Source organism: Mytilus trossulus, unplaced genomic scaffold, assembly GCF_036588685.1.
Source record: "Mytilus trossulus isolate FHL-02 unplaced genomic scaffold, PNRI_Mtr1.1.1.hap1 h1tg000262l__unscaffolded, whole genome shotgun sequence".
NCBI lineage: Eukaryota > Metazoa > Mollusca > Bivalvia > Mytilida > Mytilidae > Mytilus > Mytilus trossulus.
Window position 1 is genome coordinate 660,047 of NW_026963322.1, and position 66,264 is coordinate 726,310.

The following is a 66,264-nucleotide window of genomic DNA, read 5'->3' on the forward strand; positions in this document are numbered from 1 at the left end:
TCTCTTTTCTAATTGAATCTTACAAATCTGAATTTCTGCTGTATTTTTCTGACTGCATAAAATTTTTAATCCAGACAAACACAGAACTTTTGAAAATGTCTCAATCTTTATATGCATGCTTGAACTATTTTCATGAATATATGTGTAGGACTCAAATCTATGGTGGGTTCCAAATCTATGGCAGATTCCTAATCTATGGTAAATGTGACGTCATGCCATCCCAAATCTATGGCAGATTTTTACAATCCTAATCTACGGCAAGTTTTGTAATTTCCTAATCTATGGCGGATTTATGTTCACGGTTTCCAAATCTATTGCAAATGTTGTGCAAATGGAAAATAAAGCAGTCCCTATATGACCAATGATTTGTCTTAAACAAGTGGACATGTACGACAATGGTAGCATGTCTATAAACATTTGTGAAATAAACATTCCATGATGGTCAACCACATCGTGGTGGCAAAAATAAAACGTAAATGATGAATTCATATACAAACTTTAAGATTAGAATGATGTGCCCTGTAAAAATAGCATTTTCTAATCTTTGCATGGTACCTGTTCAGCCCATTCATTAAAGGCAGTGGCTATTTGACCGGCACCGGCAAAATAGCAAATTTGCTATTTAGCCGGCATTGAATAAAACTGTTCATTTATGTGATTAGTAGAGAATAAAAAAGCTAAATAATAATTTAAAATAATTTAATCACAATATCAAGCATTATAAATCGTGACGGTACAATCAAAATTAAAATATTGAAGATGTTCATAAATAAATAATTTATAACTTTATAATATTAATTTAAAGCACGTACATCATAAAAAAGACAATATTAAAAGATGTTTGCTACAAATTTCCAAAAGACACATGATTTCACATTTTCTATGTCGCTATAAAGAGCGTATATATAGAGAAGAAAAAGAACCCTATCTACATATGCATACATGATGCAGATTCAAGGAAAGCCATTGTAATGTATAGTTCCTGTTTGGAGTGGCAACAATTATCATGTGCTAGACTAAAACAACTTCCAAAGGCAAATAATTGGTTTTGTAACAATTGCAAATGTAAAATCATGTGTCCATTTGAAATTCGGAGCAGAAAAACTTTTAATATTGTCTTTTTTATGATGTACGTAGTTTTACATAACACTATTTTATAGCGTGGCAGGATATTTAAACCATATAAATTTTACACAGATTTGGACATCTTTTTAATAAATATTTTAGAAAAAAAATATATTTAGTAATGTATATATACAAATGTGTTTTCATGCTTTGAATTAAAATTATAAGTTATAATTTATTTATTTATTTATTTATGAACATCTTCAATACTATTTTTTTTTATTGTACTGTATATTGTGATAAAATGATTTTAAATTATTATTAAGCTTTTCTACTCTCTACTAATCACATCAATGAACAGTTTTATTCAGTGCCGGCTAAATAGCAAATTTGCTATTTTGCCGGTGCCGGTCAAATAGCAAATTTGCTATTTAGCCGGTGCCGGTCAAATAGCCACTGCCTTCATTAAACCAACTAGTCTAGTAAGTCCCTTAACAAACAAGACGGTGTTTTATTTTATAAAACAGAAATGATAAATAATAAAAATGAACAGTTTCAATTTTCAAATAATATCTTTTTCTTCGTTAATGCATCTTTTTTTGATTTAATGAAGATTTCAATCAAATTGGTATCCGGTTATTTTATCTTTCACTTTATAAACTTCGCCAGCCGTAGACAGTAATATGTTTTCTATAATTCCTTTCTCGAAAAAATCGATGAAAAATGCGGTCCCGTTGTTCATCGCGGGCTCTGGCCGGTACAGCACATTTCGTGCGCCTTACGGATAATAGGTCACATTTTCCTTTAAGACCCAGTCACAACAGATCGTACGATTTTTTGTCGTGGAAGATCGTTAAAATAGTTGTCGTGCATGCAAAATGTCAAAAAAATATGTCGAGTGGTCACATCGGCTACGACATGTCCACGATGGGTACACAACAGAAAAAAAGAATTGTAATTGTACTGTCGTAGGTCTGTCGCAAGTCGGTCATGCGACAGTCGTACGACAATCGTGAGTTGTTTAGGGCTATTTCTCAGGTTTTCATGTCAAGGAATGCGCGTTTTACTGTCGTGTCACTGTCGTACACCTGTCGCACAACAATCGTGGGTCACTCGCCCGTTTGGCTCCGACCTACTGGTATATAAAGAAGGCCCGATTTATTGCGTGCCATTTGCCATTTGCTTTCACTATTGTTCAGTGTTATAAGTTCGGTCCAAGTAAACGACGTTTTTCGTATTAGTTTATATTATAAATGTTCCGCGAATTTAAACCAGATGCCCCCGAAAAGAAAGACCCCCTACCATAAGCTGAAGCATATGAAGATTCGGAAACTACTGGAGACGTCACTGGGGTCGGGGACGAAAATATGTTGCACGTTGAACATATAACTGTCGTTCGGCAGACTATCTATGTTGTGTGAGCATCGTACGAAATTTGATATTCGTGAGACAATCGTGCGACTGTATCACGAGTGTCTTGCAACAGTCGTGAGATTGTCATACGACAGTCGTTCGATTGTTAAATATTAAAATGGTTTATTTTGGTACCCACAACAATGTGTTTATCGTGCGACAGTCGCACGGCTGTGGTAAGACACTCTCACGACAGCCACAAGACAGTGACACGACAAAAAAATCGTAGAGCAAAAAAAGTGCATGTCCAATTTTTGTCCAACGACACACGACAGCGCCACGATGCTCAAAATGCGATATCGTGCGCCAGTCGTACGACGATGATGACCCACGATTGGACCAAAATTCCTGCCGTGGCGCTTCATAGATGTGTCGTGGGCTCGTTGTGACCAGGGCTTTAGACTGTCTGCAAATTGTTGTCGAGGGAAATGCCTATATCTGAAATAGTGTTCAAATCTATAGGTTCTGTCAACGTTTGCGGGGCAGACGATGTAATATGGCGTTATTCAATTGTGACGCAATTCAAAGATCTGCCATAGATTTGGGAAAACAAAAATCTACCATAGATTTGAGTTGTTAGGCCGTAACGTCACACTTGCCATGGATTAGAAATCTGCCATAGATTTGGAACCCGCCATAGATTTGAGTCCTACATATGTAAGACAGATTAAGAAATTTTTATCAAGTCTTAATGTATCTGAACAATCTAGAAAGTTGCTCAATTTATTATATATATAAAACAATTATTAGAAAGCATTTGAATGGTGCCATAAGCACAAGGATTAACAAATGTGTATACATCACAATTGCAATGATTACAAAAAGTTTAAGTTATATAAAAATAAAATTCCAAAGCATGTAAAACAATTTAACTTAAAAAAAAACCACTTCATTGGTTTTGTGCAATCTGAACTATTTAATCTATTAAGAAATCATGATTTCGATGAGTAATCACGAAACGAAATCCACAGATATCTAACGTTGAGAAAACCCTTTTAAGCAATATGTATGGCAAGGGTGAGTACAATTGAAATAATTCTATCATTTTATAACTTAATCAATAAATAACAAAATATAAAAATTATATAACAGCACATCAAATTTGAACATTGAAAATTGCTAATTAATTCACAGTCACTGAACCATGAACTAGGGGACACAAAATTATTTTTTTTATGTAAAATTATCGAAATATTCTTTTTTTAAGCTGAGGACAACCAATGCTTTGCAAATTGTAGGGGGGCAGACGTCCTCCACGCCCCCGCCTGAATCCGCCCCTGATATCTATTCCATTAAAATGCTACTTGAACATTTGGAAATCGTTAAGCAAACTTGAAATCACTTACAGAATAGAAATGTTAAAAAGAACTGACATCAATATATTTCCAAAATCCTGCTGACTGCATAACAAATTTGTGTACAAGATTTGAATTTTCCAGGTTTTCTACCTTATGAAAGATTGAGAACAACTGACGGGTGATATATAAATAGGGATATTGTTTGCCTTAAAATAACGGGAGAATAAAGGCTTTTTCCCCTGTAAAAGAATCTCAATTTGAATAATGGCGTAAAACTATTCCCTAAAAGACAACTTTTTTCCCAAACAGTCCAGTCTTAGTAGTCATTGTGCATGAATACAAACTGAAAAACACTCATTAAAACATTTTTCATGCATACAATGACTATATGTGCAGATTTGAGGGTCTATTTATGTATCATCACTGACAATAAGGGGTCTTATTTTTAAATGAGGGTTTACCTCTTGAAAGGGGGTCAGCAAATTGAAGTTCCAGTCAAATTCATGGTTTATTATAAATTTCCCAATTTGATAAAAATGACGCATATTTTCCCAAAAGAAATGGTAGAGGTAGTTTTGAATAAGGTCAACAATATCACTGATAAATATGACATATGTGAGACGGATAAATCTGTCTTTTAAACAAAAGCTATATTTAGCTCATCAACATGTTGGCATCGAGCATTACTGAAGAGACATTCATTATTTGGTAAAATTGGAACAGTTAATGCAATTAATTGACTGATTGCCTCGCATATTTTCTTTTTTACTTGGAGCATAAATGGGGATCTATAGTTCCAGACAACAATTTGTCTTTTCAGTAAAGAAAAAGTTATTATAAATAAAATATTTTAAATCTCACTTATCTTATCTCTATGAAATGTTACCTTGTGCATTTTTGTCGTCAGCTTCATTGAGTTTTGTTACAACAAGATAAATTGCATCTGAGGACAAAAAAGTTTGATGGGTGTGGTAAAATTCTTCATCTCCTGCAAAATCCCATAACAATAACGTGGCATACTCCTCTTTGTCATGGAAATCAACATTAGATTTAAGCATGGTTTCAATATCCATTTTTGCCTTTTCTAATGCTTGATTTCGTTGCTGCGAGGTTACTGAACGTTCAACTTGAGATTCAGTAGTTACTTGATGTTTCCTTTCATTAGGCTGCTGGGTTACTGTCTCTAATTCTTTTGATTCCTCAATACGCTTGTACAGAATGGTTATGCCAGTGTTTTCCTTGACAGCTTCATGTGCTCCTTCTTCCACTGATGCTTCAATTGTATCTTTGTATTGTTTCAAGAGTCTTGCATGAATTTCAGTTTTTTTATTAGTTCCTATCATTAGAAAATTATAATAATATTAAAGAAATATTAACTAAGATCCCATAAAAAAATAAGCAAGAAACAGTTACAAAATAAATGTTGTCCATCATTTTTTTGTATTTCAACCCTTAGCTAGTTCTACAAAAATACACATGAACAGTAATCACAATTGAACAGGGAGTTTCTTTAGTTGGTTGTAATATTGATATAACAGATTTGATGAAAACTAGATGCATATTCTACACATACCATATTACCATTATGATGCTAAATAAAGTTAAGATATTCATCAAAATAAATCCAAAACAAGAGTGCACACACTGAAATGTCTCGCCTTCTTTACTAATCCTTGATACTATCTTGATAGACCTAAATATAAAGCTTTATTACAACTGTCATATAAATTCAACATTAACCAAGAAAATGATACATTGATCAATGAACCATGAAAATGAGGTCAAGGTCAGATAAACCATGCCAGGCAGACATGTACAGCTAACAATTCTTCAATACAAGAAATATAGTTGACTTATTGCTTATAAATAAAGAAAAACAGACCAAAACACAAACACTTAAAAATGAGCAATGGACCGTGAAATGAGGTCAAGGTCAAATAAAACCTGTGTAAACAACATATAGATCATAAAATATTTCCATACACCAAATATAATTGACCTAATGCATAAAGTATTAGAAAAATAGACCAAAACTAAAAAACTTAACTTTGACCACTGAACCATGAAAATGAGGTCAAGGTCAGATGGCACCTGTCAGCTAGACATGTACACCTTACAATCATTCCATACACCAATTATAGTAGACCTATTGCATATAGTATAAGAAAAACAGACCAAAACACAAAAAAATAACTATAACCACTGAACCATGAAAATGAGGTCAAGGTTAGATGACACCTGTCAGTTGGACATGTACACCTTACAGTCCTTCCATACACAGAATATACTAGACCTATTGCTTTAATATAGTGTCTGAGATATGGACTTGACCACCAAAACTTAACCTTGTTCGATGATCCATGAAATGAGGTCGAGGTCAAATGAAAACTGTCTGACAGGCATGGGGACCTTGCAAGGTACGCACATACCAAATATAGTTATCCAATTACTTATAATAAGAGAGAATTTAACATTACAAAAAATCTTAACTTTTTTTTCAAGTAGTCACTGAACCATGAAAATGAGGTCAAGGACATTGGACATGTGACTGACGGCAAGTTCGTAACCTTCTAAAATATAAAGCTTTTAAGAAGTGAGCTAACACCGCCAGCGCCGCCGCCGGATCACTATCCCTATGTCGAGCTTTCTGCAACAAAAGTTGCAGGCTCGACAAAAAAAAGCGTGCATTAAGATTCATCATGAGATGATGTGGTTGACAAATAATTTGAATGCAAACAGTGAATTGTAATTGTTTAATTGTAATTCGAGCGTCACTGGTGAGTCTTTTGTAGACGAGGCGCACGTCTGGCATATATACTAAATTTAGTCCTGGTATCTATGATGAGTTTATTAACACCCTCATCCTTTGGTCTTTGTTGGAAAGCTGTCTCATGGGCAAACATGACACATTTTGTATCCATGTCTTCACATGTCAAAACAGCATTAGCTACCACATCTTCATAAACTGTATTGATATGGAACTTTCAGATTTGATTTATACGTGTATATACAATGTACCATATTTAAAAGTATATGAAATAGTGTTATAATGTTATTCCTCTTTTCTGTGTGATATCATACCAAAGATAAAAACAATGATCATCATCTTTTTAATTAAAATTTAAATCAGGCAGGTGTTACCTGTGAAAGGGAATGAAGTAACTGAACATGATGAGCACATGCACTGAGGTCAAACCATGTGTCGCATGCATATTGATGCAAATGTGGTAGATCTCATAAACATGTTTAACCCCACTGCATGTTTGTGCCTGTCTCAAGTCAGGAGCCTCTTGTATTTTTTTTTAAATTTATTTCATTTATATGTTTTGGAGTTTAGTGTGACATCCATTTTCATTGAACTAGTACACATTTTGTTTAGAGGCCAGCTGAAGCCCGCCTTCGGGTGCGGGAGTTTCTCGCTGTGTTGGAGACCCATTGGTGGCCGTTGGCTGTGTTCTGCTGTTTGGTTGGGTTGTTGTCTATTGGGCACATTCACCATTTCCATTCTCAATTTTATTGTAACAATAATGTAACAATGAACTTTTGGGGTCATAATTTGACAAAATCAAACCAATCTTTAGTTATTGTGTTCCCCTTTTCGGATACTGTTACTATGTCTATTGTATTAGAAATGCACTTGTACCATAAATATCTCTTTACAAAGTTTCTGACTGGGTGAACTATTTATGAAAATTCTTGACCTGGATTCATTGAAATGTATCTTTGAATTGGATCTTGTAAGACATATGCTTTGAAAACTGGAAACTGATAGATCGTAACCTAATAAACCAAATAATATTACTGAATAATAAGTTATGTATACTAGAAATCGAAAATATCATAAATACTTTCTTATGAAAAAGAGAAACATTTGTGTTTAAGCTTCTACTTCATACCATCTAATTTATTCCATATACCATCGTCAGACATTGCTTTGCATTTTATTGTGTGAATTTCTATTCCATTTGTACTGTTAACATCTGTAATGTCTTCACCAAACAATCTTCTAATCAATGATGTCTTTCCTGCACCTTTTTTCCCAACAACTACTAAACGTATGTCTCTCTTTTTCTCAGAGCCTGACTCAAGTAATTTGAGGTACAAATCAATAGATCTTTTGTCAGCCATTATTCTTATTTCAGTTGGAACCATATCACCTAAAACGGCATTTTTCATAAATGTTTTTTTTATTAAAGCAAAACATAACTTTACTCATCTATATACATACAACTATTCTTTTGAGTGCCTGTTTTCATTTTATGTTAATTTTAGAAGTTTTGATAGAATCTATAGTTTAAATTGGAAGTCAATTGTCATGATTTGTTGAAAAATTTCATATTTAACTAGACTTAAGCTCGGACATACAGATGGACATGAGTAACACGTAATGCCCCCTTCTCTTCTATCAGGGCTGACAAATCATAACAAAGTAAACAGCTATACAAGTACAGCAAGATGTGTCCTTTTTATTCATATCAAAATTGTAAAAAAAAAATCAAACAGAAAATTAAAGTAGTATACCCTAAAAATCATTTTGTGATTTGTCTCCTTTTTTCACACAATAAATTCTTTGATAATTTAATACTTTGTATACATATAATACCACTTAAGATTTTACACATTCATCATATGGTCATCTACTTTTTAAATCCACACAAATGATTAAGCTTGTCAGTCACTTGTTGAAAAAAGAAACATATGTCCGATATCACTACACAGAGATTCCCACACAACTATTTTTTGGCAAATCGGCCCAAAATTGACTAAGTAAAATCAAAAGCACTTATATTAATACCAAACAACTTATATTCCATATGATCTGAATTTTTGTTCCATATACTGTGGAATAAATAAGCATTAGCACATCTCATTTCAATGGAGATTAGTTTGTCCCGCCACTTTCAAATGTGGTCAATTGGTCCGAGTACACAGTTATCGTCCCTTGATTTTCATTGTTGATTTTCGTTGTCCGAATATAGTCCCTAGTGTGGACAGTGTGTTACTGAATTGCCAATCTTTTTTATACCCCTTCCAAATTTATTTCTTTATGTTTTATGCCTCAAAACTAAGCAAGAGGTGGGATAAAATTACACTGTGAACAATCTTAATTCATGAATTTTAAAGTAAAGTAGTGATTTGGTCCAGCTAAAAAAGGTTAAAAATAACCATTTCAATATTATTGAGAAAGTGCAGGTGGGATTTTTTTTATGTCCATGTATTGTCTAAAAGAAATGCACTACCAAATAACTGTGTTATAACTTGGACCAACTGACTTTAAGAGTATTGCTTATTTTACATGAGATTGTGATAAGTAAAATTAAGAGAAAACAGAGAATTGACCCTGAAAATAGAGACAAAAATCTGACAAAATAACAGAAAACATAGCCTGATCAAGTCCACCAAGGGGTCTTCAACATTGTGAGAAAATCCAAAACCCAGAGGCGGCTTCAGCTAAATCTAAAAAGAAATGTTATCTTAAAAGAAATTACAAAGTAATTTTCCATTTAATTAAATCAACAAGAATAACTCTTTTAAAGTAGTTGATCAACACTTATTTTCAAATTTGTAAGAAGCACTGCTGATATAAATCTTTGTAATCAGTTCGATAAAGAATTGTACTCATGGAAACTTCGACAATACATTTTTTCCATACCATTATTATCACTCATTTTCAAACAGTTTTTAGACATTGCAGAAAAACACCTATTAGATATAAGTTGGATAATAGAAAATGGCAAGAATTGAACACATGAGAGTGGTTACCATGCACTTTTCTATATAATCATAATGTCCAAGTTTAAGGGGCATATTTTTTTTTCAAAAATAGCTAATCTGCCCTGATTTTCAAATTCACGTGAGACATCAATGACATAATTCTTAGTTATATTGTTAATAAAAATCTAGCAAAAATTGTGAAAGCTCTTACAAGACTAGATGGACGTAACATGTGATGGTATTTCTGTGTCCCCAGCAGCATGTCACATACAGGACAAAAACTATCAGGGTATATATTTCCCCAATGAAAACCCTTCGTCAATATTTTACCTATTGATCTTGTATGAACTTTATTTTTGATAGAAAGATGTATTATCTGTGAGAAGAAAAAACTCTAGTAAATCTAGCATTTTCAAAAGGACATTTTTTTCTATAAACACTATAGTGAACCTTTATACATTTGGATGAACGAAACAACTTCTCCGAAACAGGCTATTAGGGTTTTATATCTATTTTCCTTTGTTTTCACAATGGCAGCAAACAACTGCTAAAAATGCGGGAAACACATTCAATCATTTATGAAAAAAACTTGTACAAGCTGCTGTGTTTTTTGCAATTTTTGATAAGGATCATACATATTGTCATGCCTAGTGCCTTATACTAGATTCCCCCTCCTGGCATGGTCTTCAACAATAACCATTGTTTATTAAACATCGTCGTTTATGATGAATATCTCTATGAATAATTAGATGATAATTTAAATCATTTTGACAAATGTGTGGATCGTATCCTGCTGAACTTTTTTTTTTTAAATTTCTATTTATATTATATGTTAGAATTTTTAAGATAATGGACAAAACTATGTTTAAAGATATCATTACATATGTATGTTAAAGGACAATAACTTGATTAACAAGTCGACAGAAAGGCAATTCTAGCTTATTTGCCGATTTTTACTTGCTGGTCGAAAGTGTATGTTGTTTTTTTTTTTTTTTTACAGTTTTCAGAAAAACAGACAAAAAAATGTGCAAACAAATTATCATTAAAGGGCCATAACTTTAGATAAATAGTCGTAAACAATGATGGTCATGTTGACGTATTTGTAGATCTTGTCTTTGTAGTTATTTTCTATTAAAGATTCAAAATATTTATTGTTAATTTTAAGATATGTGGAGGCAAAACCGCAAAAATGGTAAAAATTGTCATTACGCTTAATTACGCTGACTCTTATAAGAAGTCCACTAAGATAACAACACTGTTTAATTATCTTTATAACTTGCATTGCTGATCATGTTGCTGTTTTAGTTTTTTTTCTATCTATTATAGTTTAAAGTTAATCATGTAAATTGGCAAAACTAGTAAAAATAGTAAAATTCATATTTTAAGGGTAATAACTTCTATAAGCAATCGACAGTTATTAACAATAGATAGATAAAATTGAGAATTCAAATTGGTAATGTGTCATAGGGATTACAATCCGAACAAAAAGCAGAAAACAGTCAAAGGCTCAATATCCTGAACATTTGAGCCAAAGTCAAGTTTCTATTTGAAAAGCAGTTTTCGAAATAATGTTCTTTTGAAGCCATGTCAGGCACAACTTGGTTGGCAAGCCGAGTCATCAGACATATATCGTAACTAGATAGAGACCCAAATAATGAAAAATCATAAAATGGTGTCCAGTAGTTTGAACTAGAGAAGAGGATAACTGAACTAGATGCTCTCAAGAGACTGTGTCGCTCACCGTGGTCTGTGAGCATATTAAACAAAGGACACTCTCTAACATTGTAGACAAGAATATACCATGCCAAAAATCTCTATTTTGTTGATCTTGTTTTTCTGATCTTTTAGCCTGTTTATGTTCTTGGACTTATTAATAAATCTTGCCTTGCTGATCATTGTTGTGATTTAGAGAGTTTATTTGTCTAGATCTTGCCTTGCTGATCATTTATGTGATTTAGAGTGTTTATTTGTCTAGATCTTGCCTTGCTGATCATTTATGTGATTTAGAGTGTTTATTTGTCTAGATCTTGCCTTGCTGATCATTTATGTGATTTAGAGTTTATTTGTCTAGATCTTGCCTTGCTGATTATTTATGTGATTTAGAGTATTTATTTGTCTAGATCTAGCCTTGCTGATCATTGTTATGATTCAGAGAGTTTAATTGTCTAGATCTTGCCTTGCTGATCATTGTTGTGATTTAGAGTGTTTATTTGTCTAGATCTTGCCTTGCTGATCATTGTTGTGATAGAGAGTGTTTATTTGTCTAGATCTTGCCTTGCTGATCATTTATGTGATTTAGAGTGTTTATTTGTCTCGATCTTGCCTTGCTGATCATTTATGTGATTTAGAGTTTATTTGTCTAGATCTTGCCTTGCTGATCATTGTTGTGATTTAGAGTTTTCATTTGTCTAGATCTTGCCTTGCTGATCATTTATGTGATTTAGAGTATTTATTTGTCTAGATCTTCCCTTGCTGATCATGTATGTGATTTAGAGTTTATTTGTCTAGATCTTGCCTTGCTGATCATTTATGTGATTTAGAGTATTTATTTGTCTAGATCTTGCCTTGCTGATTATTTATGTGATTTAGAGTATTTATTTGTCTAGATCTTGCCTTGCTGATCATTTATGTGATTAAGAGTATTTATTTGTATATATCTTGCCTTGCTGATCATTTATGTGATTTAGAGTATTTATTTGTCTAGATCTTGCCTTGCTGATCATTTATGTGATTAAGAGTATTTATTTGTCTAGATCTTGCCTTGCTGATCATTTATGTGATTTAGAGAGTTTATTTGTCTAGATCTTGCCTTGCTGATAATTTATGTGATTTAGTTTATTTGTCTATCATAATGAGGCTTAACAGAAAAATATTTCTCTCTAAATATCATGTCTCTCTCTAAATGTCATGTTTCTCTCTAAATATCATGTCTCTCTCTAAATATCATGTCTCTCTCTAAATATCATGTCTCTCTCTAAATATCATATTTTTCATGATAAAAGGCAATAAACAGGTGTGCTATGAGCGCATGATATGCCCGCCACATTTTCAGATAATAAAGTTCAATTACTTCTCAATGTCATATTAGAAATTAATGAAAATCAAAAGGGAGCTTACATCAATAGATATAAATTATCCATCAAAGTTTAATGAGAATTAATGAAAGCATTTTAGAGTTAATGTCGGAATACTGGAAAATCACCCCTTTGATAAGAATTAAACCCCAAAACTCGAAAACATAAAATCTAAAATTTATAAAATTCTTAAGGAAGCTTACATAAATAGATTTAAACAATTTACCAAATTTTTATGAGAACTGCTGAAAGCATTTTTTAGGTTATTGTCCAAAAACTGGAACATCTACCCTATTTTATGAATAAAACCCTGTAACTCGAAAACATCAAATCTGAAATGTCTAAAACTTGAAAGGGAGCGCATGTCAATAGATATAAATAATTCACCAACATTGCTTGCAAGTTGGTGAGACATTCTTAAGTTATTGTCTGAAAACTCGAAAAATCCATCTTTTTTTTTAATGAAAAAAAAACAAACTAAAGGGACCTCTTACGTCAATAGATATGAACAATTCATCAAAGTTTTATGCTAAATTATGTTTAAGTTTAATTGGTTAAAGTGTTTTCGAGTTTATATCCGACATGTTGAAGACAGATGGACAGACAGACGGACAACAGTATACCATAAAAAGTCCCGTAAACAGGCGTATAAAAATAGAAAAAAAATCGTAAAATTTGCCATTGATGGGCAATAACTTCTTCAAGAGTTTGTCTAACAGTTTAGATGTTTATATGGACAATTGGTAGAGCTCATTATTCTGAACATATGTTTCCTTTCGAATTTTCTCTATTTATAAATGTTAAAAAAATACTAGACAAAACTTTTTATCCCTATGTTCAATTTTTAGCAATGACAGCCAATTTGGTTGGTAGGCAGTCTGATCATCTTACACATTTTTTAACTAGATACCTTGATGATGATATTGGCCAAGGTTGGTTAAAATTGTCTCAGGGTTCAATTGATCATTTTGGTCATGTGAACTTATTTGTAGATCTTATGTTGCTGTTTACAGTTTATCTCCATTCATTATAATATTCAAGATACTAACCAAAAACTTTAAAATTTCCATGAAATTACCAATTCTAAGGCAGCAATCAACAAAAGGTTGTCTGGTGCGTCTTAAAATTTCAGTTCAGAAGATTGTTACCTGATGAACATTTTTATACATGTCAGATTTGCTTTCAATGCTTTAGTTTCAGTGATATAAGCCAAACACTGCATTTTACCCCAATGTTCTATTTTAGCCATGGCCGCCATCTTGCTAGATGTGCAGGGTAATCAGATATTTTTTCAAATTAAACACCCTGAGGATGATTGAGGCCAAGTTTGATTTCATTTGGCCCAGTAGTTTCAGAGGAGAATTTTTTTTGGAAAAGAAACAGAAGCTCACAGGCCGAGTAAATGGAAACAATTTTACAATGTGAAATTTAAATGATAAACTTGATCAACTTTCAACAACTGAATTAAAAAAGAAATCTAGAGTCTCTAAATAACCTGTACGGCTCACCTGGATTTTTATGCATCTTCAACAATGAACACCCTTCAACATCATAGACCAGAATAGAATTCATGACTAAAATATCTCTTTCTGAATTAATATGACCGAGAGTTTTATCTGTTTACAGTTTCGCTCTTTCTACAAAAGTGTTGCCAAAATACACTATAATGGTTTACTTTTACAAACTGTGACATGGATGGAGAGTTGTCACATTTACACTCATACAACATCTTTTTATATATATAAGAAATATTTATTTAAGGGCAATCACTTAATTTCAACTAGGGCTATGGTTTATAAATAGTCTTTAAACTAATATGAACTGATAGTTATGTAACGTTATAAATAATTCGATCTATTACAAATAGTTACTATCAATCTAACTTAATTCTAAGTGTTCGGTAAACAGGAAGTTGTTGAGTGATGATCCTGAAAACGCATCACACGGAATAGCTGACTTATATAAACCCTGAAACCAAATTTAAGAAATCCATGTTATGTAATTTCTGAGAAAATATTAATGGGACGGTCGGACGGACTGAAGATGACCCATGTGTAAAATGATGAAAGTGTTTGGTTAACAGAAATTTGTAGAGTGATTAATCTGAAAACACATTGCACGGTATAACTGACTCATTGAAACTCTGACACGAAATTTCAAAAATCCTTGTCTAATGTAGTTCCTGAGAAAGAGAGACGAAAAATATTCATGGGACGGACGGATGGGCGTATGGATGGACTGACAGATGGACTGACAGATTGACAGACAGAGGTAAAACAGTATTTTTAAAGCTCAGTTATACATGTAGTTAACCTAAAAGTGGTACACTACACTGTAATTTATTTATTGATAAAACATGATTGTTTTAATTTACATGTTTTGTTCTAAAAAAAACTGCACTATGGAATAACTGTGTTCTGATACGGAGAGTTGCTATTACATGGAACTCTCATGTTTGATCATAAATTAGAATGAAGAACAGAAGGTTCTGAATGTTCTGAGCCATACCAATACCGCAATCTGTATCAAGATTCAAATATCTATTATAACTGCAAATATCTTTGACTTACTATTTGTGGTTCATCTTAAACTGAATTAATCACAAAGTTTAACATGTAAAATATACATATACTTTTCAAAGTTTACAGACCATGACTGTGGGAACAAAGGCCAAATGATCTCCATGAATACGAAATGTGCTTATTCTGATACACCTGCATATCAAACATTGTTGGTCCGCCTAAAATTGATCTAATATTCTAAATTTAAAGATTTATACTCAGTTAACGTTCAAAGTTGATAGACCATGAGAAAGTTCGAAATTGACATTTTTAACAACTTGCCTTTTAGGAGCATGGAGTATGGAGATAGAAAACTAGTTGTCTAAATTTTGTTCTTGGTTCATAAAATGTTAAATGCCATTTATGGATATATAAAATCATTTAAATGCATTTCAAAACGGAATAAAATGTAGCCCATTTGCAAATTTGCAAATGAAGGCATTTAATCCACCTAAGTCCAAATATTTATGATGAGACGTTTAAGCAAAATATTGAAATAACATTTCAAGACATCATAATTATTTGGATTATAGTGACCGAAGAGCAAATTTGAAGAAGAATATATATGGTTTAAGTCATCACATAATATTTTTGTAGTTTTCTTTGTTTATGTACACTTTGTACCTTTTTAATTGTTCTGGTAGCAATTGCTGTTTAAGAACACGCTGTTTTTGGCAAGATGAAGATAGATGCTGGGAGGTAGTTTCGTGATTTTTTAAGGGGTCAAGTTTTCAGTTTTTGACCAACAAACTAGAGCACTTTCCATTTTACTGTTTGTGAGATAAACCAGTTGAATTGTCAAAATACAGTCAAGGACACTTAACCGCCTACTGAGCCAAAAGTTTATGTTACGCTATTTCCTATCATATATTCATACACCAAATATAGTTAAACTATTGCTTATTGTATCTAAGAAAGGGAAAAGGGACTTAATCATCAAAACATAATATTAACTAATAGACCATGAAAATGAGATCAAAGTCAGATGAAACCTGCCAGACAGACTTGTAAACCTTACAATAATCCCATACACACAATATAGTTGACCTGTTGCTTGCAGGAACACAGCGATACAGAAAACACAAAGACTTAACCTTGACCTATTGACCTATGAACAATAAAATTAGGTTGTTAGTTTTCTCAATTGAATTGTTTCATAAATTTCATGTAAGGGTCTACTATTTTCATTGCTGAAAGCGGTACGGTTGCCTATAATTGCTTACATCCACTTTATTTTAACTTTGGTGGATATTTTCTCATTAACAATCAAACCACATCTCATTATTCTTATATCAAGGTCAGATGAAAACTGCAAAACAGACAGAGATATAAGATATGGTATGATGCCAAGAAGACAACTACCCATCCAAGTCACAATTTGTAAAAGAAAAGCCATTATAGGTCAAAGTACAGTCTTCAACACGGAGCCTTGGCTCAAATTGAACAGCAAGCTATAAAGGGTCCCAAAAAATGACTAGTGTTAAACCATTCAAAAGCTTATACAACTGCATACCATTGACTTAGTTTAAACATATTTATTCATAGTGGATTTGGAATATTGCAACTAATATAAGTCCCTTTCCACTTAGCAGGTGCCAGTGCTGCCCTGTAGCTGCATTAGCCTGCTCTCTTTTCTACAAGGGTGTCTTATACGTGCAAGATATATGGCCATCTCTTCACATGGGTCAGCCGCTTATTGTCCCCTTCCGACGGACTATCATCGTTTCTCAAGACCATACTCGCAAATGGTGTGAAAGGACAATTGAAAATTCAGTTCCTGAAATTTTCTCCCCAAAACAGGAATCGATCCAGGAACCTTTGTGTAAGTAGTCTGGTGCACTAACCACTACACCAAGGCTCCATACCACAGACTTATCATAAGGTGTTCCCTTTAAACAAACCTAAACACAAACGTTAACTTGTAAACTATAGATATTTGAAAAAGTTTCAAAGTAATAATAATAATAATAATAATAATAAATTCTTTATTTAAAGAGGGAAAACACAGTAAGTTACAATCACTAATCTTCCCTGAGGCCCTCATATATATGTATGCAATACAAGTAAAAACAAAATGTTAATAATAAGAGAAAAAAGCAAACATACAACATATAAACACAATTGCATAGACATAACTAACTGAAGAGCTTATTGATAAAAAAAGAGGAAAAAATACCAATAAAAAATAGAAAGAAGAAAAAAGATAAAAAAAACGAATGTATCAACAGGTGTCTGTCCCCATGAGAGAAATCAAATTTGAACTATAATGCTATATATTACAGAGGATGAAACATATAGGCTAGGGATATCTGATGAGGATAAGCCTAGGTCTAAAATGACCATAACCGAAACACCTTTTTTTTTTAGTACACACACACTAATTATACTACAAACATGCAATTGTGGATTTCTAGAAAAATATGGAAATAAATGCAGAAGAATGTATTCCATAACCGGAAATATTTTAATATCATACACTGAGTTTACCAGCTCTTAAGTACTCTAATTGTATGCACATAGAAAATTGAATTAAATACGAAGGATTATGATAAGATATACTGGATTGGTCCTGGACCCGATTAATTTTAACAATGAACCACTAACTGAAGAGCTTATTGATAAAAAAAGAGGAAAAAATACCAAAAAAATAGAAAGAAGAAAAAAGATAAACAAGAGGCTCTCAAGAGCCTGATTCGCTCACCTGAAACGTTTTGCTTAAACCTTTCACAATTATTATTTTTGCTTTAAAATGCCATTAAAATGTTGATCATATTGTTTATTTGTAGATCTTACTTTGCCAAACATTTCTGCTGTATACAGTTTATCTTTATATCTAATAATATTCAAGATAATAATCAAAAACTGCAAAATTTCCTTAAAATTACCAATTTAGTGGCAGCAACCCAACAATGGATTGTTGGATTCGTCTGAAAATTTCAGGGCTGATAGATCATGACCTATTGAACATTTTTAACCATGACAAATTTGCTTTTAATGCTTTAGTTTTTGAGATATTAGCCAAAAACTGCATTTGACCCCTATGTTCTATTTTTAGCCGTAGCGGCCATGTTTGTTGATGGATCAAAACTTCGGATACAATTTAGAAAGTAGATACCCCAACGAACATTCATTTTAAGTTTGAGAGTATTTGGCCCAGTTGTTTCAGAGGAGAAGATTTTTTAATTTAAGCAAGTTTGATGATAAATAGAGCAAATTTGTCTTTAAAGGGCAATAACTCCTTAAGCGGTCAATTGACAATATTGGTCATGTTAATTTTTTGGTATATCTTACTTTGCTGAACATTTTTGCTGTTTACCGTTTATCTTTATCTTTAATAATATTCAAGATAATAAACCAAAACTGCAAAATTTCCTTAAAATTACCAACTAAGTGGCAGCAACCCAACAATGGATTGTTAGATTCATCTGAAAATTTCAGGGCTGATAGATCTTTACCTAATGAATATTTTTACCCCATGTCAGATTTGCTCTAAATGCTTTCGTTTTTGAGATATAAGCCAAAAACTGCATTTGACCCCTATGTTCTATTTTTAGCCATGGCGACCATGTTTGTTGATGGATCAAAACTTCGGATACAATTTATAAACTTGATACCCTAAGGAACATTCAGTTAAAGTTTGGAAGTATTTGGCCTAGTAGTTTCAGAGAAGAAGATTCTTGAAATAGTTTATGACGACGACAGACGACGACGGACGCCAAGTGATGGCATAAGCTCACATGGCTATGCCAGGTGAGCTAAAAAACCAATGTATCAACAGGTGTCGTATCCCCTTAAGAGAAATCAAATTTGAACTATAATGCTATATATTACAGAGGATGAAACCATGATGAGGGGGTGATACTATATAATCTCTAAGGAAACAAGACTTGCAAATACCAAAACATATGCATATCATTGACTTAACATTAGCGGTTCATCTTAAACTGATCTAATCTCAAACTAACACATGTGAACGAAGCAAAAGCATTAGAGTCAAGAGACCATGACTGAGGAGGCAGGGCCAAATATTCTCCATGGAAATGAGATGTGCTAATCTTTATAAAACTGCATACCAATTAACATTGGCCTACCACTAATGGTTTCCCTTGAATTGACCTAATCACAAACTAATACCTGTAAACTAAGCAAAAGTTTCAAAGTCAATAGACCATGACTGAGGGGGCAGAGCCAAATAATCTTCATGGAAATGAAATATGCCGATGTTTTTACAACTGCATACCAAATATCATTTACCTACCAATAGTGGTTACCAATTAACTGACCTAATCGCAAACTAATACATGTAAACTAAGCAAAAGTTTCAAAGTCAATAAACCATGACTGAGGCGGCAGGGCCAAATAATCTATGCGGAAATAAGATGTGCCAATGCAAATACAACTGCATGCCAAATATCATTGACCTACCACAAGTGGTTCAGCATAAATTAGACCTAATCACAAACTTATACAATTGTTGACGCAGCCGCCATCGCAGACGCCTGAAACAATATACCTATGTCTGACTTTTTGTCTCCGTCAAGGAGAGACAAAAACGAGATACGAGAAACACTTATGAACCACATCAACAAACGACAACTACTGAACATCAGGCTCCTTTACAATTATTCTATACATGAAATATAGTGGACCTATTGTTTAATAGTACCAGGGATACTGACTTGACAAAGCAAAGTTTATCTGAATCACTTATCCATTACATGATTGGATTGTTATCCCTTTGCCTTGCATTCAATGACTTTGTTGCAGGTCAGACAAAATATATGGTTTCTAACAACTCTCATGTTAGCGTGTCATCTTTACAATGAATACTTTTCGTGTTGAAATAATTCTAGCAAAGTAGATTATTCCTTGCTATTGCAGAGTACAAATAAGCATGTACTATATATGACCATATAGTTTGAAGGTACTTTAACTTGCTATGTCATGTATTTTATATATTAGAAAGCTGCTGACACTACAGCTTCCTTATTTGTTAGTATCTTAGTATTATAGTGATTTATCTCATCAATACAATGCAATTAATTGGATAAAGTCGTACAGTAAACATGTTGTCATTCTGCAATTCCTAGAGTGGGGTATAATCATGAAAATGTGTTAAAACTAATGAAATAAAAGTCAATAAAAATTACCTTCTCTCCCTTGTCCAGCAGTCACACCTGAAGATTTCTCTGACATGACAGTCTGAAAAATGAGGAATATGCAATGTTAATATATCTTCACCAATATCATTTGAAGAGTTATTAAAATATTTAGCTATAAACCACCTAGAAAATAATATATGATACAAATGCTCCACATTACATGAAACATATAAAACACATTTTCCTGTTTTTCAAGATAAAAGAGAGATTTATTTAAAAGTTTAAAGGGGACAGCTTGTTTTTGAATTTGTAAAATCCCCTTGCAGGTATTTCTGTTCAAACAAAAATTACACATTATGCAGGACAAAACCTGTCTTATTGATCATTTTGACCAAGTGTTAAAGTTTTAAAGATAAAACACAGAAATGAAAATAAACAAGAGGCTCAATCGAACTTGTATCGCTCACTTTGGCATTTTTGCCAAAACTAAATTGAATTAATTACTTGATTAATTGACGATGGTTTACACAACTTTCAGAATTATTTACTTCATCATTGCGGTCAATTTTGATTGGTAGAGGAAGCCTTAGTAGCCTTAGGTAACCATGGACCTTCGGCTGGTCAATTAAGATTGGAGTTGAATGCACCTCACAAGCTCATTGTCAGAAGCAGTGTAACAAGTTTATTTTGTGAATATAGGAGGTATGTAGATCTTGACAATCAGAGTATTTTTTCTCCTGGCAGATGGTTTTTCAATCAGTTGTTGTTTTCAAGATATAAGACAATTAATGTTTGATTGATTGTTGGTTCTTTAACATCCATTAGCAAGACAAATACAATCAATGCATTTGACTCTCATGTTCTATTTCTATGGCAGCTATATTTAGTATCTTAAGGCTATAATTCCTTTATAAGTCATCCAGTTGTTAAGGTTGTATCAACAGTTTTATAGATCTTGCATTTCTGATTATTTTTGCAGTTTTTACTTTTACTTCTCAATCATTGTTTTCAGGGATATTGGAAAAGCATTAAAATTTGTAAAAAAATGTCATTTAAGGATGTTTGCTGCTCAGTTTCAAAATAAATAACTTTCCATAAAACTAGTATATAATGATAGGGGACTAATTGAGGATTCAAACTAGAGGCTCTTGAGCCTGTGTCGCTCACCTTGGTCATTGTGAATATTAAACAAAGGAAGCAGATGGATTCATGACAAAATTGTGTTTTTGGTGATGGTGATGTGTTTGTACATCTTACTTTACTAAACAGTCTTGCTGCTTACAATTATCTCTATCAATAATGAACTTGGACCAGTAGTTTCAGTGGAAAATGTTTATAAAAATTTACAAATTTTATGAAAATTGTTAAAAATTGACTATAAAGGACAATCACTCCTTAGGGACGACATCAAAAGTTCAATGAAGGATAAAAAACTTAATTCATATAGTTTTTTCACTGACCCCCCTACCCCCCTCTCAACTTAATTTGGGAAAAATTGATTGACCAATTAGGATGTATGTAAAATCGATGTCAATTTAAACAAAACTTGCAGCAGTTTGACCCCCACACCCCCAAACTATTTGAATTAAGTTTTTTTATCCTTCATTGATTTTTTGATGTCCCTTAGGGGGTCAATTGACCATTTCGGTCATGTTGACTTATTTGTTAATCTTACTTTGCTGACTGAACATTATTGCTGTTTACAGTTTATCTCTATCTATAATAATATTCAAGATAATAACCAAAAACAGCAAAATTTCCTTAAAATTATCGATTCAGGGGCAGCAACCCAACAACAGGTTGTCTGATACATCTGAAAATTTCAGGGCAGATAGATCTTGACCTGATAAACAATTTTACGCATGTCAGATTTGCTCTAAATGCTTTGGTTTTTGAGTTATAAGCCAAAAACTGCATTTTACTCCTATGTTCTATTTTTAGCTGTGGTGGCCATCTTGATTTGATGGCTGGGTCACCGGACACATTTTTTAAACTAGATACCCCAAAGATGATTGTGGCCAAGTTTGGATTAATTTGGCCAACAAGTTTCAGAGGAGATGATTTTTGTAAACGATAACCAAGATTTATGAAAAATGGTTAAAAATTAACGATAAAGGGCAATAACTCCTAAATGGGTCAACTAACCATTTCGGTCACTTGACTTGTTTGTAAATCTTACTTTGCTGAACATTATTGCTGTTTACAGTTTACCTCTATCTATAATAATATTCAAGATAATAACCAAAAACAGCAAAATTTCCTTAAAATTATTATTCAGGGGCAGCAATCCAACAATGGAATGTCCGATTCAACAGGGCAGATAGATCTTCACCTGATGAACAATTTTTTCCAGTCAGATTTGCTCTTAATGCTTTGGTTCTTGAGTTAAAAGCCAAAAACTGCATTTTACCCCTATTTTCTATTTTTAGCCATGGCGGCCATTTTGATTTGATGGTCGGGTCACATTTTTTAAACTAGATACCCGAAAGATGATTGTGGCCAAGTTTGGATTACTTTGGCCCAGTAGTTTCAGAGGAGAAGATTTTTGTAAAAGATAACTAAGATTTACGAAAAATGGTTTAAAATTGAATTTAAAGGGCAATAACTCTTAAAGGGTCAACTGACCATTTTGGTCACATTTTGGTCACGTTGACTTATTTGTTAATCTTACTTTGCTGAACATTATTGCTGTTTACAGATTATCTCTATCTATAATAATATTCAAGATAATAACCAAAAACAGCAAAATTTCCTGAAAATTACCAATTCAGGGGCAGCAACCCAACAACGGGTTGTCCGATTCATCTGAAAATTTCAGGGCAGATAAATGTTGACCTGATAAACAATTTTACCCCATGTCAGATTTGCTCTAAATGCTTTGGTTTTTGAGTTATAAGCCAAAAACTGCATTTTACCCCTATGCTCTATTTTTAGCCATGGTTTCATCCTCTGTAATATATAGCATTATAGTTCAAATTTGATTTCTCTTATGGGGATACGACACATTTTTTAAACTAAATACCCCAATGATGAGTGTGGCCAAGTTTGGTTTAATTTGGCCCAGTAGTTGCAGATGAGAAGATTTTTGTAAAAGTTAACAACGACGACGGACGACGGACGCAAATTGATGGGAAAAGCTCACTTGGCCCTGTGGGCCAGGTGAGCTAAAAAGGAAAACAAAATATGGGGGTCAATGTGCTTGTTTTAGCCAATGGAATTTTGGCAGGAAAATGTTATCTCTTGATTTTTCATAGCTTTATCATTGACCATGTTGACCAGTTAAAGTTCTCAAAAACTGTTAAAAAATAAATAAGATTTTATAAGACTTTTACAAATGGCTTATATCATACATGCAAAAGATTTATAAAAGAAACATTGGGGTCCATGGGCAAATGTTTTAAGGCATTCAAATGGATAAAACCAGAGGATTTCGAAAATCTGACAAAAATTCCAAAACATGACAAGTAAACATCCTTAAGGTCAATAACTCCTATGGTCCATTTTTTTTTGGTCAGGTTGACATTTTTAGATCATGTTTTTATTGATCTCTTCTGCTTTAAACAGTTTTTACATATCTCATAAAGTTTGTTTTTATAGAAAAGAAACAAAAAAAGAAAACAAGCATTTTGAGACTATTGCATTGCAAAACAGTCCCCCCCCCCCCCCCCCCTGTTAAAAATTCATTTTATCAAAACAAAATTATAATTAGATCTATTAATTGTCATGTTGTTAACTATATAACAAATATTACATCAATATCTTCAACCATGAGGGAATAAGATGTGGTAAACTGAGTACCTGCGTGAATCCCAAGAACCATAACTCTGCAAACTGATTATCAGAACCAAAATAACATTTGATCTTGAACTATAACTTGTCACGGTAACACTATGTACCAAATATCAAATCAATATCTTCAAGCATAATAAAAAAAAGCTTTTTGAAAAAATGATTATTTGCATGAATTTTTAAGTCCAAGGACAAAAACTCAGAACAAAATCATCAGTCCGGAATAAAATTCAAACTTGATCTGTAACTTGTCATGGTCAAACTATATACCAAATATCAAATCATAATCTTAAAGCATGACAAAAAAAAATGTGTGGAATACTGATTACTTGCTTGAAATTCCTACGTCAAAGGACGATAACTCTTCAAACTGTGTCGCTCACCTTGGTATATGTGAATATTAAACAAAAGAAGCAGAAAGATTTATGACAAAATTGTGTTTTGGTGATGGTGATGTGTTTGTACATCTTACTTTACTGAACATTCTTGCTGCTTACAATTATCTCTATCTATAATGAACTTGGCCCAGTAGTTTCAGTGGAAAATATTAATAAAAATTTACAAATTTTATGAAAATTGTTAAAAATTTACTATAAAGGACAATAACTCCTTAGGGGGTCAATTGACCATTCCAGTCATGTTGACTTATTTGTAAATCTTACTTTTCTAAACATTATTGCTGTTTACAGGTTATCTCTATCTATAATAGTATTCAAGATAATAACCAAAAACCACAAAATTTCCTTAAAAATTACCAATTTAGGGTCAGCAACCCAACAATTCATCTGAAAATTTCAGGGCAGATAGATCTTGACCTGACAAAACAATCTAACCCAATGTCAGATTTGCTCTAAATGCTTTAGTTTTTGAGTTATAAGCCAAAAAACGCACTTTTTCCCTATGTTCTATTTTTAGCCATGGTGGCCATCTTGGTTGATTGACCGGGTCACCGGACACATTTTTAAAACTAGATACCCCAATGATGATTGTGGCCATGTTTGGTAAAATTTAGCCTGGTAGTTTCAGAGGAGATTTTTGTAAAAGTTAACGAGGACGGACGCAGGACGACGACGACGCCGGACGCCAAGTGAAGGGAAAAGCTCACTTGGCCCTTTGGGCCAGGTGAGCTAAAAATCATCAGATAGATCTGTAATTTTGTCATGGTAAAACTATATATACCAAATATTAAATCAAAATCTTAAATATAAACTAGAAGCTCTCAAGAGCCTGTGTCGCTCACCTGTTACTGTATTTACTGATGTCGGTCATCTTGGTTGGTAGGTGGGGTCATTAGACACTTTTTTAAATAGATACCCAAGTAATGATTTTGGCCAAGTTTGTTTAAATTTGGCCCATAGTTTTAGAAAAGAATATTTTTGTACAAGTTACAAAAATGACGAAAAGATGTTCAATATTTTAGGGCAGCAACCCAACAACGAGTTGTCGGATTCATCTGAAAATTTGTGAGGGGATAGATCTTATTTTGATGGACATTAAAATCTTGAAAGATTTGCCCTAAATGTCTTAGTTTTAAAGATATAAATCAAAAACTGCATTTTACCACTATGTTCTAATTTTAGCCATGTCGGCCATTTTTTTTGGTAGGCGGGGTCATCGGACACATTTTTTAAACTATATACCACAATGATAATTGTGGCCAAGTTTGGTTAAATTTGGCCATGTAGTTTCAGAGAAGAAGATTTTTGTACAAGTTACAAAAAATGACGAAAAGTTGTTAAAAATTGACTATAATGGGCAATAACTCCTTAAGGGGTTGACTGACAATTTTGGTCATGTTGACTTATTTGTAGGTCTTACTTTGCTGAACATTATTGCTGTTTACAGTTTATCTCTATCTATAATAGTATTCAAGATAATAGCCAAAAACTGCAACATTTCCTTAAAAAAACCAATTCAGGGGCAGCAACCCAACAACAGGTTGTCCGATTCGTCTGAAAATTGCAGGGCAGATAGATCTTGACCTGATCAACAATTTTACCCCATGTCAGATTTGCTCTAAATGTTTTAGTTTCAAAAATATAAGCCAAAATATACATTTTACCCCTGTGTTCTATTTTTAGCCATGGAGGCCATCTTGGTTGGATGGCCAGGTCACCGGACACATTTTTTAAACTAGATACCCCAAGGATGATTGTGGCCAAGTTTGGTTAAATTTGGCCCAGTAGTTTCAGAGGAGAAGATTTTTGTAAAAGTTTACGGACGACGGACGACGGACGCCAAGTGATGAGAAAAGCTCACTTGACCTTTCAGGTCAGGTGAGCTAAAAAGATGATGTGGTATGATTGCCAATGAGATATTTGTTCTGCCTAACCAAAGTTCCACTAGAAAACTTTGTTATAAACAATTTCATAATATCTGTTCCTGTTTGGAAAAAAAATTCTATATCATTTATTTGGTTAGGAACATATACTGTTATATTTATTCCACTGGAAATAATATTCCAGAATACTTTTTCCATTTGGAACTTATATAATAAAGGAACTTCTATTTCAAGACAGGGACAACTCTTCACAAGAGACCAAATGACACAGAAATTAACAAATGTAGGTCACCATACAGCCTTCAACAATAAGCAAAGCTATAAAAGGCCCCAAAACGACAAATGTAAAACAATTCAAACAAAAAAACGAACGGCATAATTTCTGTAAAAAAAAATGAACGCAAAACAAATAGGTAACACAGCAACAAAAGACAACCACTGGATTACAGGCTCCTGACTTGGGACAGCAATACGAAAAAAATGTGTGGAAACCTAATTGCAGGAGTGAATTTAGGAAGTCATGCCACACGAAGAACACAAACTCACAACCTGAATGTTAAAAGCCTAGTGATAACTGAGAAGTCAACTAGGTAAGGATACTTGCAAAGTTTTACGAAGGCCAAGCCTAAAATACAATACAGTTATCTCCATTTTTAAGCATTCTACATAAAATTAAAAAAAAAAACACAGTTAATTGTCGACATACTGTCTGTGAAAGAATATCATATATCTAATTTAAAAAACTTGCTCTCGCCTCGTTCACTCTAGAATGAAATAGAAAACATCCATAACTTTTGTTGATTATTGAAGAAATCACATAACAATAAATTAGAGAATTGAAAAATGATGGCTTAGCTTGTTAAAGTCCTCAAATATATGATGTTGTCCAATCAAAATTGTGTTATCAGATAATTGCATTACAATTTGATTTTTTTTCAAGACTAATGTTTAATTGTTTAAAGATTTTTCTCCTGAAGAATCTTGGTTTTGCAGCATTTGTTTTCTTGGCTTTATATTTCTTTATATTTTGTAACTTATTTTCTACTTGAAACATTTGTAATTCAACACTATATGTGTACCTGTAAGTATTTCATCACTTCTTTATACTGTCTGTTCATCCATTTTGCTGCTAAGTCGTATGGAGTCTGACCCTGAAATACACGTATCAGATAAATCTTTATATTGCTTTCATCTTTTTTTATTACAAAGAAGATGTTTTTAACACATATCTTACAATTAGTAGCTGGGTGGTGTTTTATTTTATTTTTAAAGATGCTAACCATATCATTTTCGTTCATTAAAAATATCTCTTCAGACAACATTCACATTATTGTTCACAATTTTCTGAAGACTTCAAATAGGCTTTTAACTCTTTTTTTTAAAGGATATTAATAAATGCTTCATCTGTCCCCATTTGGTCTTGATTTGTTTGTCAGTTTAAAGAATGATAAATGCATCCTTATTTTTACACAAAGGGTGTGGGATATGGGGGGATTTCATCCTAATAACTATCTTTTTACATTTTTTGGACACATTATCATGACAGTTCTTTATATTCTTATATTATTCTCTATTCTTTATATTATTGTATCGAATTATTCTATTATTGTATCGAATTATTAATTATTCATTAACTGTTTGCCTATATCTCGAAAAACCCTCTACACCCTCCTGTATCTGTATAAACCCATTCACACCCTCCTGCATTAGTGTACCCATCCACAACCTTCTATATTTGTATACCCAATCCACATCCTCCTATACTTGTATACCCCATCCACATCCTCCTCTACCTGTATTCCCCACCCACACCCTCTAACATCTATCTAATATCTGTATACCCCTTCCCTTCCCTCCTATATCTGTATACCCCTTCCCTACCCTCCTATATCTGTAAAACCCCTCAACACCCTCCTATGTCTTTATACCCTATCCAAAGTCTCCTATATTTGAATAGCCCATCCACTGTTGAGATTGTCGCTGGAACGTAACATCCGTACTTTTGTACTTGTTCATTTTTTGACGTCATATTATCATGTGACAACTCCGTGGGTGGAAATACATTTGTTGTATATGAATATTGTTACGGGACGGGGGTGTCCCATAAGTAAAAGTTATTTATATAAGGTTAACACTGATTACTATATTATTGGTCAATTCTAGTATAGAACTGTCAACTCTGGTGCCGAGTTACAAACTAAGTTATACTGGTAGCGTAGCTTGCAAAACGGTTAATACAATGGTAGCGTAGCAGGCAAAACGGTTAAGGCACTGATCTAAATATGGTAGCACAGAAACTGATTAACATTGACTTACTAATTACATGTACAACAGACAACAAGATTAATCAAGCTTCACAATTTATTATATACAAACAATCAATACTATTACAAGCATTAATCCCATGAAAAACCACCAGATCACTTAATAAAATATACAGAGACCCCCCGTTTTGGTTTCGTTAATCGTTTGTCAACAACGTAGTAAGCGTAGTAAAACATCTAGGTCAATCATGGTTTGGTCCATTTATCCAACGGGGACGCAAAGGTACATGTATTGCATCGACTGCTGCACTTTTGGTTTGCTTTGCCTTTGGTAAGTTTCCTTGGTATGAGGAGTGACTGCCCTGGTAGCGGGCCGCAGTCTATCTGAAGACTGTTGTGCACTTGCTTTTATATCTCTGTCCCACCAATGTCTCGTGCCCCTATGGAGATGGTGGGCAAATTACGTTATGCTGATTGGATGCTGATCTCAGGTCATTAGGTCACTGACGTCAATAAACATAGTGATGCAAATGGCGGCGATCGGAATGTTGACATTCTGTCGAGTCGGGAAATGGACAAACGGGACTTATTTAAGCTTACTCTTAGCATGTATGGGCCCCGGTTACAATATTCGTGCCTTAAACTAATAAAATAACAAGGTAATAAAGCTGGAACATCTGAAATAAGGATAAACAGAAGGTGGGAACCGTCGTTCAGTCAAGGGGACCCCCCATGGTCAAACAGTGAATACGAACTCTATTCTATTATTCCCAGAGACCTTACTAACAATATTTACATACAATAACAATATGTAAGTATACACAATGTTCATTAAATGTCTTTGTATACGCGTTGGCTAACAGTAAACGACGAACGCGAAAACAGAAGTGTTTACTGAGTAGCCTGAAACAGTCGTATGTACAAACCTACAGCTTATACCCTAACCCGTAACAATGTAATGGCTAAACAGTTGTCTTTACAAACATTGCCTTAATTATCATCTATATACACATATATAGCACATATATAGCCCATACACACCCTTCTATATCTGTATATCCATCCACACCCTCTTATATCTGTATACCCCATCCTTACCCTCCTATATCTGTAAACCCCATCCACACCCTTCTCTATCTGTATAGTCCATACACACCTGCCTATATCTGTAACCCCATCCACACCCTTTTATATCTGTATATCCCATCCACACCCTTCTATATCTGTATATCCCATCCACACCCTCCTATATCTGTATACCCTATCCACACCCTCCTATATTTGTATACCCTATCCACACCCTCCTGTATCTGTATACCCCTTCCCTACCCTCCTATATCTGTATACCCAACACACCTCCTCCTATATCTATATGCCCCATCAACACCCTTCTATATCTGTATAGTCCATCCACACCCTCCTATATCTGTATACCCTATCAACACCCTCCTATGTCTGTATACCCTATCCACACCCTCCTATGTCTGTATACCCTATCCACACCCTCCTATATCTGTTTACCCTACCCACACCTTCCTATATATGTATCCCCCATCCATACCCTCCTATATCTGTATACCCTATCCACACCCTCCTATGTCTGTATACCCTATCCACACCCTCCTATGTCTGTATACCCTACCCACACCCTCCTATGTCTGTATACCCTATCCACACCCTCCTATGTCTGTATACCCTATCCACACCCTCCTATATCTGTATACCCTATCCACACCCTCCTATGTCTGTATACCCTATCCACACCTTCCTATGTCTGTATACCCTATCCACACCCTCCTATGTCTGTATACCCCATCCACATCCTCCCATATCTGTATACCTCATCCACACCCATTTATATCTGTATACCCTATCCACACCCTCCTACATCTGTATACCCTACCCACACCCTCCTATGTCTGTATACCCTATCCACACCCTCCTATGTCTGTATACCCTACCCACACCCTCCTATGTCTGTATACCCTATCCACACCCTCCTGTGTCTGTTTACCCTACCCACACCCTCCTATGTCTGTATACCCTATCCACACCCTCCTATGTCTGTATACCCTATCCACACCCTCCTATGTCTGTATACCCTATCCACACCCTCCTATGTCTGTATACCCTATCCACACCCTCCTATGTCTGTATACCCTATCCACACCCTCCTATGTCTGTATACCCTATCCACACCCTCCTATATCTGTATACCCCATCCACACCCATTTATATCTGTATACCCCATCCACACCCTACTACACCTGTATACACTATCCACCATCTATTTTTGTATACCCCATCCACACCCTCCTATATCTGTATACCCCATCCACTCTCTCCTATATCTGTATACCCTATCCACACCCTCATGTCTGTATACCCTATCCACACCCTCCTATATCTGTATACCCAATTCACACTCTCCTATATCTGTATACCCCATCCACTCTCTCCTATATCTGTATACCCTATCCACACCCTCCTGTCTGTATACCCTATCCACACCCTCCTATATCTGTATACCCAATTCACACTCTCCTATATCTGTATACCCTATCCACCATCTTTTATTTCTGTATACCCCATCCACATCCTCCTATATCTGTATACTCCATCCACACCCTCCTATATCTGTATACCCCATCCACTCTCTCCTATATCTGTATACCCTATCCACACCCTCCTGTCTGTATACCCTATCCACACCCTCCTATATCTGTATACCCAATTCACACTCTCCTATATCTGTATACCCTATCCACCATCTTTTATTTCTGTATACCCCATCCACATCCTCCTATATCTGTATACTCCATCCACACTCTCCTATATATGTATACCCCATCCACACTGTCCTATATCTGTTCCCAATCCACACCCTCCTTATACATGAATACTGAATCCACACCCTCCTATATCTGTATATTGTTATTTTACAGTATTTCATGGTTTTTAGTGTTTATATTGATATTGTATAAATTAGGAAATTAACAAATATGAAAACAGGAATTTGAAGAAATTTCCAGTTGTCATATGAGTATCTATTTCAAATAATTGAACTAAATTTTTTGAAACTGCCAATAATATGAAATAAATAGCCAATTTTTATTTCCCCTCTTTTGAATCATATAAATATTGTCTAGTTAATTTCTTGATTCAAAAAATTATCTGTCAATTCCCACCTCAAGTCTTTGTTTGCATCTGTTTAAACATTTAAAACACCATGAACGCATTCCTTAGAATATTTTGATACCAATTAATAATTTTGTTATAATTGTCAAGATAACAGATTGTTGTTTGACAGTTTATTTACACTGCTTTTAGTCCAATCTTATTGTTTATCCATACACATTTTTGAATAAAAATAAACATTTCTGGTACAACTAATCACCCAAAATGTGCAAGTGGTCTAATTAAAAGCATTAGATGTTGGGAGATTTTGGTAAAAATATTATGTTCATGTGTTTTATAGTAAAATTTAGCCATCCAAGTCTATAAAACATTTTCAAATTTTAAGTCCAATTTAAACGATCATATGACTTTTGATTATAGCCTTGAAAAAAAATCCATTTGACCAAACATATCTTATACATCTTTTTAATGATTCATTACTTAATAGTTGAACACTGGTCATATACTATAAAATATTACCTGACGTGTTGTAACTAAGGGACTGGCACGTCCTTGTTCTACTAGACATCTTGTGATCTGTAGATGTCCTCCCCGAGCAGCATGATGTAAAGCTGTTTCTCCAAGGATCTATAATATAACCAAATAACATGTAAATATTATGTACAATACTTTGTTATCAATATCAATAATATACATATATACAACATGTCCTACAACTGACATTTACACTTGTCTGATAAACTGGACAATGTTGTGTAATAAATATAAACAAAATATATATCACATGAATCAGTGGTCAAAACTGAATAAAATGACCAGTCAAACTTGTATTTATATTGTACATAAACATTAAATAAACATGTTTTGTTGTGAAATGTCAAAACTTCCATTAAACCTGATATCTTAAAAAAAAAAAAATTTCAAGAAATGTGTGAAATAATTATATCAATGGATTCAGTAGAACAAAACAAGTAAAATGAGACCCCACTTTATATAATTCTTACAAATATTTGTTCGTTAAAACTGTCTTATTAACAACAGGAATTAGTGTAGATTCAGTATAATCATTCATTTTAATAAAATATTTTTTTAAGAAACATGAAAAGGAGTAATATTTTCTGATTCAGAACAATAATACGAGTAAAATGAGACCCCACTTGATATAATTATTACAAATATTTGTTCATTAAAACTGTCTAATTAACAACATGATTTTGTGTAGATTAATAGTAATGTGATCAGACTAAGTAGATAACATACATCTGTGATGTCGATGTTACATCCTGTATCAATGAGGAGACTACAGATCTCCAGGTATCCATACCTGGCAGCCCTCATTAATGCTGTCTGTCCTACTAAACCCTGGAATAATACAACTGACATCAAAACTTGTCTGATAAACTGGACAATGTTGTGTAATAAATATAAACAAAATATATATCACATGAATCAGTGGTCAAAACTGAATACAATGACCAGTCACACTTGTATTTATATTGTATATAAACAATAAATGAACATGTTTATTTGTGAAATGTCAAAACTTCAATTAAACCTGATATCTTAAAAAAATATTTTTTTCAGGAAATATGTGAAATAACTATATCAATGAATTCAGTAGAACAAAACAAGTAAAATGAGACCCCACTTTATATGATTCTTACAGATATTTGTTTATTAAACCTGTCTAATTAACAACTGGAATTAGTGTAGATTCAGTATAATTATTCATTTTAATAAAATAATTTTTTTTAAGAAACATGAAAAGGAGTAATATTTTCTGATTCAGAACAATAATACGAGTAAAATGAGACCCCACTTTATATAATTATAACAAATATTTGTTCATTAAAACTGTCTAATTAACAACATGATTTTGTGTAGATTAATAGTAATGTGATCAGACTAAGTAGATAACATACTGTTGATGTGATGTCGATCTTACATCCTGTATCAATGAGGAGTCTACAGATCTCCAGGTGTCCAAACATGGCAGCAGACATTAATGCTGTCTCTCCATTATCCTGGAATAATACAACTGACATCAAAACTTGTCTGATAAACTGGACAATGTTGTGTAATAAATATAAACTATATATATATCACATGAATCAGTGGTCAAAACTGAATACAATGACCAGTCACACTTGTATTTATATTGTACATAAACAATAAATAAACATGTTTTGTTGTGAGATGTCAAAACTTCCATTAAACCTTATATCTTAAAAAAATATTTTTTCCAAGAAATGTGTGAAATAATTATATCAATGGATTCAGTAGAACAAAACAAGTAAAATGAGACCCCACTTTATATGATTCTTACAAATATGTGTTTGTTAAAACTGTCTGATTAACAACAGGAATTAATGTAGATTCAGTATAATTGTTCATTTTAATAAAATATTTTTTTTTAAGAAACATGAAAAGGATTAATATTTTCTAATTCAGAACAATAATACGAGTAAAATGAGACCCCACTTTATATAATTATTACAAATATTTGTTCATTAAACCTGTCTAATTAACAACATGATTTAGTGTAGATTAATAGTAATGTGATCAGACTAAGTAGATAACATACTGATGTGATATCGATCTTACATCCTGTATCAATGAGGAGTCTACAGATCTCCAGCTGTCCATTCCCGGCAGCAAACATTAATGCTGTCCATCCATCCTCCTGGAATAATACAACTGACATCAAAACTTGTCTGATAAACTGGACAATGTTGTGTAATAAATATAAACAAAATATATATCACATGAATCAGTGGTCAAAACTGAATAAAATGACCAGTCACACTTGTATTAATATTCTATATAAACAAACAATAAACAACATGTTTTTTTTGTGAGATGTCAAACTTTCATCAGAACTGTCATGTTAATTTTTTTTTTTTCGTTATTTTTAAGAAATGAATAAAATATTTACATCAATGGATTCATTACAAATCTCTGAGTAAAATGACATCTCACTTTATATAATTCTAACAAGTATTTGTTAATATAATGATTAAATCTGTCTGATTAACATGATTCAGAATAATGATCAATTTTTTAAAAAGTAACTTTTTCAAAGAAATATAAAAAATAGTTACATTTCCTGATTTAGTGCGAGTAGACAAACAAAATGAGACCCCACTTTATATGATTCTTACAAATATTTGTTGTCCATTAAACCAGTCTAATTAACAACATCATTTTGTATATATTAAGGAATGTGGTCAAAGTGAAGCAATAACATACATGTGTGATATTTGTTTTACACCCGCTGTAAAACCTTGGTGTCAAAAATGTTCTTGTAAATATTCAAAGTAAGAACTTTATCAACTATAATTCAAAACAAACAAAAACAATTAATGAGAGAGAAAAAATACCTTTATGCATTTTTTTTCTCTCACTAAAACTGTTAAATTAAAAACAGATTTTGATTTAATATCAAATTCAGTATAATGATATAAATATCAGTTTCCATACAGATATTATCATATTATGTTCTGAAGTAACATGTAGTTGTGTGTTTTATACTGGGAATGTACAATCTGTTAAGTTATGAAGTAACTTGTAGTTGTGTGTTTTATACTGCTGGTGTAAAATCTGTTATGTTCTGAAGTAATTTGTAGTTGTGTGTTCTATACTGCTGGTGTAAAATCTGTTAGGTTCTGAAGTAATTTGTAGTTGTGTGTTCTATACTGCTGGTTTAAAATCTGTTATGTTCTGAAGTAATTTGTAGTTGTGTGTTCTATACTGCTGGTGTACAATCTGTTAGGTTCTGAAGTAATTTGTAGTTGTGTGTTCTATACTGCTGGTTTAAAATCTGTTATGTTCTGAAGTAATTTGTAGTTGTGTGTTCTATACTGCTGGTGTACAATCTGTTATGTTCTGAAGTAATTTGTAGTTGTGTGTTCTATACTGCTGGTGTACAATCTGTTATGTTATGAAATAACTTGTAGTTGTGTGTTATATACTGCTGGTTTACCATCTGTTATGTTCTTAAGTAATTTGTAGTTGTGTGTTCTATACTGCTGGTGTAAAATCTGTTAGGTTCTGAAGTAATTTGTAGTTGTGTGTTCTATACTGCTGGTGTACAATCTGTTATGTTCTGAAGTAATTTGTAGTTGTGTGTTCTATACTGCTGGTGTACAATCTGTTATGTTATGAAAAAACTTGTAGTTGTGTGTTATATACTGCTGGTGTACAATCTGTTGTTATGAAATAACTTGTAGTTGTGTGTTATATACTGCTGGTGAAAAATCTGTTATGTTCTGAAGTAATTTGTAGTTGTGTGTTCTATACTGATGGTGAACAATCTGTTATGTTCTGAAGTAATTTGAAGCTGAATGTTTATACTGCTTATGAAAAATTTGTTATGTTCTGAAGTTACTTCTTGTTGTGTTTTATACTGCTCATGTACAATCTGTTATGTTCTGGAGTAACTTGAAGCTGTATGTTTATACTGATGTTTATACTGCGTATGAAAAATTTGTTATGTCCTGAAGTAACTTGTAGTTATGGGTCTTATACTGCTTATGTAAAATTTTGTATGTTCTGAAGTAACTTTTTGTTGTGTGTTTTATACTGCTTATGTACAATGTTATTTCTGAAGAAACTTGTAGTTGTGTGTTTTATATTGCTGGTGTACAATCTGTTATGTTCTAAAGTAACTTGTGGTTGTGTGTTTTATACTGCTGGTGTACAATCTGTTATGTTCTGAAGTAACATGTATTTGTATGTTTTATACTGCTAATGTACAATCTGTTATGTTCTGAAGAAACTTGTAGTTGTGTGTTTTATACTGTTGGTGTACAATCTGTTATGTTCTGAAGTAACTTGTAGTTGTGAGTTTTATACTGCTGGTGTACAATCTGTTCTGTTCTGAAGTAACTTGCAGTTGTGTATTTTATACTGCTGGTGTACAATCTGTTTTGTTCTGAAGAAACTTGTAGTTGTGTGTTTTTTACTATTTATGTACAATCTGTTCTGTTCTGAAGTAACTTGCAGTTGCGTGTTTTATCCTGCTGGTGTACAATCTGTTATGTTCTGAAGTAACTTGCAGTTGTGATTTTTATACTGATGGTGTACAATCTGTTCTGAAGTAACTTGCAGTTGTGTCTTCACTACTGCTGGTGTACAATCTGTTCTGTTCTGAAGTAACTTGTAGTTGTGTGTTCTATACTGCTGGTGTACAATCTGTTATGTTCTGAAGTAACTTGTAGTTGTGTGTTTTGTACTGCTTATGAACAATCTGTTATGTTATGAAGTAATTTTTAGTTGTGTGTTCTATACTGCTGGTGTACAATCTGTTATGTTCTGAAGTAATTTGCAGTTGTGTGTTCTATACTGCTGGTGTACAATCTGTCATGTTCTGAAGTAATTTTTAGTTGTGTGTTCTATACTGCTGGTGTACAATCTGTTAGGTTCTGAAGTAATTTGTAGTTGTGTGTTCTATACTGCTGGTGTACAATCTGTTATGTTCTGAAGTAATTTGTAGTTGTGTGCTCTATACTGCTGGTGTACAATCTGTTATGTTCTTAAGTAATTTGAAGCTGAATGTTTATACTGCTTATGAAAAATTTGTTATGTTCTGAAGTTACTTCTTGTTGTGTTTTATCCTGCTTATGTACAATTTTATGTCCTGAAGACACTTGTAGTTGTGTGTTATATATTGCTAGTGTACAATCTGTTATGTTCTGAAGGAATTTGTAGTTGTGTGTTCTATACTGCTTATGTAAAATCTATGATGTTCTGAATTAATTTGTAGTTGTGCGTTCTATACTGCTGGTGTAAAATCTGTTAGGTTCTGAAGTAATTTGTTGTTGTGTGTTCTATACTGCTGGTGTACAATCTGTTATGTTCTGAAGTAATTTGTAGTTGTGTGCTCTATACTGCTGGTGTACAATCTGTTATGTTCTTAATAATTTGAAGCTGAATGTTTATACTGCTTATGAAAAATTTGTTATGTTCTGAAGTTACTTCTTGTTGTGTTTTATCCTGCTTATGTACAATTTTATATCCTGAAGAAACTTGTAGTTGTGTGTTATATATTACTAGTGTACAATCTGTTATGTTCTGAAGGAATTTGTAGTTGTGTGTTCTATACTGCTGGTGTAAAATCTATGATGTTCTGAAGTAATTTGTAGTTGTATGTTCTATACTGCTGGTGTAAAATCTGTTATGTTCTGAAGTAATTTGTAGTTGTGTGTTCTATACTGCTGGTGTACAATCTGTTATGTTCTGAGGTAACTTGAATTTGTGTTTTCTATATTACTCATGTACAATCTGTTATGTTCTGAAGTAATTTGTAGTTGTGTGTTCTATACTGATGGTGAACAATCTGTTATGTTCTCAAGTAACTTGTAGTTGTGTGTTTTATACTGCTTATGAACAATCTGTTATGTTATGAAGTAACTTGTAGTTGTGTGTTTTATACTGCTGGTGCACAATCTGTTATGTTTTGGAGTAACTTGAAGCTGTATGTTTATACTGCTTGTGCAAAATTTGTTATGTTCTGAAGTTACTTCTTGTTGTGTGTTTTATACTGCTTATGTACAATTTTAAATTCTGAAGAAACTTGTAGCTGTGTGTTTTATACTGCTGGTGTACAATCTGTTATGCTTTGAAGAAACTCATAGTTGTTTGTCATATACTGCTGGTGTACAATCTGTTATGTTCTGAAGTAATTTGTAGTTATGTGTTTTATACTGCTTATGTACAATCTGTTATGTTCTGGAGTAATTTGTAGTTGTGTGTTCTATACTGCTGGTGTACAATCTGTTATGTTCTGGAGTAATTTGTAGTTGTGTGTTCTATACTGCTGGTGTAAAATCTGTTATAGTCTGAAGTAATTTGTAGTTGTCTGTTCTGTACTGATGGCGTATAATCTGTTATGTTCTGAAGTAACTTGTAGTTGTGTGTTTTTTTACTGCTAATGTACAGTCTATAATGTTCTGAAGTAACTTAAAATTGTGTGTTTTATACTGCTTATGTGCAACCTGTTCTGTTCTAAAGTAACTTGCAGTTGTATGTTTTTAACTACTTATGTTCAATCTGTTATGTTCTATGTTATGGTTATGTTCTAAAGTAACTTGTTGTCGTGTGTTTATGTACAATATTCAATATTTTGAAGTAACTTGTAGTTTTATACTGTTTTACTGTTGTTTATTTTTAAGTAACTTTTAGTTTTATACTGTTTTACTGTGCTATATTTTGAAGTAACTTGTAGTAATATTTTGTGTGTTTTATATTGTATATGTACAATATCATGTATGTGAAGTTACTTGTAGTTTTACACTGTTTTACTGTACTTCATTATTAAGTAACTTGTAGTTTTACACTGTTTTACTGTGCTTTATTTTTAAGTAACTTGTAGTTTTACACTGTTTTACTGTGCTTTATTTTTAAGTAACATGTAGTTTTACACTGTTTTACTGTGCTTTATTTTTAAGTAACTTGTAGTTTTACACTGTTTCACTGTACACTATTTTTAAGTAACTTGTAGTTTTACACTGTATTACTGTGCTCTATTTTTAAGTAACTTGTAGTTTTACAGTTTCACTGTACACTATTTTTAAGTAACTTGATGTTTTACACTGTTTCACTGTACACTATTTTTAAGTAACTTGTAGTTTTACACTGTTTCACTGTGCTCTATTTTTAAGTAACTTGTAGTTTTACACTGTTTTACTGTGCTTTGATTTTAAGTTACTTGTAGTTTTACACTGTTTTACTGTTCTCTAATTCTAAGTAACTTGTAGTTTTACACTGTTTTACTGTGCTCTATTTTTAAGTAACATGTAGTTTTACACTGTTTTACTGTGCTTTAGTTTTAAATAACTTGTAGTTTTACACTGTTTCACTGTGCTTTATTTTTAAGTAACTTGCAGTTTTACACTGTTTCACTGTACACTATTTTTAAGTAACTTGTAGTTTTACACTGTTTCACTGTACACTATATTTAAGTAACTTGTAGTTTTACACTGTTTCACTGTACACTATTTTTAAGTAACTTGTAGTTTTACACTGTTTCACTGTACACTATATTTAAGTAACTTGTAGTTTTACACTGTTTCACTGTGCTTTGATTTTAAGTAACTTGTAGTTTTACACTGTTTCACTGTACACTATTTCTAACTAGTAACTTGCAGTTTTACACTGTTTCACTGTACACTATTTTTAAGTAACTTGTAGTTTTACACTGTTTCACTGTACACTATATTTAAGTAACTTGTAGTTTTACACTGTTTCACTGTACACTATTTTTAAGTAACTTGTAGTTTTACACTGTTTTACTGTGCTTTATTTTTAAGTAACATGTAGTTTTACACTGTTTTACTGTGCTTTATTTTTAAGTAACTTGTAGTTTTACACTGTTTCACTGTACACTATTTTTAAGTAACTTGTAGTTTTACACTGTATTACTGTGCTCTATTTTTAAGTAACTTGTAGTTTTACAGTTTCACTGTACACTATTTTTAAGTAACTTGATGTTTTACACTGTTTCACTGTACACTATTTTTAAGTAACTTGTAGTTTTACACTGTTTCACTGTGCTCTATTTTTAAGTAACTTGTAGTTTTACACTGTTTTACTGTGCTTTGATTTTAAGTTACTTGTAGTTTTACACTGTTTTACTGTTCTCTAATTCTAAGTAACTTGTAGTTTTACACTGTTTTACTGTGCTCTATTTTTAAGTAACATGTAGTTTTACACTGTTTTACTGTGCTTTAGTTTTAAATAACTTGTAGTTTTACACTGTTTCACTGTGCTTTATTTTTAAGTAACTTGCAGTTTTACACTGTTTCACTGTACACTATTTTTAAGTAACTTGTAGTTTTACACTGTTTCACTGTACACTATATTTAAGTAACTTGTAGTTTTACACTGTTTCACTGTACACTATTTTTAAGTAACTTGTAGTTTTACACTGTTTCACTGTACACTATATTTAAGTAACTTGTAGTTTTACACTGTTTCACTGTGCTTTGATTTTAAGTAACTTGTAGTTTTACACTGTTTCACTGTACACTATTTCTAACTAGTAACTTGCAGTTTTACACTGTTTCACTGTACACTATTTTTAAGTAACTTGTAGTTTTACACTGTTTCACTGTACACTATATTTAAGTAACTTGTAGTTTTACACTGTTTCACTGTACACTATTTTTAAGTAACTTGTAGTTTTACACTGTTTTACTGTGCTTTATTTTTAAGTAACATGTAGTTTTACACTGTTTTACTGTGCTTTATTTTTAAGTAACTTGTAGTTTTACACTGTTTCACTGTACACTATTTTTAAGTAACTTGTAGTTTTACACTGTTTTACTGTACACTATTTTTAATTAACTTGTAGTTTTACACTGTTTTACTGTGCTCTATTTTTAAGTAACTTGTAGTTTTACACTGTTTCACTGTGCTTTATTTTTAAGTAACTTGTAGTTTTACACTGTTTTACTGTACACTATTTTTAAGTAACTTGTAGTTTTACACTGTTTTACTGTGCTCTATTTTTAAGTAACTTGTAGTTTTACACTGTTTTACTGTGCTCTATTTTTAAGTAACTTGTAGTTTTACACTGTTTTACTGTCCTTTATTTTTAAGTAACTTGTAGTTTTACACTGTATTACTGTGCTCTATTTTTAAGTAACTTGTAGTTTTACAGTTTCACTGTACACTATTTTTAAGTAACTTGATGTTTTACACTGTTTCACTGTACACTATTTTTAAGTAACGTTTCACTGTGCTTTATTTTTAAGTAACTTGTAGTTTTACACTGTTTTATTGTGCTCTATTTTTAAGTAACTTGTAGTTTTACACTGTTTTACTGTCCTTTAGTTTTAAGTAACTTGTAGTTTTACACTGTTTTACTGTACACTATTTTTAAGTAACTTGTAGTTTTACACTGTTTTACTGTACACTATTTTTCAAGTAACTTGTAGTTTTACACTGTTTCACTGTACACTATTTTTAACTAGTAACTTGTAGTTTTACACTGTTTCACTGTACACTATTTTTAACTAGTAACTTGTAGTTTTACACTGTTTCACTGTACACTATTTTTAAGTAACTTGTAGTTTTACATTGTTTCACTGTACACTATTTTTAAGTAACTTGTAGTTTTACATTGTTTCACTGTACACTATTTTTAAGTAACTTGTAGTTTTACACTGTTTCACTGTACACTATTTTTAAGTAACTTGTAGTTTTGTGTCTTTTATTGTACATGTACCAGAAGACGATGTATCTTAAAATGATTTTTCTATGAAGTATTAAATTAAGGTAGTTTTGAATGTGACTATTTTACTTACATCTTGATAATCAATGTCTGCACCATTCTGTAGACATACTTTTAAGGCTTCTATACCTCCAGTAATAGCAGCTGTAAAAAGTTTCTGTAAGTATAATATAGAAATTACATTTAACCTTGATAATCAATGTCTGCACCATTCTGTAGACATAATTTTAAGGCTTCTATGTCTCCATCACTAGCAGCTGTAATAAGTTTCTGTAAGTAAAACATGAATTTTAAATTTAATAAATTGTATTAAATAATTGCTGTTAATTTAACTAAACAAAGGCAAGGGGAGAGAACTTCTGTATTGTTTATTTTTTATTTTGAAAAATTGTCCATTTTTTTTACTAATAACTGTATAGACTTAAGGGTTACATATTTGACATTGTAATCAAGGATTCTGAAGGTACTACATAAATAAAACACTGTCTACTACTGGAAAGAAGTTTACAGAGTATACACTCATACTTAGAAAAATATTCGATAAATTTCTTACTGAAAAAACTTTAAATTGCATTTTTGTTTGTCATCAGTTACTCAATACATATTCAATTTTTTTTATGTAACTAAACTGCCACTCAGTATTGTATGATAATAAGCAGAGTCTTCCCTTGTAAGTTATTGACACACTAACCTCAGACAATATATATTAAACTTACTAGGAAATCTGCATGTGTGCAAGTGTCAACTGTGTATAGTGTACAAGATAAGACAATTAATTTAGTGTCACCAGTCTTATGAGTAGAAGATAAGACAAGTAAGTGTCACCTGTGTAACGAGTAGAAGATCAGACGATCAAGTGTCACCCGTGTAAAGTGTACAAGATAAGACAATTAATTTAGTGTCAACCGTCTTATGAGTAGAAGATAAGACAAGTAAGTGTCACCTGTGTAATGATAAGAAGATAAGACGATCAAGTGTCATCCATATAATGAGTAGAAGATAAAATGATCAAGTGTCACCTGTGTAATGAGAAGAAGATAAGACAATCAAGTGTCACCTGTGTAATGAGAAGAAGATAAGTCAATTAATTAAGTGTCACCTGTGTAATGAGTAGAAGATAAAACAACCAAGTGTCATCCATATAATGAGTAGAAGATAGGAAAATCAAGTGTCACCTGTGTAATGAGTAGAAGATAAAACAATCAAGTGTCACCCATGTAATGAGTAGAAGATAAGACGATTAAGTGTCACCCGTGAAATGAGTAAAAGATAAGACAATTAATTGTCACTCATGTTAGGAGTAGATGATAAGTCGATTAAGTGTTACCTGTGATATGAGTAGAAGATAAGACAATCAAGTGTCACCTGTGTAATGAGTAGAAGATAAAACAATCAAGTGTCATCCATATAATGAGTAGAAGATAAAACCATCAAGTGTCACCCATGTAATGAGTAGAAGATAAGACGATCAAGTGTCACCTGTGTAATGAGAAGAAGATAAGACAAGCAAGTGTCACCTGTGTAATGAGAAGAAGATAAGTCAATTAATTAAGTGTCACCTGTGTAATGAGTAGAAGATAAAACAACCAAGTGTCATCCATATAATGAGTAGAAGATAGGAAAATCAAGTGTCACCTGTGTAATGAGTAGAAGATAAAACAATCAAGTGTCACCCATGTAATGAGTAGAAGACAAGACGATTAAGTGTCACCCGTGAAATGAGTAGAAGATAAGACAATTAATTGTCACTCATGTTAGGAGTAGAAGATAAGTCGATTAAGTGTTACCCGTGATATGAGTAGAAGATAAGACAATCAAGTGTCACCCTTGTAATGAGTAGAAGATAAGTCAATTAATTAAGTGTCACCTGTGTAATGAGTAGAAGATAAAACAATCAAGTGTCATCCATATAATGAGTAGAAGATAAAACGATCAAGTGTCACCCATGTAATGAGTAGAAGATAAGACAATCAAGTGTCACCTGTGTAATGAGTAGAAGATAAGTCAACTAATTAAGTGTCACCTGTGTAATGAGTAGAAGATAAGACAATCAAGTGTCACCTGTGTAATGAGTAGAAGATAAGACAAGTAAGTGTCACCCGTGAAATGAGTAGAAGATAAGACAATTAAGTGTCATCCATATAATGAGTAGAAGATAAAACGATCAAGTGTCACCCATGTAATGAGTAGAAGATAAGACGATCAAGTGTCACCTGTGTAATGAGAAGAAGATAAGACAATCAAGTGTCACCTGTGTAATGAGAAGAAGATAAGTCAATTAATTAAGTGTCACCTGTTTAATGAGTAGAAGATAAAACAACCAAGTGTCATCCATATAATGAGTAGAAGATAGGAAAATCAAGTGTCACCTGTGTAATGAGTAGAAGATAAAACAATCAAGTGTCACCCATGTAATGAGTAGAAGACAAGACGATTAAGTGTCACCCGTGAAATGAGTAGAAGATAAGACAATTAATTGTCACTCATGTTAGGAGTAGAAGATAAGTCGATTAAGTGTTACCCGTGATATGAGTAGAAGATAAGACAATCAAGTGTCACCCTGGTAATGAGTAGAAGATAAGTCAATTAATTAAGTGTCACCTGTGTAATGAGTAGAAGATAAAACAATCAAGTGTCATCCATATAATGAGTAGAAGATAAAACGATCAAGTGTCACCCATGTAATGAGTAGAAGATAAGACAATCAAGTGTCACCTGTGTAATGAGTAGAAGATAAGACAAGTAAGTGTCACCCGTGAAATGAGTAGAAGATAAGACAATTAAGTGTCACCCATGTAATGAGTAGAAGATAAGACAATCAAGTGTCACCCATGTAATGAGTAGAAGATAAGTCAACTAATTAAGTGTCACCTGTGTAATGAGTAGAAGATAAGACAATCAAGTGTCACCCGTGTAATGAGTAGAAGATAAGACAAGTAAGTGTCACCCGTGAAATGAGTAGAAGATAAGACAATTAAGTGTCACCCATGTAATGAGTAGAAGATAAGACAATCAAGTGTCACCCGTGTAATGAGTAGAAGATAAGTCATTTAATTAAGTGTCACTTGTGTAATGAGTAGAAGATAAGATAATCAAGTGTCACCCGTGTAATGAGTAGAAGATAAGACAAGTAAGTGTCACCCGTGAAATGAGTAGAAGATAAGACAATCAAGTGTCACCCATGTAATGAGTAGAAGATAAGACAATTAAGTGTCACCCATGTAATGAGTAGAAGATAAGACAATTAATTGTCACTCATGTTATAAGTAGAAGATAAGACAATCAAGTGTCACCCTTGTAATGAGTAGAAGATAAGTCAATTAATTAAGTGTCACCTGTGTAATGAGTAGAAGATAAGACGATCACGTGTCACCTGTGTAATGAGTAGAAGATAAAACAATCAAGTGTCACCTATGTAATGAGTAGAAGCTAAGACGATCAAGTGTCACCTGTGTAATGAGTAGAAGATAAAACAATCAAGTGTCACCCATGTAATGAGTAGAAGATAAGACAATCAAGTGTCACCCGTGATATGAGTAGAAGATAAGACAATTAATTGTCACTCATGTTATGAGTAGAAGATAAGTCGATTAAGTGTTACCCGTGATATGAGTAGAAGATAATACAATTAATTGTCACTCATGTTATAAGTAGAAGATAAGACAATTAATTGTCACTCATGTTATGAGTAGAAGATAAGTCGATTAAGTGTCACTCGTGTAATGAGTAGAAGATAAGTCAATTAATTAAGTGTCACCGGTGTAATGAGTAGATGATAAGACGATCAAGTGTCACCCATGTTATGAGTAAAAGATAAGTCAATTAATTAAGTGTCACCTGTGTAATGAGTAGAAGATAAGACGATCAAGTGTCACCTGCGTAATGAGAAGAAGATAAAACAATCAAGTGTCACCCGTGTAATGAGTAGAAGATAAGATGATCAAGTGCCACTTGTGTTATGAGTAGAAGATAAGATGATTAAGTGCCACTTGTGTTATGAGTAGAAGATAAGATGATCAAGTGCCACTTGTGTTATGAGTAGAAGATAAGATGATTAAGTGCCACTTGTGTTGTGAGTAGAAGATAAGATGATCAAGTGCCACTTGTGTTATGAGTAGAAGATAAGATGATTAAGTGCCACTTGTGTTTTGAGTAGAAGATAAGATGATTAAGTGTCACCTGTGTTATGAGTAGAAGATAAGATGATCAAGTGCCACTTGTGTTATGAGTAGAAGATAAGATGATTAAGTGCCACTTGTGTTATGAGTAGAAGATAAGATGATCAAGTGCCACTTGTGTTATGAGTAGAAGATAAGATGATTAAGTGCCACTTGTGTTTTGAGTAGAAGATAAGATGATTAAGTGCCACTTGTGTTGTGAGTAGAAGATAAGATGATCAAGTGCCACTTGTGTTATGAGTAGAAGATAAGATGATTAAGTGCCACTTGTGTAATGAGTAGAAGATAAGATGATCAAGTGTCACCTGTGTTATGAGTAGAAGATAAGATGATTAAGTGCCACTTGTGTTTTGAGTAGAAGATAAGATGATCAAGTGCCACTTGTGTTATGAGTAGAAGATAAGATGATTAAGTACCACTTGTGTTTTGAGTAGAAGATAAGATGATTAAGTGCCACTTGTGTTGTGAGTAGAAGATAAGATGATCAAGTGCCACTTGTGTTATGAGTAGAAGATAAGATGATTAAGTGCCACTTGTGTAATGAGTAGAAGATAAGACGATCAAGTGTCACCCTCGTAATGAGTAGAAGATAAGATGATCAAGTGCCACTTGTGTTATGAGTAGAAGATAAGATGATTAAGTGCCACTTGTGTTATGAGTAGAAGATAAGATGATCAAGTGCCACTTGTGTTATGAGTAGAAGATAAGATGATTAAGTGCCACTTGTGTTGTGAGTAGAAGATAAGATGATCAAGTGCCACTTGTGTTATGAGTAGAAGATAAGATGATTAAGTGCCACTTGTGTTTTGAGTAGAAGATAAGATGATTAAGTGTCACCCTCTTAATGAGTAGAAGATAAGATGATTAAGTGTTACCCATGTAATGAGTAGAAGATAAGATGATTAAGTGTCACCCATGTAATGAGTAGAAGATAAGAAGATCAAGTGTCACCCATGTAATGAGTAGAAGATAAGATGATTAAGTGTTACCCATGTAATGAGTAGAAGATAAGATGATTAAGTGTCACCCTCGTAATGAGTAGAAGATAAGATGATCAAGTGTCACCCATGTAATGAGTAGAAGATAAGATGATTAAGTGACACCCATGTAATGAGTAGAAGATAAGATGATTAAGTGTCACCCATGTAATGAGTAGAAGATAAGATGATCAAGTGTCACCCATGTAATGAGTAGAAGATAAGATGATTAAGTGTCACCCATGTAATGAGTAGAAGATAAGACGATCAAGTGTCACCCATGTAATGAGTAGAAGATAAGATGATTAAGTGTCACCCATGTAATGAGTAGAAGATAAGATGATCAAGTGTCACCCATGTAATGAGTAGAAGATAAGATGATTAAGTGTCACCCATGTAATGAGTAGAAGATAAGATGATCAAGTGTCACCCATGTAATGAGTAGAAGATAAGATGATTAAGTGTCACCCATGTAATGAGTAGAAGATAAGATGATTAAGTGTCACCCATGTAATGAGTAGAAGATAAGATGATCAAGTGTCACCCATGTAATGAGTAGAAGATAAGACGATCAAGTGTCACCCATGTAATGAGTAGAAGATAAGATGATTAAGTGTCACCCATGTAATGAGTAGAAGATAAGATGATTAAGTGTCACCCATGTAATGAGTAGAAGATAAGATGATCAAGTGTCACCCATGTAATGAGTAGAAGATAAGACGATCAAGTGTCACCCATGTAATGAGTAGAAGATAAGACGATCAAGTGTCACCCATGTAATGAGTAGAAGATAAGACGATCAAGTGTCACCCATGTAATGAGTAGAAGATAAGATGATTAAGTGTCACCCATGTAATGAGTAGAAGATAAGATGATTAAGTGTCACCCATGTAATGAGTAGAAGATAAGATGATCAAGTGTCACCCATGTAATGAGTAAAAGATAAGATGATTAAGTGTCACCCATGTAATGAGTAGAAGATAAGACGATCAAGTGTCACCCATGTAATGAGTAGAAGATAAGATGATTAAGTGTCACCCATGTAATGAGTAGAAGATAAGACGATCAAGTGTCACCCATGTAATGAGTAGAAGATAAGATGATTAAGTGTCACCCATGTAATGAGTAGAAGATAAGATGATTAAGTGTCACCCATGTAATGAGTAGAAGATAAGATGATCAAGTGTCACCCATGTAATGAGTAGAAGATAAGATGATTAAGTGTCACCCATGTAATGAGTAGAAGATAAGATGATTAAGTGTCACCCATGTAATGAGTAGAAGATAAGATGATCAAGTGTCACCCATGTAATGAGTAGAAGATAAGACGATCAAGTGTCACCCATGTAATGAGTAGAAGATAAGACGATCAAGTGTCACCCATGTAATGAGTAGAAGATAAGACGATCAAGTGTCACCCATGTAATGAGTAGAAGATAAGATGATTAAGTGTGACCCGTGTAATGAGTAGAAGATAAGACAATCAAGTGTGACCCATGTAATGAGTAGAAGATAAGACAATTAAGTGTGACCCGTGTAATGAGTAGAAGATAAGACGAGCAAGTGTCTCCTGTGTAATGAGTAGAAGATAAGATGATTAAGTGTCACCCATGTAATGAGTAGAAGATAAGATGATCAAGTGTCACCCATGTAATGAGTAGAAGATAAGATGATTAAGTGTCACCCATGTAATGAGTAGAAGATAAGATGATTAAGTGTCACCCATGTAATGAGTAGAAGATAAGATGATCAAGTGTCACCCATGTAATGAGTAGAAGATAAGACGATCAAGTGTCACCCATGTAATGAGTAGAAGATAAGACGATCAAGTGTCACCCATGTAATGAGTAGAAGATAAGACGATCAAGTGTCACCCATGTAATGAGTAGAAGATAAGATGATTAAGTGTGACCCGTGTAATGAGTAGAAGATAAGACAATTAAGTGTGACCCATGTAATGAGTAGAAGATAAGACAATTAAGTGTGACCCGTGTAATGAGTAGAAGATAAGACGAGCAAGTGTCTCCTGTGTAATGAGTAGAAGATATGACAATCAAGTGTGACCCATGTAATGAGTAGAAGATAAGACAATTAAGTGTGACCCGTGTAATGAGTAGAAGATATGACAATCAAGTGTGACCCGTGTAATGAGTAGAAGATAAGACAATCAAGTGTGACCCGTGTAATGAGTAGAAGATAAGACAATTAAGTGTGACCCGTGTAATGAGTAGAAGATAAGACGAGCAAGTGTGACCCGTGTAATGAGTAGAAGATATGACAATTAAGTGTCACCCGTGTAATGAGTAGAAGATAAGACAATCAAGTGTGACCCGTGTAATGAGTAGAAGATAAGACGAGCAAGTGTGACCCATGTAATGAGTAGAAGATATGACAATCAAGTGTGACCCGTGTAATGAGTAGAAGATAAGATGATCAAGTGTCACCCGTGTAATGAGTAGAAGATATGACAATCAAGTGTGACCCGTGTAATGAGTAGAAGATAAGACAATTAAGACGATATCTGCTATAGTTATTAACAACACCTTAGTTGGTCAAATGTTGTGAGTCACCATGCTTTGTCCCGGTTTTTTTTTTTTTTGTTTGATCTGTTTTCTTCGAAAAAGTAGTTTTGTAGTTCGCCTAGAATTCTACTAGTTTTTATCTCAAATTACCACTTACTTGTATCTAATTGTACAATAATGGGGAACAAAACCACACAAGGAGACTATTAGGTAAATCTTACCTTATTCCAATCCTCCATTATATTCTAAAAATAGAAAAGAAAAATTATATTCAATATATACTGTTGAGTTATCATTGAGGTACATGTATTATAGTTACTGCCAATTAAAAATACATGATCATTATTGGATGTAATATACTGACCTAATATTTTTATATATGAATGTGACCTACCGAATTAGACTATTTACCGGATTTGTAATCACATAAGCAACACGACGGGTGCCACATGTGGAGCAGGATCTGCTTACCCTTCGGGAGCACCTGGGATCACCCCTAGTTTTTGTTGGGGTTCCTGTTGTTTATTCTTTAGTTTTCTATGTTGTGTCATGTGTACTACTGTTTTTCTGTTTTGTTTTTTTTTCATTTTTAGCCATGACGTTGTCAGTTTGTTTTAGAGTTATGAGTTTGACTGTCCCTTTGGTATCTTTCGTCCCTCTTTTAGATACTAATTTTAATTGATTAATAATAGCATTGAAACAGTGATTTATCTCAACTTTTCTGCACTATTAGAAGTTAATGAACTGAACTCAAAACCTTGACGATCTAATCACATACCTAAATGAGGTTCAGATGTAGTCTACAAGCAGGGTGTGACCTTTTCCATTGAACATCAGAACATCTATTGCACTTTCCCAGACCTGAAAATGTCAAAAGTTTTATTTAACAGCATTATAACACATATAAAGAACAATATTAAATATCATATTGCAGCTTCTCGAAACACTGTCTATAATCAACTAGACCATTCACATTAATTTCAATTTTTTTTTATTCCGTATGTGCCTGTCGAAAAGATCGGACCTATAACGTAGTGGATTTAGTTAATATTTGTGCACCATATTTGTTTTTCCTTTATTGTTGTAGTAGGCTGTTGATTTTTTTTCTTTTGAAATGTTTCACATTTTATCATAGCAAGGCTATTTATAGATGATTATATGGTATGGGTTTTGCTCATTGTTGAAGGCTGTTGGACAGCCTGTAATTGTTTATATCTTTGTCCTACGGTCTAGGAATATTTGCTTCATTGTTAATCATACCACACCTCCTAATTATCATATGGTATGGGTTTTGCTCCTTGTTGAAGACTGTTGGACAGCCTGTAATTGTTTAAATATTTGTCCTATGGTCTAGGAATAATTGCTTCATTGTTAATCATACCACACCTCCTAATTATCATATGGTATGGGTTTTGCTCATTATGGAAGGCTTTTGGACAATCTGTAATTGTTTTTATATTTGTCCTATGGTCCAGGAATAATTGTATCATTTTTATGTTAAACCCCATCTCCTTATTTTTTTTATATACAATAAAATGATCTAATGATCAGAGATACCTTCTCCCTCTTAACATACTTAATGTACTCACAGGATTGAAGCTTGAAATTTTTTTCTATTAGTAAGTTTTACAATTTGCCTAAAAGTATGTTAAGTCTTGTACCATTTCAATTTTCAAGTGAAAGATCCTCCTCAAGAAATTCCATGGTCCTGAAATAAGTACTTACGTAACAGATTGTAGGAAATGGACCTTTGTTTTCCAAAATTCAAAGGTTCTCTCACAGAAATGGGAGGTCCCTGACAATTGGTAACACACTAATTTAAAACTATGAAAAGTAAAGTAAGAATAATGTAATGGTGTCTTATATTGCCATATTTAATGTTGTTGCTTAGTCCTATATATTGACCTGATTGACCTGTACACATCTCCTATATATTGACCTTTACACATCTCCTATACCTTGACCTTTACACTTCTCATATACCTTGACCTTTACACATCTCCATTCTTGACTTGTTTGGTTGCTGTCTCATTGACATTTATCTCACTTTATTTTTCTTTAGCACAAGTTCCATGCTTAAGTTCAACCAATCTATTTTTGAAGGCAAATAACACTGTAATGATGTCATGTGTCTTGTTTACTATAAAAGCATTGGTGTTATGGTATTTTGAATGTAAAAACTATATGTTGATTATCTCCCCTTATAGAGTTTGAATATTTTACATTGGAAACAAATTTCAATAGTAAATGATCCTATATAGTTCACATATACTGTACACTTACCTATAATAGTAAATTGACTGGACTAGGATCACATGGACTATAATAACAACTTGACTGGACAAGGATCACATTGACTGGACATGGATCTAATAAATATAAATAATAGAAGTTCAAACTAAAAACATGGCTAAATAAAAAAAAGACAAACAACAGTACACAAAACACAAAATTAACAAGAATGTGTCCATAGTACACAGATGCCCCACTCACACTATCTTTTTCTGCGTTTAGTGGACCTAAAAATTGGGATAAAAACTATAATTTGGCATTTAAATTAGAAAGATCATATCACATGGAACATGTATACTAAGTTTCAAGTTGATTGGACTTCAACTTCATCAAAAACTACCTTGACCATGTTGACCAAAAACTTTAACCTGAAATTTGCACTATCATTTTCTGTGTTCAGTGAACCGTGAAATTGGGGTCAAAACTCTAATTTGGCTTTGAATTAGAAAGATCATATCATGGAGCACATGTGAACTAAGTTTCAAGTTGATTGGACTTCAACTTCATTAAAAACTACCTTGACCAAAAACTTTAACCTGAACGGATGGACGGACGGACGGACGGAAGGACAGACCGACGTACAGACCAGAAAACATAATGCCCCTCTACTATCGTAGGTGGGGCATAACAATTAATATAAAGACTGAGCAACAGGAAACCCATCAAAAGTTAGGGGTTTTCTCAGGTGCTCCACATGTGGCACTTGTGTTGCTCAATAATAAGACAGAACAAAGTTTTCATTGGTTGAATACAATGTTGACCTCTTTCATTGAATGGTTGCTGTCTCATTTACATTAACATCCAATCTTCAATTCATACACCACAAGTGACTTCTTTGTAATGATTGCAATGTTTTTGTTTGGACTCCCTAAAGCAATTAATTACTCATGGAAAGATTGGAAGAGTAGCTTGAATAATTTCAAATCATGTTTAGATATGGTGCGGACAAAAAAGAACAGAAATAAGTGCTGGTGTAATACTCCTTAGAATTGTCTCCCCTTTAAGAATGTTAACATTTACAATTGAAAGGAGTAAGTTCGGTAAGTGCCATATTTGGCCTCTAAAGTTCATGGTTACAAGACAATTTTTTTTTAAGTTGCCTTAAAGACATGTGAGAAAGTTAAACAGAGCTGTTTTTGTCAAAGTTTAATTTTAACACGTTGATTTTTACATCCCAAAAAGGTCAAGATAAGGGATTTTGGTGAAATTTGACAAAATCAGCTGGATTTCAACCAAATAAAGGACCAGGAAACATAGAGCGCAGGCGTCGACAAGCTTAATATTCAAATAAGACATGTTAAATGTCTTCACAAACATTATTTTAAAAGATCTTTTTTGTCGACGTATGCGCTCTATGTTTCCTGTCAAATAATCTTTAGAAATTTACCCATTTTCATTGATTTTTTCGTGAAAAATCAATATGAGTACAACTTGTGACGTCATAATGAAACGCAGAAACGTAAAATTTTCAACAAAAGGGCTTATATCATATCTAGTCAATGTATTAGCTATAATTTATGGTGATATTGGTCAATAAATTCGAATTTGAAATTTACGCTAAAAAGGGGTCCATTTTAGGACCTTATCGAACATACTCCTTTAGTTCTGAATTTCATTTGATCAAATAAATAACCAAACGTTCCAAAACAATTTGACTATAATATTCACTTACCTTTACTAAATTATAAATCGACTGGACTTGAATCAAATATAAATGGACATTAGATCTTTAAACTGAAAATATAAAATAGCTCAATTACAGTTTCAGATAAATATCGGTTGAACCCTTTCTGAACATGTATATATATATACTTTTTTAGCTTGTGACAAGTAACTTGTCGTGTAGATTGCGTAGTTAACTTTTTTTCCTACTTATAAAAAAAAAACAACTGTAAACAAGAAATAATTGTAACAGGATGCTGCTACCCAAACAAAGCACTCAAAATAAGTCATTCCCATGGTCGCCTGACATTGAGCATGTTGAGCAACGTCCAATACAAATTGGTCTGGTCTAGTATATGCACAAGTGACTTCTAGGTATTACACCTGTATGTCATTCAAATCTTCTTGATATCATGTACAGCAATATTCATGATTCAGGGGTGGGGATCTTGACAGTTTACAAGTTCTTAAACAGGCAGGAGATAGGGATAAGAGTGACCCTAGGGGACTAGCCTTTTATTTCATCTGATTTGTTTTATTATCCAATACAAGAATATATATGGTTAAGGGTAGGGGATCACAACCGTTTACAAGTTTTCAAAAAGAAGGGCACCCCTGTGGACTTCTTATATATTTCATTTGATTTATTTTATTGTCCCATACAAAAATATATATGGTTTATGGGTGGAGATCTCAACAGTTTACGAGTTCTCAAACAACAAGGGGGTGTGAGTGACACCTGGGGACTCGCCTTCTATTTCATATGATTTGTTTTATTGTCCAGTACAAGAATATATATGGTTAAGGGTAGGGGATCTTGACCATTTCCAAGTTCTCAAACAAGTGGGGTGGGGCTGACCCAAAGGGACTCCCACTTTATTTCATTTGATTTGTTTTGTTGCCCCATACAAAAATATATATGATTTAGGGGTGGGGATCTCAACAGTTTACGAGTTCACAAACAACAAGGGGGTGTGAGTGACACCTGGGGACTCGCCTTCTATTTCATATGATTTGTTTTATTGTCCAGTACAAGAATATATATGGTTAAGTGTAGGGGATCTTGACCATTTCCAAGTTCTCAAACAAGTGGGGTGGGGCTGACCCAAAGGGACTCCCACTTTATTTCATTTGATTTGTTTTGTTGCCCCATACAAAAATATATATGGTTTAGGGGTGGGGATCTCGTCCGTTTACGAGTTCTCAAACATGAGGGGTAGAGTTGACCTGACTCCCACTTTATTCATTTGATTTGTTTTGTTGCCACATACAAAAATATATATGGTTTAGGGGTAGGGATCTTGACTGTTTACCAAGTTTTCAAAAAGAAAGGGTTGGGGTGACTGACCCCTCTGGAGTTCCTCTATATTTCATTTGATTTATTTCATTGTCCCATACAAAAATATATATGGTTTATGGGTGGGGATCTCAACTGTTAACAAGTTCTCAAACAAAAAGGGGTTGGGAGTGACCCTAGGGGACTCGCCTTTTATTTCATTTGATTTGTTTTATTTTACCGTATAAGAATATATATGGTTTAGAGGTGGGGATCTTGACTGTTTTTAAGTTCTCAAACATGAGGGGTTGAGTGGGGTGACCCCATGGATTCAACCTAAATTAAATTTGATTTGTTTTATGGTTGTGCGATCATTACTAAAAACCATGTGTGTCTTTCACTTACTGTTTTCAAGATATAGTCATTTGAGAATTTAAAAAAAAAATCCCATAGGGTTCTAAAGTAAATTCATCCCTTCTGTTGGCCCCTCAAAATACACCTAAATAGACCACAAGAAGAAAAATAATTTAAGAACTGAGCAAAAACTTTGTTTAGGAGTCTTAATAGCAAAAAGTATAATTACAAATTTTGTTATAGTCTGATTTTCTAATTTTCTAATGCCAAATATGGAAAAGGTCAAGTTTGTTGTGGGCTGACATGAGATGATATACCATGATACTTTCAATACTCTCTGACTTCTACGTATTCATTTAACATTTGTAAAAATCGTAGTCAGCTTCGTAAAATGTCCATTCATTCATATCAATTTTCTCTTCAACCGGAGAAAGGTAGGAAACCTTAACAAGAGTGCATACACTGATATGTCTCGCCTTCTTTACTAATCATTGATATTATGTTGATAGTCCTAAATATAAAGCTTTATTACAACTGTCACCTAAACTTAACATTAACCAAGAAAACTAAACATTGACTAATGAACCATGAAAATGCGGTCAAGGTCAGATGACACCTGCCAGTTGGACATGTACACCTTACAGTGCTTCCATACACTGAATATACTAGACCTATTGCTTATAGTATCTGAGATATGGACTTGACCACCAAAACTTAACCTTGTTCACTGATCCATAAAATGAGTTTTAGGTCAAGTGAAAACTGCCTGACGGGCATGAGGACCTTGCAAGGTACACACATACCAAATATAGTTATCCTATTACTTATAATAAGAGAGAATTTAACATTTGTAAAAATCGTAGTCAGCGTCGTAAATGTCCATTCATTCATATTACAAAAAAATCTTTTTTTTCTAGTCATTGCTAGTACCGGTAGTCACTGAACCATGAAAATGAGGTCAAGGACATTGGACATGTGACTGACAGAAACTTTGTAACATGAGGCATCCATATACAAAGTATGAAGCATCCAGGTCTTCCACCTTCTAAAATATAAAGCTTTAAAGAAGTAAGATAACGCCGCCGCCGTATCACTGACACTATCCCTATGTCGAGCTTTCTGCAACAAAAGTTGCAGGCTCGACAAAAACTAGGAATTTAGTACTCACTTTTGGAGGCCAACATATACATATATGGATTTGGGGCCGTATGCATAAAACATCTTAACTTAATTATTCCTTAAACTTAGATTTCACTAAGAATTTCCTTAGTTAAGTCAAATTTTTAAATGGTATGCATAAACTTACTTAAGTTTTCACTTAACTAAGGAATACTTAAATCGGAACCTTTCTCTAATTACCGTATGGTATATATTAGCTCATCACATGTACTCACCCGTGTAAAAGTTTGTTATGATTCTAATAAATTTAAATTTATTGATCAATGCATGCTTTTATTTTAAAGAGCTGGGGTTTATTTGATAAAGGTATGTAAAACAATGAAATAAAACGTAACATAGTTATAAGTATAATGATGAACAATTGGCGCAAATAAGACAACGCTTTTTATGCTTGATGTTTTGACAGATGAGCATTGAAAAAAATATTTCGGTAATCCAAAACTTTCCTCTACTTAGGTCGCATTTCTTTCTAACCAAAACGTTTTCTAAACGCTACATAAATGCATAAGTAGAAACAAATACATCGTTTAACATGTTTAATAAGTCTTTAATGTCCCTGTTTGAACTTTCAATAAAGCAAGCACATGTTGTTGGTAACAGACTTGTTTACAAAGGTAGAAAAAATACTTCGTTTTATCAAGTTGAAGATAGAAACAAATACAGCGTTTTTACTAACAAACGACAAACTGCAGACGCATTTTTAGCGTTTGTATAGTTTGTCAAAGTTTATGGAAACTTTGCAAACGTATGTTTGAATGAAACGATCAAAACATGTGCGCGCTTAGCGGTTTGCATCATTTGTGTTAAAAAGAATTTAATTATCTTTACAACAAAATTTTTTAAACTCTAACAAAACATGATCACGGTTATAGTGGCGTAGCACAAGACTGAGTGTAGCATTGTAAGCATGACTGTGAAAACAAATAATTTTACAAAACACTTTTTCAATAAAATGTTCACTTATCGTTCAGCTTATTATGCGCTGCCATCTCCCTTTCCATCTTCCTTGCTTACATTTGCTTATGGTAAAAAAAAATCTATTTTGATGTGAAATAAACATTGTGATCACTTCCCTCTCACAACAAACTAGAGGCTCTAAAGAGCCTGTGTCGCTCACCTTGGTCTATGTGAATATTAAACAAAGGAAGCAGATTGAAAATTGACTACAAAGGTCAATAACTCCTACAGGGGTCAATTGACCATTTCGTTCATGTTGACTTATTTGTAGATCTTACTTTGCTGAACATTATTGCTGTTTACAGTTTACCTATATCTATAATAATATTCAATATAATAACCAAAAACAGCAAAATTTCCTTAAAATTACCAATTCAGGGGCCGCAACCCAAAAAACAGGTTGTCCAATTCATCTGAAAATATCAGGGCAGATAGATCTTGACCTGATTAACTATTTTACTTCATGTCAGATTTTCTCTAAATTATTTGGTTTTTGAGTTATAAGCCAAAAACTGCATTTTACCCCTATGTTCTATTTTTAGCCGTGGCGGTCATCTTGGTTAGTTGGCAGGGTCACCGGACACAATTTTTAAACTAGATACCCCAATGATGATTGTGGCCAAGTTTGGTTAAATTTGGCCCAGTAGTTTCAGAGGAGAAGATTTTTGTAAAAGTTAACGCAGGACGACGACGACGGACGAGGACGACGCCGGACGCAAAGTGATGAGAAAAGCTCACTTGGCCCTTCGGGCCAGGTGAGCTAAAAAGGGGGAGGGTAGATTTTTTTTCCAGAAATCCATATACAAACTAGGATAATTTTCAAAAGTCCTACAATCTTCACTAAAACAAATTATTACATGAAATATATTCTCCCTGTAAGTGATTTTTTTTTTTAAGGGTATGCCCTACGTCTTTAGACAGAATAAAAAATTCAAATGACGCACCGACCACCTCATCCCCCCCCCCCCCCCCACCCACATAAAAAGAACCCCCACACACATATATATAAAATTATTATATTAGCTTTGGATTTCAAATATTTTGGCCACGAGCATCACTGAAGAGACATGTTTTGTCGAAATGCGCATCTGGTGCAGAAAAAATTGGTACCATTAATGTTATTATTACTGATATATATATATATTAATCAATCAAATTGTAGGTTACACATTAATGTTCTACAAAAAAAAACAACTTTCAACTGATTTTTAACTATTTTTGAAAATTTAAGGTAGCTCTATAGGTACCTTAGACTTAAGTGTTATCTTATGCGTTTCCTTAGTATAAGGAGTTTTATGCATACCACTTAAGTTTTGTGGGCGTGACTTAAAACAACTTTTATATTACTTAGGAAATACTTAGTTTAAGATTTTTTATGCACACCACTCAGATAAAAAAGGGCGGATTTTCCTTAACTTCAGTGTTTACTAAGGAAAATCTTAACTTCAGTAGCTTTATGCATATGGGCCCTGACGCATGTCTGGAGAATACCGATAAAAGCATAACGTAGAAACTGCTGTCATGTGTGTGTATTGATTTTACTTTCCGCATAGCGCAGAATCCGCGTAGTAGTATTTGTGATTGCCATTTTCAAAACGAACTTGAATTATTTGATTAATCGATGCAAATTCAGTACATTTTAATTCAAGCTGTATGCTATCAAAATAGAAGAGCTCAAAATTTCAAAAGCATCTTTCTATTATTAGTTTTCAAACACCAGTACTACATTATCTAGAAGTAGGACACACTTCCTAAAGTAAGATAGTCTGTCTCACTTCCGGTTAGAGGCCAATGCCTTAAGAAAGTTTATTGCTATAGCAAGCTATAGCATGTATAGCAAACTTTCCAAAAATGAAGTAAATGTAGTAAGATATGATGGGTGTTTTATAAATTGAATTTTAAATAAAAATGGACCTTTCTATGAATAATGGAGGACCTTTAAGTATCTTTGGTCAAAGGTCCTGGACCTTCCATTGCTTAAAGTAAATTTGAACCCCTGATTAATATACAACTTGAACATTTTTATTCATAAACAATTCAATGATACAATATTGCATACATATTATAGAGAATAATACATGGCAAAATCTGTATCATATGTCGTATCATCCCGAGACACCAATATCAGCCCAAGGGCCTTTAAGCCTGAGGGATGATATTGATCGAGGGCATGTGATACAGATTTTGCCATGTATTATACGCTTTATCATATATTTCAACAGGAGTATTATATTATATAAACTGTTTTTTCATCCATAGCACTGGGTTACCTTCAGTTCTACTTTTGTCTTTGGCCTTAAAAGGACTGCTCAATTACTTATCCAAAGCACCTGGGTTACCTTACAATTTGCATGCTGTTAACTTGTTTTAAAAATATTTTGTTTATTATTGTATTTTTTGTGTGTTTTGTAATTTTTATAGTTGCATATATAGTGTGCCAAAAATATGAAAAGTAGGGGTGGGATAAAGGGTATGCGATAAAGGGTGTGCATTAAAGTTGCGCGATATGGATTTTTTTTATCAAATATTCAAAACTACTGTATTTACTACTAAACTGTACGGTATGGGTCTTTGCTCATTGTTGAATGCTGTACGGTGACCTCAAATTATAACACTTTAGTAAATTATCAAAAATGTAGCAAGGTGCATTTTGAGGTACTGTAAATGACCACTACAATTTGGGTGCGTTTATTCTTCCACTGTCAAAACCACAAGGAGGCGATACAACTTGAATTAGATGGAAGTAAAGGAAGTCATACAGCATGAAAATCTAGTATTACAACAACCAGAAAGACTGTATAAAATATACTAGTACCAACGCTCAGGAGTCATTTTCTTTTTGTTAACGATCGGTCAGCCTTTATCATGAAAAAAAGTAAACAAAGAAGTAATTTTAAATGAATGAAAGAAATGCTACCTTTCTTAGTGTAACAGACAAAATTTAAAAGATAATGAATAGTTTTATTAATTCTGAAATCTTTGTAGCTATTCTTTTGCAGGCAGTAACACGAGGTATGTCACTGACACTGGTTTCAGACACTGGTTTCAAGTATTTAGTATTACATGTGTGTATATTTTACTGTTGTTTGGAACTAGGACCACCACTGCACCAGCTGAGAGCATTTCAACTTGCACGTCTTATTTTAACATACTTCTTTGTGCATTCACAAAATATTGGATATATCTTCGAGTATGTTTGACAAAACCGTCTATTCTTACCATTTTCTATCCAATCGTTACAGGAAACATACTTTGACAGGCGGCGGGAAACTATTGTACTATGCATAATATACAACTCGTTACAGGACTTGTTTCCGGAAATTTTTCTGATAGGATTTTTTTTAAAGTAAGACAGGTTGCAGTCGTACTGGTTGATCCAGGGGTACGTAGAGGGCGTACGCTACACGATCGTCAAAACAGTTTCTCATTGTTCTCACGATTTATATGATTATAAAAACGTTAAACAAAATCCGCTCTAAATATGTAATGTTCCGTCAGTTACTTTGTTCCGGCGGAACTTTTCAACTAGTTATTTCGTTCCGATGGAAAAAAGTCGAAAAGTTCCGGAAAAAAGTAGCTAGTTGAAAAGTCCCGGAACAATGTAGCTAGTTGAATAGTAAACCCGAACCCTAACCCTAACCCTAACAAAGAGGAACTTTGTGACTAGTTAAGGTAGCACACTACAAAGATGTTTTCACTCCCAATCAGACAACTTTTAACTGTTGTACATGTATTTCATTTCATCCTTCTTTAAATTTTATAAATGAGGTACCAAAAGAAAGAAGAAAGATTAATCTTTCAAATTGTGACAATTTCATTATGACATATAATTATTACATAATTAATTGTTATGTAATCAGTTGCTATATTGTGATGTCCACACTTGAATGAAATTAGCTTCTTTGTTATTCATAGCATCACAAAACATTTTATAGATTCTTGTACAACACAGCTTGACCTCCAAAACTGTGTCTCAGATTTCCAAAAACATCAATAGAACAAATTTTATACCAAATTAAATTTAGTGATCTCTTGTGAATTGATGTTGCAAACTTCATTGAAGATTTGTGAGAGAATGAAATACATTTAGGAAAAAATCTGAGACACAGTTTTTGAGGTCAAACTGTGTTGTACAAGATTCGATAAAATATTTTGGGATACTATGTAATAATTATTTCATAATGAAATTATCATAATTTGAAAGATATATCCTTCTTCTTTCTTTTGGTACCTCATTTATTAAATTTAAAAAAGGATGAGAGGAATTACATCAGTTTAAAGGTGTCTGATTGGGGATGAAAAATCTTTGTATTGTGCTACCTTAATAAGTTCCGTTTGACTTTTGTGGCTAGAATCTTTGTTACCCTTTGAAAAGGTTCAAAGATAATATGTTGCACATTTACTTTACATCAATTCTTCAAATGGAACTTTCAGTGGCGGATCCAGAAATTTTCATAAGTGGGGGCCCACTGACTGACCTAAGAGGGGGCCCGCTCCAGTCACGCTTCAGTGATTCCCTATATAAGCAACCAAATGATTTCCAAAAAAGGGGGGCAGCCCCCCCCCCCCTAAATCCGCCTTTGACTTTGTGACTGGTTGACAATGGTTGATAAGTTCCGTTGGAACTTTTGGGCTAGTTTGTTAGTTCCGGTTTTGACTTATTTGCCAAAGAGGAACTTTGTGGCTAGTTGATAAGTTCCTTTTGACTTTTGTAATCAGTATCTTGGTTCCCCTTTGAAATGTTCAATTTATAATATGTTGCACTTTTAGTTACTTTGCATCAATTCTCCAAATGGAACTTTATGCCTGGTTGAAAAGTTCCGTCGGAACTTATGTGCTATATTGTTAGTTCCGGTTTTGACTAATTTGGCAAAAAGGAACTTTCTTACTAGTTGATATGTTCCGTTGGAAATTTTCAACTAGTCACTTTGTTCCGGTGGAACTTTTAAACCAGAGGAAAACAAAATAACTGTTAATAAGTTCCTCCGGAACTTTTCGACTAGTTAGTTCTTTCCGCCCGGAACTTTCCAACGTCGGAACAAAAAAACATTTACAAATACACCTTATAAAAGGAGCCTCCTCATGGGGTTTTTGATTATGTGATACATATTGCGGCAAAAACTGTTTTCTGTTCTTCTGTGTGGTAGGTCTCCCCATGTTAGATGTTCTATCATGTCACTAACGCTTGAGGTGTTTCTGTTTCGGTTAGTGACATATCTAGCAGCCCTTCTCTGTACTTTTTCTATTTTGTTAATATCCTCAGTAAAGTAAGGGTCCCAGACTGAACAGGCATATTCTAGTGATGGTCTGACTAAAGATTTATATGCCTGTTCCTTTACTGAGGTGAAACTGATGTTAAGATTCCTTCCCAGAAAACCTTGTACTGTTGGCTTTATTATGCCCCACCTACGATAGTAGAGGGGCATTATGTTTTCTGGTCTGTGCCTCCGTTCGTCCGTCCGTTCGTTCGTCCGTTCGTTCGTCCCGCTCCAGGTTAAAGTTTTTGGTCGAAGTAGTTTTTGATGAAGCTGAAGTCCTATCCATTTGAAACTTAGTACACTTGGTGCTTATGATATAATCTTTCTAATTTTAAAGCCAAATTAGACATTTGACCCCAATTTCATGGTCCACTGAACATAGAAAATGAAAGTGCGAGTTTCAGGTTAAAGTTTTTGGTCAAGGTAGTTTTTGATGAAGCTGAAGTCCAATCAACTTGAAACTGAGTACACTTGTTGCTTATGATATGATCTTTCTAATTTTAATGCCAAATTAGATTTCCTACCCAATTGCACGGTCCATTGAACATGGAAAATGATAGTGCGAGTGGGGCATCCGTGTACATGGGACACATTCTTGTTACAAAAAATCAATCAATCAAAAAAAAAATGTCCTGTCTATAAGTTCAATGACACTCTGGAAGGCGCCTGCTACTAAAAATAGTACTCTAGATAGATGCTGATTTTCTCTTAACTAAGCATTTTATGTCATGTCAATGTTGTTTCCTTTTTTAAATATTTTTTTTAATGAACAATGTTTAACTATTATACCTCAGAAAAAGACGAATGATTTGTGCATACAGTTTTAATTGTTGTTTTAGTGTAGGTGTTGTCATCCAGAGGAAATAAATCAATAAAAGAGAGGCGAAAGATACCAGAGGGACATTCAAACTCATAAGCCAAAAACAAACTGACAACGCCATGGCTAAAAATGAAAAGACCAACAGACAAATAATAGTACATAAAAACAACATAGAAAACTTAACACTGAGCAACCCCATAAAAACTGAGGTTTATATCAGGTGCTCCGGAAGGGTAAACAGATCCTGCTCCACATTTGGCACCCGTCGTGTAGCCATGGTAGCAATACACAGTTAGGAGTTTAGTTTCGCATTATGGCCCCTTGGATTTTTCAAATAGGAAAGTTATTGTGTAATAAAATTATTTTTTAGACAGATTAGTGCTAATTTAGCCTTCAAAGATGGTTTATAAGAGCATCAAGATTATTTTTTACATGTTTTATGGGCTGTTTTCTGTTTGACCATCCGTATTTTCATAGCTAGACCGGCCATCGGTCCAGAAATTAATGTACTGTTTACAAAGGTAAGCGGAAGAAGGGATCCCGTAGACCGCCCTACGTCACGATTCATGAATTATGCATATTCTATTTATAGGCTATTTATAAACGATTCTGAAAATACTTATTCTAAAAATAGAATATTCTCAACATGTACAACTATAAAAAATAAAACGATTCAAAATCATTAACTTTCATGTAACACGGTGAATTTGCTTTATTTTTTTTTTTATCACATGAAAAAAAGGAAAATGTACCGCATTACAGTAGCATATATCATTGTGCAAATATATATATACAGATTCCTTTCTAAAATACACATGATACATGTCATATAGATATGATAAACAGTATATTACTTAGTGCCTTAATTATGTTAATTAAAGACCTGCAAATGTCACATGCACGTGGTCCCGTGGCCTTGGATATACTATGGAGTTAATAATAGTTTTATTATCCGTTTAAAAGAGTATTTTTATGTAGGCAAATTGAAAAAAAGATGTAGCTAACACAGGTTAAACATATTACACGTACTAAGTCTTTACATGAGTGTGAGAGGATGATTAAACTGGTCTGCGTTTAAAGAAACGAATCTGTAATCTGATCCCTGTTGTCTGACCATTCTACTATAGCTAAACGTTCTATAGGAACCATTGTTACTTGTTTGCAATAAAGCTACTGTTATGGCGTTCTACAGGCTCCCTTGGTCGTTCTACATGATTCCCTGTTGTCTGAACCTTATATATCTACTACAGAACGTTCTATAGGATCCCTTACATTGTTTGTTTATCATGTATACACTAAAGGACGTTCTACAGGACCCCCTTGGCAGTCTACCAGGATCCCTTGTTGTCTGAATATTATATATATGTATCTACTATAGTATAGAACGTTCTTAAGGAACATTTTTTTGGTCAGGATTCTTCTGAAAAAGCTCATGTGAAATATATTCTTGGTGTAAACAGAAAGTCAAGTAATATAGCTGTCATGTCAGAGATTGGTAGATTTCCTATGTATTTTACTATAATTTTATCAATGTTAAAATATTGTCATAGACTGGAAAGTTTGAAAGAATGGATTATATTCAGAGAGAGATTGAATTACCAAATTTTGACCAATCAATTAGTTCTTTATGCCAGTATGTTAAGAACAAACTCTTATTGCTCACTCGGTAAAGTTGAAGATGATCTTCATGTTTTATTAGAATGCCCTCTTTACGATATTCAAAGGGACGATTTGTTTCAAGACATTTCTAACAATTGTTATAATTTTATAAATTTGAATAAATCTTCTAAATTTTTATGGCTCTTGACCCAGAAAAATGTTACTCTTATGGAAAAACTGGGTTGTTATATTGGTGACTGTTTTGAATTAAAGAGTATGAACACTGACACTAAGTCAAGTAAACAATTTGAGAATAAATACATATATAATGTAATTTTATAATTCTTTTATTCACAATATATATATATGGTTTTTGGCTTGATTCTGACCAATGCTTATACATGTATTCAAAATATAAATGTATATGCCTCGATTATTGTTTTTGTTACCAATTATGGAAATCAATATATATAAATTATAGAACGTTCTAGAGGATACTCTATTGATTGTTTTTGATGTATCTACTAGGCTAAGAGAACGTTCTACAGGACCCCCTGTTGTTTGTTTATCAAGTGTATACTATAGGGCGTTCTACCGGATCCCATAGGCGGTCTACAGGATCCCGTTTTCTCAACATTATATATTTACTATATGACGTTCTATAGGGTCCCCTGTTGCTTGTTGTTCATGTTTGTACTATAGGCGTTCTACAGTATCCCCATGGCGGTCTGCAGGACCCCCTGTTTTCTCATCATTATTTATCTACTATAAGACGTTCTATAGGATCCCCTGTTGTTTGTTGTTCAGGTTTATACTATAGGGCATTCTACAGGATCCCCTGGACGGTCTACATGATCCCATGTTGTTCGTTGTTCAGGTTTATACTATAGGGCGTTCTACAATATCCCCTGGGCGGTCTGCAGGATCCCCTGTTTTCTCAACATTATTTATCTACTACCAGACGTTCTATAGGATACCCTGTTGTTTGTTTTTCAAGTGTATACTATAGGGCGTTCTGCAGGATCCCCTGGTGTCTTAACATCATATATCTACTATAAGACGTTAATAAGACCCCTGTTGATTGTTTTTCAAGTCTATACTATAGGGCATTCTACATGATCCCCTGTTGTCTTAACATCATATATCTACTATAAGACGTTAATAAGACCCCTGTTGATTGTTTTTCAAGTCTATACTATAGGGCGTTCTACATGATCCCCTGTTGTCCTTAACATCATATATCTACTATAAGACGT

General features: G+C 33.4%; 2 protein-coding genes and 1 long non-coding RNA gene across 3 annotated transcripts in view; all 3 read right to left on the bottom strand.

Annotated features, from left to right (window-relative positions):
- The window catches only part of LOC134701739 (uncharacterized), a 20,579-nt gene extending 12,873 nt beyond the window's left edge, over window positions 1-7,706 (bottom strand). Inside the window, exons 1-3 of the mRNA XM_063562884.1 lie at window positions 7,673-7,706; window positions 6,595-6,741; window positions 4,663-5,112 (exon numbers count right to left, since the gene is read on the bottom strand). Of these exons, the coding sequence (XP_063418954.1) occupies window positions 4,663-5,112; window positions 6,595-6,741; window positions 7,673-7,706 (631 nt within the window). The remainder of the gene's footprint in view (window positions 1-4,662; window positions 5,113-6,594; window positions 6,742-7,672) is intronic.
- A 24,717-nt stretch (window positions 7,707-32,423) lies between these two features.
- On the bottom strand, window positions 32,424-51,685 carry LOC134701741 (ankyrin repeat domain-containing protein 29-like). Its single transcript, XM_063562885.1, has 8 exons — window positions 51,659-51,685; window positions 50,416-50,472; window positions 49,833-49,856; window positions 42,008-42,091; window positions 34,285-34,383; window positions 33,623-33,724; window positions 32,961-33,062; window positions 32,424-32,441 (listed from the first exon to the last, which is right to left on the bottom strand). The coding sequence occupies exons 1-8, from the start codon at window positions 51,683-51,685 to the stop codon at window positions 32,424-32,426; spliced, it is 513 nt and encodes a 170-aa protein (XP_063418955.1).
- A 195-nt stretch (window positions 51,686-51,880) lies between these two features.
- On the bottom strand, window positions 51,881-60,607 carry LOC134701747 (uncharacterized). Its single transcript, XR_010104196.1, has 3 exons — window positions 60,551-60,607; window positions 53,576-53,637; window positions 51,881-51,980 (listed from the first exon to the last, which is right to left on the bottom strand). It is a non-coding gene; the product is annotated as an uncharacterized LOC134701747 (long non-coding RNA).
- Between the last annotated feature and the right edge of the window lie 5,657 nt (window positions 60,608-66,264).

Excerpts from the sequence above, each read along its gene's own strand:
- LOC134701741 (XM_063562885.1), bottom strand. The coding sequence starts at position 51,685 with ATGGAACTTGTGCTAAAGAAAAATAAA. Across the intron at positions 50,473-51,658 it reads TTGTGCTAAAGAAAAATAAA|GTCTGGGAAAGTGCAATAGA; the intron begins GTGAGATAAATG and ends TGACATTTTCAG. Across the intron at positions 42,092-49,832 it reads TAATGGAGGATTGGAATAAG|AAACTTTTTACAGCTGCTAT; the intron begins GTAAGATTTACC and ends TTATACTTACAG.